Source organism: Taudactylus pleione, unplaced genomic scaffold (genome assembly GCF_031769625.1).
Source record: "Taudactylus pleione unplaced genomic scaffold, aTauple2 ptg001408l, whole genome shotgun sequence".
Classification (NCBI taxonomy): Eukaryota; Metazoa; Chordata; class Amphibia; order Anura; family Myobatrachidae; genus Taudactylus; species Taudactylus pleione.
The window spans coordinates 507931-580019 of record NW_028285808.1 but is presented as its reverse complement, the minus strand read 5'-3'; the positions used below and the strand labels follow the sequence as shown (position 1 = coordinate 580019).

General features: G+C 45.8%; 1 protein-coding gene across 1 annotated transcript; it reads left to right on the top strand.

The window, feature by feature from the left end:
• The first annotated feature begins 28454 nt into the window (after window positions 1-28454).
• LOC148442708 (uncharacterized) lies at window positions 28455-59530 on the top strand. The gene is made up of 5 exons (XM_088463554.1): window positions 28455-28550; window positions 32316-32711; window positions 51595-51684; window positions 58649-58764; window positions 59399-59530. The coding sequence occupies exons 1-5, from the start codon at window positions 28469-28471 to the stop codon at window positions 59528-59530; spliced, it is 816 nt and encodes a 271-aa protein (XP_088319680.1). The 5' UTR covers window positions 28455-28468.
• Window positions 59531-72089: the final 12559 nt, after the last annotated feature.

The window sequence follows — 72089 nt, the reverse complement described above, 5'->3', positions numbered from 1 at the left end:
CTGCGATGCTCTCTGTATTATATAGCACTCACTGAGATGCTCTCTGTTTTATATGGTGGTCACTGCCATAATACAGTTCTTTGAAGTGTATGGCAGTCACTTAGATGCTTGGTGTATTATATGGCAGGCATTATCGCGAGCATCAGCCACCTGAGAATGGGCATCTTTCGCAGGCTGGCTCCGCCCCCTCCCCATTCCGACACAGCCACAGCCTGTCAATCAGGCTGCAGCCTCGAAAAACTACCAGCAAACTTGCAGATGGAGGCCAGCACATGTGCAGTACTATCCTGCACATGCACAGCCGCAGACAACCATCAGATGTACGCAAACCATCAGGTTTGTGTACATCTCTGAATGAGGCCCACAGTACATACTTTCGAGAAGGTGTGGAAACCTTGGTTGTGTCACAGTTCCCCCTTAATTATCCTTTCCATTAGTACCATAAAGACGTACTGTAACACTACATCTAAGGTAGTCTTCATTTGTTATAATTAGATCATAGCTTTTTCTGCAAGGTGTGATTTTATTAACTATTTGTGTTTTATTGTTGGCTTAATCATGGCTGTTTTAATAAATGAAGACATTTTAAAAAATAATGCAATGTGAGAAGATGATTTTAGATCTAGGCACTAGGTGGCGCCGCTGTATAACTGTAACGTATGCTATGGGTGTTGAATCAAATTAATGAAGAAAAAAATCTGTAAGTGATTTTCAATGCATGCAGATAAATAAATTTCAGGTTATAACATATGTAGCAATAATTCACGTACTGTGTATTATCCTACAATGTAGCAAATGTTCCATCATACATCAAATTAAGTATTGACACCTGATTGTGCATATGCAGCATTTTATGCAAGATACTGGCAGCTTAACAGTCATGCCGGACTTCCTTGTAAATCATATCTATAGGTATTAAAAATTAGGCGAAACATAAATCAGAATACAGTAGATGAAAGAGTATGGGAGAAGAGAAGAGTCACAGGAAGGCGCCTAATTTGCATTTTTAAGACAAAAACTTCAATGATACCAATAAATGTACTAGAAAGGGAAGACATGACATGTTACTATAATCAAGTCAGGGATTGACTTTTAAACGGTGACAACAATGCAGAGAATCATTCTGCCAGGAATCTGAAAGCAATTAGTAGCATACTACCAAACAGCCACTATATTAGCCTGACTGTCTCCATTGGCAGAACCTGAAAGGGGTGTGCCCTTACAGAAACGTGGGCAGTGTTTGGCTTGAATTGGGCAGGGTTTGGGTGGAACTCCAGTAGGCTTGGATTGGCAGGGCAAGGGTGTGGCTTAATTTTGTTCAAAGTTTGCTCTTCGGAATGTTGGGAGGTGTGATTAGGAACTGCGCAATGGCCGCATTAGCGAGAGGGCAACATCCAATGGGCGTAATTGAGCAGATTAGAGTGTTCCTCTGCTAAGTACAGCTAAAGTACAAGGGACAGATTCAGAGCTGTGCGCAAGTCGACCACTATTACTTTATTCCGGGCGCATATTTGCTGTATGATTCGGGACAGTGCAGTCAGCACACATTTGTTTAAATAGCCATCATCATTATCAATGTATGTACTAATGAGGAATTGTTAAAAAACACTTGGTGGGAGCCCTGCTATAACATCGCCATCTGGAGATGGCGTTCAGCAGGGTTCCCCAACTCCTGCTCCACTCTGACTGACAGAGCAGAGCCAGAAGCTGGCTCCTGTGATAGACCACAAGCTGATTACTGTATACAAAATAAATAAAAACATTAAAAATCTGAATCAGGGTGGGAAAAAAAAATCGGTGATTGGTGAGATCTCTCCTCCGGTCAGCTGAACGCCAGGGCTCCTGCACTGTGACCACCGGTATCTCAGTTTACTGCACAGTCAGCTGACCGGGGTCACAGACCAAGAGCCCCGGTGACCAGCTGACACCGGTGGAGAGAGATCACCGATTACTGAGGTAAGTGTCAACTGGGAGGAGGGAAGGGGGGGGGAGAGGTAGCCGGCAACGGAGGAGCAGACAGCTTCTCATGGTACTTTTTGTGAAAAATACAGTTAGAAGTGTGCGAAGAGGGCTCGCAGGGACAGAGGGCCTGATTCAGACCCGCTCACGAGCGCATAGCGCTCGCAAGCAGGTCGATGGCCGGGCAGTGCACATGCGCGGCGTGCACACTGTGCATGCACGAGCCCCGTAGCAAGTGAATTTTCAGGGCGGATGTCGGTTGTGATTGACAGCTCGCCCTGTTTTGTAGGCGTGCATGGGGGGGCTGGACAAACGGAGGCGTTCCTGAAGGAACGCCTGCCATTTGTGGGCGGCCCTACTGACATCACCAGTGATGTCAGTAGTGAACTTCCTGCTCTATTAGAGCAGGAAGTTCACTGGGGCTTGCGGTGGACGAGACCCTACCACAAGGGTCTCGTTGCAAGCATGATGGTCGCGATAATCGCGACCATCGCCAGGCCGCCCGCTAAAGCTGTGGGTGGTCACCCACAGCATAGCGAGCGGCCTGGAGGCCGGTGAAAAAAAATAAAACGTCCCACCCTGATTCAGAGTGAGCACTCGCAAATAGCGAGTGCCTCTGAATCAGGGCCAGAGCTTTATCGCAAGCTCTATCCCTGCACGCGAATGTTAGCACATCCAAGTGATATTTCCTAATGAAAATATCACACTACAACTGCATTTTAAATGTGGATTGTAGTAAATAGGGGTCTATACGAATACTTAAGCTCTGTAATTGTCCCTATATCAAGAATGAGATTCTTTCCTTTAGAGTTACATTGGCTGCACTTCATTCAAACACACTTAGGTGATATGTGGTAAAGCCCCAATATATCTAGACTTTACGTGATTACGTGATAGCTTTACATTATTTTAGGACAATAACTAAAAAAGATTAAAAAGCATGGTACAGCATTTCCAAAGTATCCACAAATGTAGCAAATATTGATTTTACAGTTGTGTTTCATAAGTGGTTGAACGCCTCAAAATGCTTTGGTCACAATTAGGCATATTTGTCCATAAAGAGCAGAATTGCAGTAATGGCTTCTTTATGATCCATAAATATTTGCAAGGTTGTACTCATCTATGAAGTCTGTTATATGTTCGCTTGCTTTGGTACTCGTCATCAGTGCTCCAACCGTCTGTCATCAGTGCACCAACTGTCATCAGTGCACCAACTGTCATCAGTGCACCAACAGTCACCTTCATTAGGGCACCAACAGTCATCTTCATCAGTGCACCAACCTATACGCTTGTGTCCAGTTCTACATTTGAGCCACCCACACTGTACTTTGCCTATAAGCGATTGCTCCGGTACAGTCCAATTACTCCTCTTCAGTCACAGGTAAAGATGCAACTGAAATGTGGCACGATTCTTCCTTGCCCATACAGTACACTCTGCATCAATAGTAATAGTTGAACTCTACAGTTTATGTTACCTCTCTGTATACTGTTTCCAGTTCTTTCCATACCTAACCACAATGACATCATGCATCACCCATTGCTGTTACACATATCACTTGTCACCAGACATTGTATTGTGAGAGGATTATGAAACAGACAAGAGAGCAATGACACCTCGAGATTGAGAGGTCTGTAGGCCAACTGCAAGGATTTTTCTACTTTAAGTACCCAAATTATTATTAACCTACCCTCCCAATCATATAAAAAAAAATATTGACCACGTTTATGTAAGCAAAATATCATTTAAGGGGTCTATTCATCATCACTGAATGTATACAAAAGCAAGTGAAAATTTACATTTAAACACTATATTTATGAGGCTTGACTGTGGGGACTTACGCCATCGTCAAATAGCGTTTGTATCCGGCCCGCAGCTCCTTCCTATGAGAAGGAGTCCTGGGTTGCAAGGAGGGAACCATTCGGAACACTTCCTTCGGAGGTCGTGAATGCACAGTAGTACTGCAGAGTCAGACTTTGTAGTGCTTATTTTCACAGCTACTAAAGTAGCAGTGTAGGGGATGGCGGAGACAGCTGATCTTCGGATAGGATTGCTCCGGAAATCTTGTATCCACCGTTGCTCATAGCAAGTTTGATACATAATTATTGGGGGTCACCCAACCCCCAATAGTTAACAAAATTAATGATTAGGAGCGGAGGTGCCCAAAATGGCGGCGGAGCAGGATATGGGGGAGGGGTGCGGCACGGCCCGCGGGCCAGAGCGGGAAGAAAGGGGGGCAGGCAGGTATGCCCATCCTTCCTTTCACACCTGGGGTCACGGGGGTGGCCAGTCAGCAGCAGCCGGGGCCGGGCAGGCTGGGGAGGTTTAAAGCGTGGGGCAGGGGGGGTGGCGCAGTTCTTACGGTGGAGCAGCACAGGAAGCGATAGAGCAGCAGCCACCTGTTTCCGTTCTCTCTCCCTCTGTACCAGTGCTCTGTGCTCCCCTCTCAGCGCCGGGCCGGTCTTGCTGGGCAGGACGCAGCGGATTGGCGGCCTGTATGTGTGCACCTTGTCCGAGCACCCCAGAGATCCGTCATCCCTCACCAAGGAAGTGCTTAAGAGTGAATTGCTGGCGAACAATGTGGCGCTGCCGGCCAGGGAGCAGCGCAAGAATGTGTATATGAGGCTGTACCGGGAGGACGTGACTGCCCGCAGCCGCGGCACGCCAGACTTTTCCAGCGACGAGGAAAGGACCAAGAAGAAGTCAAAGCTGATGCGGGGCCGAGGCTGGCCCATACCAGCATTAGTAATTTTGCCTCCAAAGAATGCTCCAGGGAAGTCTAGGCTCATTCAGCACCTATCTTATCCCGATGGAGTGTCAGACGATGCCCTGGATAAAGAGCAGTGCTCGGTTCAGTACCAGTCATTAGACAGAGCTATCAATATGGTCAAAAGGCAGGGCAAGGGAGCCCCTATGGCAAAGCTGGACATCGAATCAGCTTCCAGGCTATTGCCCCTGCATCCAGACATTTTCAGTGGTGCTTGGAGGTGCGCACAGGCTCAACGGCAATAGCGCATTACCTGGACGATTTCCTGCTGGCAGGCCCGCCACAATTGAATCATTGCGGTCAGCTGCTAGGTGAGCTACAAAGCATGCTGGGAGAATTTGGCGTCCCCATTGCGCAGGACAAGACAGAGGGGCCCAGGGCAGTAATATCCTATTTGGGCATCAAGATCAACACAGAAAAGATGGAATGCAGACATCCGGTGGACAAGGTCAACGAGCTGTGGAAAGAGATATGCTATTGCGCTGGGGCTAAGAAAGTCACACTAGGGCAGATGCAGTCATTATTAGGGAGACTCAACTGTACCTGCAGGGTGATTCCCATGGGCAGAATCTTTAAAAGGCGACTGGAGCAATCCGCCGCTGGCATTAAAAAGCGGCACCACTTTATACGCATCCCAGCCCTGCAAAATCATGTGTTACAGTTATTCACTGACACAGTGGGGGCCACTGGTTTTGGGGCATATCTGCAAGGAGAATGGTGTGCCCAGCGGTGGCCAGCCAGATGGGCAAATGCGGGGCTCACCAAGAACCTGGCGGCCTTAGAACTGTTCCCGATAGTGGTAGCGGTGGACATCTGGAGCCACAGGGTGGTCAACAGGAGTATCAAATTCTGGTGCGACAACATGGGGGTGGTGCAGGCCATAAATAAGCAACGCACCTCATCACCTGAAGTCGTCAGGCTGCTAGGGAGGAGGTGTGCTTGTGCCACAATATCACATTGAGGGCAAAGCATGTACCCGGGGACCAGAATGTGATAGCAGACGCATTGTCTAGACAGAAATTGGGAGGTTTTTAGGGCTGCTGCACCACAAACGCGAGCAATGGGCCTAATATGCCCCTCCCATCTTTGGCAGATAGTAGAGCCAATCTAAGCGGCTTGGTCGAGCGGTCTCTGGAACCGAAGACATGGAGAGCATACAAGGCGGCATGGGAGAAGTGGCGGCAGTTTCAGGAGTTGGTAAGCCCAGAGAAAAGGGCGCCATGCCAGTTGCTGTTAGCCTTCTTAGGCAAGCTACGAGGGGAGCAGGCATACAGAGCAAGGGTCAGTACTATATTGTCTGGCATCTCCTATTTGCCAAGTTGGAGGGAGAAGGAGACGAGACCAAGGCTTTCGTCATGCACACAATAAGAAAGGAACGGGCCAGGGCAGAGATAAGGAAGCCCGATAGTAGGGAGCCGGTGACTATAGAAAGGCTAAGGAAGCTGGTGGGCATAGTGCCAGTCTTATGCTCAGACGCAACCGAAAGCAACCTTATTTAAAGCGGCTTTCATCATGGCGTTTAGCGGGGCGTTCAGGGTGAGTGAGCTGGTAGTGGAATCCAAGCGTTCACAGGGCATCGGCTTGCAGCATAAGGATGTGGTATTAGCTGGTGATACGGTGTTGTGTAGAATACAGAGGTCCAAGATGTACCAGGTTGGCAAGGGCAGATGGGTTCAGCTTAGGCACCAGTCGGACGGTGCGATTTGCCCTTTGGTAGCCGTCAGGGCTTTCTTGAGCGTCAGGCCAGAGGGCGGGACTAATTTTCTTGTCCATGGGGTGCTTCCTCTCTAACCAAATTTCAGTTCACGGCAGTTTTTAGGAAATGCATAGGTAGCCTGGGATGGGATACAGGGAAATTTGGTACCCACTCCATCAGGATAGGGGCAGCAGCATCTGTAGCGGAGGAGGGGGGACCGGCAGCGGACATCAAAGCTTTAGGTAGGTGGAAGTCTAATAGTTACAGGCAGGGCCGCCATCGGGGGGTGGACTGTAGGACCTGCAGGCCCGGACCCGGACACCTAGCAGAAAGGGGGGGCCCGCTCCTACCGCACCTCCTCCCCCCCTGTAGTTTGTGGCATTTTTTGTTACGGAGAGCAGCACCAGCATTGCTGCTGTCTCTGTCACATTAGATTGAGCCGGTGGGCACTAGGACCCGCCGCAGCTCTAACAGCCCGTCAGTCCGGCTCCAGCAACACGCGTAGGCGCATCACTGCCCGGGGGCAGGGACGCAGCAGAGAATAGACAGCACAGGCACAGTAGCCGGTAAATTTAAACGTGCTGCTGTAAAAGGCTGACTGTGCTGTGCCTGTGAGGAGGGGAAAGGAAGGGGATGGCCTGGCTGATTGCACATAAGGGGAGGCCTGGCTGGACATGCATAAGGGGAGGGCCTGCCTGTATGCACATAAGGGAGGGGGCTGGCTGATTGCTCAAAAGGGGGGTCCTGGCTAGAAGCACGTAAGGGGGAGGCTGGCTGGACACACAAAAGGGGCCTGGCTGGACACACATGGGGGGGTATGGTTGGACATACATAAGTGGGTCTGCTGGACGCACAGAAGGGTGGCTGGCTGAATGTACGTAAGAGGGCAGGCTTGATATTTTTTGGCCAAATGTTTTTCTTGTAGGAATAAGGTAGTGGGGGAAAGGGGGGCCCTGCCGATTTTGTTAGTCCCGGGCCCCACAATTTCTGATGGCAGCCCTGGTTACAGGACTTATGTGAGGCTCACAGGTACAGGCGCATCAGATAACTAATCATCTCCTCCTTCCCCAAACACCCCCCTCCCCCACAGGGTGAAATTGATTGTTGGCCATTCACATGTTTATTGTTTATTGGGCAGCAACCAGAGCCGCTACCAGGCCATACCGGAGGCAGCTGGGGCTGCCGGTAAAAGTGGGAAACTTGTTGTGGGCTGGAGAGAGGGGGGTGAAGTTGTACGAGTTGAGGTGGGACTTGTTAGTTGTCGAGGGAATGGCCGGCCGACCAGATGTGTTGGTATTGCATCTAAGGGGGAATTAACCCGGGTAAATTGAAGTCCCTCAATCTAATCAGGGCCATACAAGAGGACTTTGCATGGGTAAGGGAGCGCTGGAGCACTGTGTAAATTGTCTGGTCCAGTATCCTCCGCAGGCTGACATGGTATGGGGCATGGAAGGGGGTGGGTATCGAAGGAGCACGGGAAAAGGTGAGTACAGCAGTTACAAAGTTGGACACCACCTGGGGGGGTAGCGTGATACAACACAGGGACATTGTGGGCAGTAGAGAGGGTATGTACAAGGGGGACTGGGTACATTTGTCTGATGTAGGCACCGATTTGTTCAATAATGCAGGGCAGAAGTGGCTCGAGGTAGCTGGACTGCATTAGATTGCAGGGTGGGGTGTTGGTACTCAGGCGCACCTGAGAAGCTCGGGTGGCGGGAAAAATGCAGTGCGCAAGGCATAGTGAATGGGGGGAGCCAGCAGAGAGGTTAGCAGATTCATCCTCGGTAAATGGCCGCACGCCCGGCTCCAGCTTTTGACGGTTGGGTCTGTGGTCTGCGTGCCAGGTGAGCGTGATATGTGCCAGGGGGTTGGGTCCCAAGGGGGCGTAGCTGCATTGCCTACTGGGTAGGCGGGGTACACCCCAAAATGACTTGGAGAAATCAGAGGAGGGGACGACAGTTAGCCTTGCCCACTGCTTCTTTCGGGGGCCTGCAATATGTTAAGCTGGGTAATAGCAGGTCACAGGCAGGTCGCCGTCTGCCCTTTACAGGAGCGGAGGTGGCCAAAATGGCGGCGGAGCAGGATAAGGGGGAGGGGTGTGGTGATGGGAAGAAAGGGGGGTGGGCAGGTATGCCCGTTCTTCCTTTCACACCTGGGATCATGGGGTGGCCAGTCAGCAGCGGCCGGGGCTGGGCAGGCTGAGGAGGTTTAAAGCATGGGGCAGGGGAGGCGCAATTCTCATGGTGGAGCAGCACAGGAAGAGATTCCCACCCACCCTCCCTAAGGGACAGCGTGTGGGCGAAGAAGGGGGGACAGGTCTACGTATATTAAAAATTAAAAAAGTTGTGCAAACTGATGTGTAGATAAATGGAGCAGTGTTTCTCTTGCAAGGGTCAAGGTGCTTCTTGTTACCCGGGGATGTTTTCAATAGGCAGAAGTGTGTTTTGTTTGGTGTGGGAAGAGATGTTGAACTTCAAATGATTGTATTGCACTTGTCACAGTCGGCAGGCATCGGGAAATAAGCAGTGCGCAAAGCCTAGTGAATGGGCGGAGCCAGCAGAGGTTAGCAGATTCATCCTCAGAGAATGGCCGCACGCCCGGCTCCAGCTTCGGACGGTTGGACCCATAGACTGCGTGCCAGGCAAGCGTGATATGCGCATGCCCCAAAATGACTTGGAGAAATTAGAGGGGACGACAGAGTTAGCCTTGCCTACTGCTTCTTTCAATGCCCTGCAATATGTTAATAAGGAAAAATAAATAAAAGCTGTGACCGGAAATGTACCCAAAAAAACTGCCTCTGTGTCAACTTCTTGGGTGGCGGGTAAGCTGGGTAATAGCGGATCGCAGGCAGGTCACCCTCTGCCCCTTATAGACCCCTGAGTGTTACTGAGCTGCCTTAGTGATACTGACCAGGTGCAATAATAGTTAACTTGTGCAATGAAGCCGAAAGCCCAGATTTAGGCTTTCACTTCCATGTGGTAAGAAAAAGCAGAACAATCACCTACTTCACCAAGAACAGATAAACAATCACCTACTTGTTCCATCACAGCAGAACACTGGCACACCTGCCCTGTCCAGCAGCATAGACTGGAATATCTCCCATCCAGCAGACTCTGGGCCTCATTCAGACCCGGTCGTAAGCGCTGAGCACTCGCAACTGGATCAATGTGCGTGCGCAAGCCCCGGAGCGAGAGAGAAATTCTCTCGCTCTGGTGCTCACTACAAAAGGGGCGACTGTCGATGTTCATCGACAGCTCGCCCTGTTTTGTAGGCGGGGTGGCGGGGTGGCTACACAAACGGAGGCGTTCCTAATGGCACGCCTGCCGTTTTGTGGGCAGCCACACTGACAGTGATGTCAGTGGGGAGCTTCCTGCTCGATCAGAGCAGGAAGCTCCCTGGGGCTTGCGGTTGCCGAGACCCAACCTTAGGGTTTCGTTGCAAGCCCCGATGGTTGCGATGGTCTTGACCATCGCGACCATCACCCTGGTCGGTCACTGCTTAGCTAGCGACCAGGAGGCCGCACTAAAAAAAGCAAGCGGCCGCCCTCATTCAGAACGAGCGCTAGCTTCTTGCGAGCGCCTCTGAATGAGGGCCTCTGACTGAATCGAGAGCTCTGTAGGCCAACTGCAATGGTTTTTCCACTTTAAGGGCCCAAATTATTATTAACGCCACACCCTCCCCTCCCCTCACCTCCCAATATATATCACTTAAGTGGTTGAGTGTTACTGAGCTGCCTCAGTGGTACTGGCCAGGAGCGGTAATAGTTAACTTGTGCAATGAAGCGGAAAGGCCAGATTTAGGCTTTCAGTTCCATGTGGTAAGAAAAAGCAGAACAACCACCTACTTTGCCCATCACAGAAAAACAATCTCTCTCTTCTGCGTCACAACAGAACACTTTCCAACCTGCTCTGTCCAGCAGCAAAGACTCTAGCCTGTCCCGTCCAGCAGCAAATTCTCCCACCTGTCCCATCCAGCAGCACACACTCCCACCTGTCCCATCCAGCAGCACACCCTCCCACCTGTCCCGTCCAGGAGCACATTCTCCCACCTGTCCCGTCCAGCAGCACAATCTCCCACCTGTCCCGTCCAGCAGCACACCGTCCCACCTGTTCCGCCCAGCAGCACACCCTCCCACCTGTCCCGTCCAGCAGCACATTGTCCGACCTGTCCTATCCAGCAGCACACTCTCCCACCTGTCCTGTCCAGCAGCACACCGTCCCACCTGCCCCGTCCAGCAGCACACCCTCCCACCTGTCCCGACCAGCAGCACACTCTCCCACCTGTCCCATCCAGCAGCACACCCTCCCTCCTGTCCTGCAGCCCACTGTCCCACCTGTCCCGTCCAGCAGCACACTGTCCCACCTGTCCCGTCCAGCAGCACACTGTCCCACCTGTCCCGTCCAGCAGCACACACACCCACCTGTTCCATCCAACAGCACACCCACCCACCTGTTCCATCCAACAGCACACCCTCCCACCTGTCCCGTCCAGCAGCACACCGTCCCACCTGTCCTGTCCAGCAGCACACCGTCCCACCTGTCCCGTCCAGCAGCACACCCTCCCACCTGTCCCGACCAGCAGCACACTCTCCCACCTGTCCCATCCAGCAGCACACCCTCCCTCCTGTCCTGCAGCCCACTGTCCCACCTGTCCCGTCCAGCAGCACACTGTCCCACCTGTCCCGTCCAGCAGCACACTGTCCCACCTGTCCTGTCCAGCAGCACACACACCCACCTGTTCCATCCAACAGCACACCTTCCCACCTGTTCCATCCAACAGCACACCCTCCCACCTGTCCCGTCCAAGAGCACACCCACCCACCTGTCCCATCCAGCTGCACACTATCCCACCTGTCCCGTCCAGCAGCACACTCTCCCACCTATTCCGACCAGCAGCACGCTCTCCCACCTGTCCCGTCCAGCAGCACACCCTCCCACCTGTCCCGTCCAGCAGCACACCATCCCACCTGTCCCATCCAGCAGCACACCCTCCCACCTGTCCCATCCAGCAGCACACCCTCCCACCTCTCCCGTCCAGCAGCACACTCTCCCACCTGTCCCGTCCAGCAGCATACCCTCCCACCTGTCCCATCCAGCAGCATACCCTCCCACCTGTCCCATGCAGCAGCACACTCTCCTACCTGTCCTGTCCAGCAGCATACACACCCACCTGTCCTGTCCAGCAGCTCACTGTCCCACCTGTCCCTTCCAGCAGCATACCCACCCACCTGTCCCATCCAGCTGCACACTATCCCACCTGTCCCGTCCAGCAGCACACTCTCCCACCTATTCCGACCAGCAGCACGCTCTCCCACCTGTCCCGTCCAGCAGCACACCCTCCCACCTGTCCCGTCCAGCAGCACACCATCCCACCTGTCCCATCCAGCAGCACACCCTCCCACCTGTCCCATCCAGCAGCAGACCCTCCCACCTGTCCCGTCCAGCAGCACACTCTCCCACCTGTCCCGTCCAGCAGCATACCCTCCCACCTGTCCCATCCAGCAGCATACCCTCCCACCTGTCCCATGCAGCAGCACACTCTCCTACCTGTCCTGTCCAGCAGCATACACACCCACCTGTCCTGTCCAGCAGCTCACTGTCCCACCTGTCCCTTCCAGCAGCATACCCTCCCACCTGTCCCGTCCAGCAGCACATTGTCCCACCTGTCCCATCCAGCAGCACACCCTCCCACCTGTCCCATGCAGCAGCACACTCTCCTACCTGTCCTGTCCAGCAGCACACACACCCACCTGTCCTGTCCATCAGCATACTCTCCCACCTGTCCTGTCCAGTAGCTCACTGTCCCACCTGTCCCTTCCAGCAGCACACCCTCCCACCTGTCCCGTCCAGCAGCACACCGTCCCACCTATCCCGTCCAGCAGCACACCATCCCACCTGTCCCGACCAGCAGCACACCATCCCACCTGTCCCGACCAGCAGCACACTCTCCCACCTGTCCCGACCAGCAGCACACTCTCCCACCTGTCCCGTCCAGCAGCACACCCTCCCACCTGTCCCGTCCAGCAGCACACCATCCCACCTGTCCCATCCAGTAGCACACTCTCCCACCTGCCCCATCCAGCAGCACACCCTCCCACCTGTCCCATCCAGCAGCACACCATCCCACCCGTCCCATCCAGCAGCACACCCTCCCACCTGTCCCATGCAGCAGCACACCCTCCCACCTGTCCCATCCAGCAGCGCACCCGTCTTTAGTGTGGTATGATTTGTTTACATTCAGAATGTGAACATAGTCATTAGGTTAACAATCAGTATGTAGACATCATGTATTTAGGTTGACATTGTTAAAACATGTACGGTCACTCACTCCATGCACAAGGCAGACGGCTGGGAGTCAGGCAGACAAAAATGCTCACTGGCCGCTCTGAATCTGAAGTACACACAGTTAGAGCTACCGGGCAGCATTCTTCAGTGCCGTAGCTAGGGTGCCATTGCACAGGGCACCACTGGTCAAGGGGCGCTGTTTGGGCCTGTTTATTATTATTCTTGCTTGTAGCTTCCTCTTATTTCATCCCCAGCATCTCCTGGTCTCTCCTATCTCTTCCCTGGCCCTTCCCCATGAAGCCATGGCCCTTTTTTGGGTGCATTATGTCCCTTTGAAATATGAGGGGGGCGCCAATGCTCTTTCTGGCACAGGGCACCAAAAAGTCTAGTTACGGCTCTGGCATTCTTTACCTGCCTCCAGAGGTACCAGCTGGGCAGGAGGGGGGTCAAAGTTGATCTTTCTCGGGTACAGCCACTCCCCTGTTACCTTCCAGGAAAGCCCATAGAAATCCAGGGCTATTACGTCTAAATTTGCTCTGGTGGTAACCATCAAGATGCTTGCACAGCTCCCACTGTGCTGGGCTGCAGTGGGAGCAGGGAGACTGATGTTGCTGAGAAGCAGCAGCAGTCTCCTCTCCTCTGTCTGTGGGGGGAGCGATCACACTGATCACGCCCCCCTCCCCCTCCCCTGGATTTACGGTACACCTGACTGAAGGGCTCACAGTGCCCCCCTTCTCGGCGCAAATAGTTTTTTTTCCTAATGGGGTGTGGCCATGCCTCCTGTGATTAGGCCACAGCCCCAATAGTAATGGGGCCCGGACCGGCTCTCTACGACCCTGGATATGTAAATGAAAGAGTAAAACATCTTGTCTGCACTGGTTCCGAGCACAGAATTACTTACAGGAAATCCATTTTGATTTTCCCACTGGAAAGATTGCATACAGCCCCTACTATCTACTGTCTGTATTAGATGATAAGGTGACATTACATTTACCAATTGCTACAATTACATGATCTGCTTCGATTACTAACCATTTGTAGCAACATTTTTAGCTACTGCCTGCTGCTGACATTAACAAGATCCTCATTTTTATATATACTATTCTAGTTTTATTTTATTGATGTATTCTTCATAGTGTTTTAGTAAATATTGGTTAATTAGTTATAGAAGCCTCCTCGTTTTTACATGGAGAGAAGCAATCAGCTTTTGCATTTAATTATATATATATATACAATTATATTTTGTACTTATAACTTATTATAGCTATTAATGTACTACAAATCAGCATAATGATATTATTTTTATAGATAAAAAAGGTTGTCTTGCAGCTGGCATTGGTTCACAATAACATCTAGCAAATTGCAAACTAAGAAGAAATTGTTTACGCACCTTGGGTGTTGCTATTTGTGAGTTTTGGTTTTCACACTTACACAAGTTGTTAAAGATAAGTCGTATTGCTATGTGAACTACAGATGTAAACACAGACAATGGAAAACTTTCTGAGTTATGTCAGCGTCTGTGCATTAACTGTCCAGCCACATACAGTGCACCTACAAGACAAACCACAAAGTCCACGCACGCAAAGGAAATTAAGAACATTTAATAAGTGCATGGGTCTGCATTAGCAGACACAATTCACACCCCAAATATATACAGAAATCAGAAAAGGACAAACACAGTTAAAAATTAATTATGAATAAATTATTATTATTATTAGCATTTATTTATATGGCACCACAAGTGTTCCACAGCGCCTTACAAAGTACATAAACAAATACAGGGGCATAACCAGAGGTATGGGGGCCCCATAGCAAAATTTCCTCGGGGTCCCCATAGGTCTACAGTGCCCTTGTAGTTGTGCTCATTATGTAAAACCCCCTATAGTTGTGCCCCTTATACAGTGCCCCCTGTAGTTGTTCTCATTATGCAATGTCCCCTGTAGTTGTGCCCATTATGCAATGCCCCTTGTATTAAAGCCCCTTATGCAGTGCCCCCAATAGTGTCCATTATGCAGTGCCCCCAGTAGTGCCCATTATGCAGTGCCCCCAGTATTGCCCCTTATGTTGTGCCCCTAGTAATGCCCCTAATGCAGTGCCCCCAGTAATGCCTCTCAGGGGTATATCTAGGGATCCAAGCGCCCCTGGCAAGGTAATGGACTGGCGTCTCCCCCCCCATAATTTCAGGAAGTACCCCCCCAGTAGTAGTCCCCCCTATACAGTACCCCCAGTAGTAGTCGCCTCTATGCAGTGCCCCCAGTACTAGTCCACCCTATTAAGTGCCCCCAGTAATAGTCCCCCTTAAGCATTGCCCCCAGTAGTAGTCCCCATATGCAGTGCCCCCAGTAGTAGTCCACCCTATGCAGTGCCCCCAGTAGCGGCCACTCCCCCATAACGTGTCCCCAGTAGCGGCCCCCACAATACAGTGCCCCCAGTAGCGTCCATCCCTCCATAATGTGCCCCCAGTAGCAGCCCCCACAATACAGTGCCCCCAGTAGCGTCCATCCCTCCCATAACGTGCTTCCAGTAGTGGCCACCCCCTATACAGTGCCCCCTAGTAGCCACACTCCCCCACTGTGCTGTGCCAGAAAAAAAAAAAAGCAACTTACCTGATCCCCGCACCTGCCGATGACCGCCGCTGTCCACTCCTCTGGGCCCGCTCTCGCACTGCACGATGGGATGGGAGAGACGTCATCACCCTCCCATCACCCAGCCGGCTCCCTCCGTGGACGCAGCAGCCAATGAGAGTCTGTATGACTCTCATTGGCTGGCTGCTATAACTGTGTAGGGCAGACCGCTCTCACTGCGATATGCCCTACACTTAGAACCCGGGGGACTAGTTGGGTAGTCCACCCATTGGCTGCTGGTGGCACTGCCGGACGGTGACCCCCTTTGACCGGCGCCCCTGGTGAGTGCCATCCTGGTCAATGGGTAGATACATCCCTGATGCCCCTAATACTGCCCCTTATGCTGTGCCCCCCCCTCTCCCATGCAGTACTTATCTCCCTTCAGGCTCCAGTCCATGCCGTCAGCTCCCCGTGTAGATGCTGCCGCTGACTGGAGAATTCAGTTGCACAGGATTACTTAGTGAGTATTAATACAAGCTTAGGCCCCCTAATTCATAATGTAGAGTCAAGTTAGTGTGGGGGGTGGGTGCTACCACTAACACATATGAACATGAACAAGACACAAGGAGAGGAAAAATATTCTGACTAGATCCAGCAGAAGGCGCAGGCTCTTCTCATGGCGGGTGTGCGGGCGACATCAGAGGTGTTTTTAGTCTCAGATCGCTTCAGAGACCAGCGTTCCCAGTTGCACCAGCAACTTGGCCGGCCGTGCTACAGAGGGTGCAGGGGGACGCTTGCAGAGCTGGCGGGGCCCATAGCAAGCGCACCCCATGCACCCTCTATAGTTACGTCACGGAACAAATAGGTTGACCAGCGACATACAGTCTAATACAATACAGGTTAAGGACATGGATAATATACAATGTTACATTAGCGAACAACATAGCTTCCAGATAAGCAACAGAGAATAAGCAACCAAGTGTTAGGAGCCCTAGTGGGGAGCAAGAAGTAGATGAAAGTAAAGTAGGGAGAAGCACAATTAAGAAGTGACCTAGTACAATTAACCTACTTTATATGACCAAATAAGTGTTATAACCCAAAGCCAGCGCTACAATGCACTGCTGCTTAAAACAATATTTCAAATAGTGGCATTCAAAACAGTACTAAATATACATACAGTAGTTTCCCTACAGAGTGTAAGCTTTCCCTATAGATTGTAAGCTTGCGAGCAGGGCCCTCTTACCTTTATGTCTGTCTGTTACTTCCCAGTTTTGTTCTATTAATGTTGTCTCCAATTGTAAAGCGCAACAGAATATGCCACGCTATATAAGAAACTTTTAATAAATAAATAAAGGAAACAAAATATTAGATTTAAGCGCTGTGTATCTACTGTCAGATTTCCTCAAAGTACTCTATAATACACGTAAAAAGAATATAGAAACGTACAAATAGTGTAATATTGTCGGTATTGACACACCCTTGTGCTAATGTGAATAATGAATGTGTTCCTCCCACCACTGGAGAATGACAAATAGATTTTTCCTTTCCACCAATGCTTAAAAGTTTCACTAGATACTCTAATTCATATAAACTTTATGCAGGCATATCACAATCTTACCAGTTATAATGTACCATGAAAAGAATAAAATAACCATTATAGAAGTACAGTATGATATTATATTACTATTATTATTTAAAACCAATTTAATATGCACTTACAATACATCATAAAAAGGAGAATATCACCACACACATGTGGAGGCAACCGCTAAGCCCTGTACCAGCCTGGGACATCACAATAGCCCACGTTCCCGGGAAGGACTGCTTCCAGATAATATCCGTCTGGCTGTGGTATAATGTTGGTCCTCCACTACTGCTAATGCGTTTCAAATAGTCTTTTTCTCCAGCTGCAAGGGATGACTTTGTAGATCCCTGCCTGGCACAATACACCCTCATACCCAGCACCACACCCCCTCATGCCCGGCATCAGACCCCTACCAGGCACCGGAATGTCCACCTTTGAGTTAAATAATTTTTTGTTGATCTATTTATTTTTTTAGCACCGACGAAAATCTCTCTCTTCTTGTATTGACAGAGAGACTGGTCAGGCACAAGTTGTGTTTTCAAGAAACCACACAATGGTACAATATTTTTCATTGCTGCTTGGCCTTGGAGCCAAATCAATCAGAACCTAACTTCTGAGACATATCCCACAAATTCAACAGAAGCTGTTCCAGCATACTCACAAGTAATTCTTCAGTTCTACCAAGGGAGCTACCTGCATGAATTTTACATATTCTCTATTCTCTAACTACTCATGTGGGTTTTTGTCCAGATGGCATAAGGCTATTGCAGTGAAAAGAAATGTTTATCGATGATAAAAACCAAAAGAATCTAGTGGGAAAAGACAACCGTTAACTGGCTGACCCAGCGAAGACTACCCTACCTGTGGTGTCTTTTGCCCAGAGTTGGAAAAAAAAAGTTTATTTAAAAAAAACAAAAAAACAAAACAATGTTTTGTTTTTTTTAAACCAGTTTTTTGTTTTTTTTGCATTAATGCTTTAATGAAAACAATTTGAATCATGCTTATTATATTAATACCGTGAAACATTGCTATGTATTAGAAACATCGATCAACCATGTTTGAATGCTTTCTAAAATTAACAATCTAAAGTTATTAGGATTTTTTATCTCATCAAATGAGAGCCAGAGCTGGGTACACACTATACAGATATATCTGCAGATCGAGTGACCTGCAGATATATCTGTAGATAATGGTCGTTCATACACACTGAACGGCCATCATATTCCAGGCAGCCGCGGGTCCCACTAGCCGGTGGGTGGGTCGGGGACGTGTCCCCTCTCCGCGGCTGCATGTGTATGGGCGGTTTGTAGACCGCCCGTACACACTTGCCAATGGACAGATATGTCTGCAGATATATCTGTCCAATTGCTGTGCAGCACAACCGACGCGATATGTCTGTGAATGACGCTGGTACACATTGGCAGACGGGCAGCAGATATATTGGCCGATCAATTGATTTACTAAAGTGCAGGATTTTAGAAGTGGATTTGTTGCCCATAGCAACCAATCAGAAACTAGCTATTATCTTCTAGAATGTGCTAGATAAATGATAAGTAGAATCTGATTGGTTGCTATGGGCAACATCTCCACGTCTAAAAACCCGCACTTTATTAAATACACCCCTACGTTTTTATTCCTTCCACTCATCTCAGTAGGACTGAAGGTTCTGAATTGAAATTAACATGAAGGAGATTATACCATGAGGTGTTTTTTTGTGTATATTACCTCTTTAATGTGTTGGAATTGTTTACCTTATCTTTAAGATTGAGAATGTTAGTTGTCCTTTCAGGAATTACCTCTAAAATATTTATTACTGCTCTCACACGATGTCCACACCTCAAGCCACAATATTGTACCCTTGAGCCTTGCTCACAAGTGTGAAATTATTTAACCTAGATACAATGCTGTAGCAACTTCATTGGTGTTTCCTGTTTTTCTCACACATATCAACATTAATAGAGCTCAAAAAGCAATAACCAAGTACAATAGAGAGCTACTCTTATGAAAACTGTACAATACAGTGCTCTCTCTTATGGGGAGTGTGCAATACAGAGCCCTCTCTGATGTCATATGGAAAAACCACCTCGATTAGCGCTAGGAGTATAAGCACTTGCACCCACCCCATTCTGGGTGTTAAAGATCCATCTGAGGCATGGGTCCCACCCAGTGGCAGCTAAAGAGGTGGGGCTGCAGTGCAGTCCAAAATTCAAATAAGGGAGTCACACCAACTGCCAGTGAGTCCCAGCTGTTGATGTTTGGCAGCGTTTGGAGTGGCAGTTGGTGATGGGTCCCCTATTTGAATTTTGGACTGGGCTGCAGCCCCACCTCTGGAGCCGCCACTTGTCCTATTTGTTTATATATGTATACTAGATGTTATTAGAAGACACCAGCGGATAATAGTTAGTAGACACGCCAGGCGTATAGACTTAACCAGCAATCAGTGTTTATTGCAGTGCTCAGTGATAGTATAGATGTACTCACAGTTCTGATACACAGACAGGGCTGATGGAGCGGAAGCGGAGCATACATATGACCATCCGGTCATGTATGTAAGGCAGGATCACAGGATTCACTGGTATATTGATTCCCAAGGAGCTGAGTATTACACCTGTTTGTGTACTGTACCACTGCAGTGCTCAATTACAGTTAACAGGGTGGCGCTGTAAAGGAAACTAATGGTGGCCATCTTGGTATAGGAGAATGCTTCATCTAATGGAGTAATATGGAGGAAAGTGCAGCAGCACACTCCATATAGCAACACCATCTTTTATTTATTTATTTATTTATTAACAGTTTCTTATATAGCGCAACATATTCCATTGCATCTTTGTCCACACACCTCAAACAAGCACAGAAGTTGGGCTACATGCCCACGACACTCCCACAAGAAGCATATGTTTCACGTTTCCTAGTGGTTACCACCCTGCTGCATGGAGCTGTCTGCTCTCATGTCCTCCGTGAAGGTGTGTATGCATGGTGCAGCCCATGCACAGTCTGTGATTACTTCTTGTGGCTCATGGGCAGTCTGGTGATGATCCCAAGAAGCATTTGCTCTTGGACTTGTGACTTAGAATCAGGGTCTCTGGTCTCTTGTACTTCAACTTGTTCTATTATACCTATCTTCTTATCATGTAGATGTTTCTTGCCATCTACTATATAGCATTTTGTGAAACTTTTCTTTGCATTATAATCCTTACGTACATAGTATGCCCTAGTCTGGCATTTCCTTGCCTTGCTCTGTCTTTAATTCCTGAACCACCTGACTTCAAAAAATGACTTTGTTCCACTTATGTTTTGATGACGCCTCGTTGAAACGGAAAAAATATTCCTATTTCCCTGCCTTGTGCGTTACAAAGGAGACCACATATTGCATGGGCAACAGTCTCTGAAAACATGTTGATCACCTTACTCCAGGATCCTGCTTTGGTAATTTGTCCATGTATTTTCTAACCCTCCTGCACATTAACTATCTTGTGCTATTACATGGTGTTTCCACAAGCTTGTTCCATGGCCAGGGCTGGAATGTCATCACTGGACCCAGCAGAACTGCACCCGTCATGCACAGCTTCACTTAAGTCAGTTAGTCAGTCAGCAGAAGCTGAACATTGGCTTGTTATACTATCCATACATCATGTTATCATCTTCTTAGTCCATCATAGTCATTACCCAATGTTATAATATCCAACAACCACTCTCAGTAGTAAGAAGACCAGGCACCTACCTTTTGTCCTCTCCTGGGCTGGCTGTGTCTTGCTGCAAGTGAGAGCAATCACCGCCTCAGATAAAATGAAAGTTGAAAAACTGAGATCTGTAAATATCTAGAATTGTATATTAATTAAGTGTACACTGTTGTAAATTAAATGAAGTAAATATGCTTCACAGTAGTGTTCCCAGGATATAATATGCCACTTTGTAGTGCCAACAATTCACAGTATGCCCAGAGATAGTAGTGTGCCCTAGTTTATTTTATGCCCCATAATAGTGCTCTAGTTCATTTTATAGTAGTGCCCTAGTCAGGGTTGCGGTAAGCAGGCTCTGAGCAGCAAGGGAGTGCTGAGCTGGAGAGGTGCTGCCAACGCCTTTTCCATTTGCCAGCTGCCCACTAAGATTTTGTTGCCAGCAGGTGCCCAGCGGCTCCTTCCCTGCAGCTGGAGGCTGGAGCTCACTCCTTATGTCACTCCCATAGTGCTGAGCGTGAGGAGCTGTCAGACAGCGGTGGGCGCAGGAGCAGGGCTTCAGGTCAGTACACTGCTGTTTGTCTGTGGAATTATGTGTAAGGGACACTACTGTGAGCATTATATGTATAAGGGGCACTACTACTGTGGGCATTATGTGTAAGGTACACTACTACTGTGGGCATTACATGTAAGTGACACCACTACTGTAGGCATTATGTGTATAAGGGACACTGCCTCTGTGGCATTATGTGCACTACTACTGTGAGCATTATGTGTATAAGGGGCCCTACTACTGTGGGCATTATGTGTAACGGGCACTACTACTGTGGGCATTATGTGTACGAGGCAATACTACTGTGGTCATTATGTATAAGTGGCACCATAACTGTGGGCATTATATGTATAATGAGCACTACCACTGTGGCATTATGTGTATAATGGGCACTAACACTGTGGAATTATGTGTATAAGGGGCACTACTACTGTGACATTATATGCATAAGGGGCACTACTACTGTGTGGCATTATGTGTATAGGGGCATTACTGTGTGGCATAAGTGAATAACTGGCACTACTGTATTTCATAACATGAATAAGGGAATTTGAATTACGTCTCTCCCATAGTGCCAAGCGCGAAGAGCTGTCAGATGGCTGTGGGCATAGGAGCAGGGCTTCAGGTCAGTACAGTGCTGTTTGTCTGTGTGGCATTATGTGTAAGCGGCACTACTACTGTGGGCATTATGTGTATAAGGGACACTACTACTGTGAGCATTATGTGTATAAGGGGCATTACTACTGTGGGCATTATGTGTAAGGGGCACTACTGCTGTAGGCATTATGTGTAAGGAGCACTACTACTGTGGGCATTACGTGTAAGTGGCACCACTACTGTGGGCTTTATGTGTATAAGGGACACTACCACTGTGGAATTATGTGTATAATGGGCACTACTACTGTGGTCATTATGTGTATAAGGAACAATACCACTGTGGCATTATGTGTATAATGAGCACTACCACTGTGGCATTGTGTATAAGGAGCACTACTACTGCAACATTATGTGTATAAGGATATAAGGAGAACTACTACTGTGTGGCATTATGTGTATAAGGGGCACTGCTGTGTTGCATAAAGTTAATAATTGGCATTACTGTGTGACATAACATGAATAAGGGGCACTACTGTATGTCGTAACATGAATAAGGGAATTTGAATTAGGGGTACTATTGTGTGGCCAAGCCCTTTCCTTGCAAGACCATGCCCTTTTTTTCCTGGTGTGTGCCATTATAAAAAATTGGAGTGAGGGTTCAAAATTATAGTTTGCAGAGGGCGCCAAACACCCTAACACCGGCCCTAGTTCATTTTTTGCCCCAGAGTAATGCCCCCTATGTATAGTAAGCTCCAAGGCAGTGCCCCAGACCTAATTTATAGTATGCACCAAACCCACCTCCACCTGTACCCTCATGTTATCTCCAAACACACATGGACCTTGCCCATTCCTCATTTTAAGCGTACCTTATGGACAGCTCCTCCATCTGTCTCCTCGCTCAGCGGAATGCTGGGAACATCTCTCCCAGCAGCATTTGGCACTGATTTCCCTGTACCTATTATAGTTATAGTTACTCAATAGAACATGCTGCATCCATGTCTTTTCAACTTTTTACTTTAAAAGTCTATGTATTCTGTCTGCACTTTAAACACAGAGCTCAACGTCAGTAATAGAAAGTGGCATTGATAGTGTATTCCTGGCTAGCAAACCCATGCTCAGTTCACTGTTTTATCTAGCAGCGAATCTCCCTTCAAGACAAATTAATGGGTTAGGTCTTATAACATTCTTATGTGGAACTTTAGCATCACAAGGGTCTATTGATTATCACTTAATGTTTACAAAAGCAGGTGAAAATTAAAATTTTCAATAGCTATTGTAGAAATTAAGCTTTGGGGCCATTCATCAAAAAGGTAATGAAGGAGATATCACATATCTCCTGCTTTAACTTTCTCTCCCGATGTGGCCCGCTGTCCCCATACAGCAGTATGGGGACAGAAATTCATCAAACTGCTAAGTTTCACTGCTCCAAAAGCAGCAATGAAGCCGTTTGGGGAGACAGCTGATTTTAGGATCAGCTGTGTCCATGCCGGGGGAAATCATCATTGATGAATTGCTTTGGTGCTTGCCGCAAGTAGTATGTTACTTATTGGGGTCCCCGATAATTAACATAATGAATAGACCAGCTTACCATGTACTTATAAATGCATGCAACAAATATCTCTGAATTTCTATTACCATATAGCTCTCATGTATTGTTGGTGGTAAAATTTAGTGTGCTGGAGGATATCTAAGGGATACTTCCCTTTCTGCTTTTCTATAATCAGTAGACCCCAAGGTGTTTCCACACCTATTTCACAGCTATTTACATGCCTTGTTTGCACAATAAAACAATAATAGACATCTTATCATTCATAAATTGTTGTAGTCCAATTGGAATAATACTGGCAATAGAATATAACTCACCTTGGTTGACGGCACAAAATGACTAATGCGATGAGTGAGGAGGACCTCCCCTCACCAAACTGCCAATCACAAATGTTTTTCTACACTGTTCACTTGTGATTGAATGGCAAATAAAAGGATGTCCTTGGCAGCCAATCACCAGCATTGGAAACTTTTGCCATAGGTTGTCTGATAAAATGGATTCATGGTTAGTCCTGGCTAAAGTCAATTTGTAAAGATTGTCTTTAGCATGTGAGTGGGAAATTTTTAAGAGGGACTTTTTTGTGTTTTAAATTTTTAATTCAGACTATGACAGACCCAAATAGAAAGGAGGTTTATCTCAGAAATCTCACTATTTACTACACACGTCGCCCCCCCCATTACCCCCCACGCCCGACCCCGCTCCCCCCAGCTGACACTTACATGGGTGATCGGTGAGTTCTCTCCTCTGTTCAGTTGGTCACCAGGGATCCTGGTCACAATGCAGGAGCCCCAGGGACCAGGTGACTGGAGGAGAGAGCTCACCAATCACCGAACAGTGGACCCCCGGCTGCTTGTAAGTGTCTAAGGTTTTTTTTTTTTAAACAATTCTTTTTTTTAACAGTAGTCAGCTTGTGGTCTATTTAGACCACAAGGCTGATCACAGGGTGTTGGCTCCTGGCTCTGCTCTGCCTGTCAGAGAGGAGCAGGAGAACTGGGGAGAACCATGCTTAACACCATCTCCAGGTGGCATTGTTATAGCAGGGCTCCCATCCGGTATTTTTTCACAATTCCCCCTTAGTAAATTTCAGGCAGATCGCATTTCTCATTACAAGTAAGGGCTTGGAGTTGTTTTTCACAAAAACTACTACAATTGCCCTTTAATACATTTCAGTGAAACTTGAATAATTATTTTAGAAAAAAAAAAGGATTGATAAATAGAGCCATTTTGGGATTACTGTACAAGGGGGTTGAAGTGAGACCAGATGGCTAGAGATAAGCATATAATAAGGTAAGAGTGGACCAAATTGATCTCAGGTAAGAGGACTTCAAAAGCAAAGAACATACTGGGAACCCACCTACCACTGAGGTTTCTATATTCACCAAAATCCAGAGCCCAAAGGAGAAAAAGAGGTTACTCCAGGAAGACAGATTGCTTTTATAATTATTTAAAATGGGAGAGTAATAAGCCTTGTAAAGGTTGCCCACCTTGTTAGTCAGAAAAAAAATCCAAATATCTGATTGGCTAGGAGGACAGATTATCCTTTGGGAGAATTACAAAAGCTGTGGTCTAAAATTACCCATCCAGGGTCTGTTTTGAACCCATAAAGGTAATTCTGCAGCTAAAAAGTTTTCCAAAAGTTTTTTTCAAAAAGGCTGCAGATTGTATGCCACCATCGACTATATGACTGCACCAATAATTCATTATCTGAAGTGAAGTTGCAAGAGGTCAATTGTTCACACTGTACCTGAGAAAAAGGTAGTGGAAGACTATTAGGACCGAATCAAAATGCCCAAATCTGTGGATCACCCTGCAGAAATGAATTTACAATTCCTTTTCATTGTTGCTCTCAGCCAGATAAGGTTCTTCTCAACTTAAAATACAATTGGCAGCTTTCTCAAAAGTTCCCAAAAAGTTTGGCACTATATAGGTAAACAATAAATAAATAATGGCAGCCAAACTCTATTAGTTATACAGCCCAAGGTCATGACAGGCAGAAGACAAACTATATAAACTATGCAATCTAGGATCAGGGCTGGCAGTATGCAAACAATATTGGTTCTACAGACCAAGTCCATGACTGGCAGCAGAGAAAATATTTATTATACACTCTCAGTCAGGACTGGCTGCTGGCAAACTATATTGGTTATACAATCCGTGGTCAGAGCTGTCAGTGGCACAGATATTTAAATGAGCCAATGTGCTGAGGTCTGTAATCCAATCACTCCTAATAAATGAATTATGGCACCTGGGGAGAGAGAGGGCATAATGACTTGCCTGGAAGTCAGAAGAGCTGTGACATCAGCATGCAGGGTGCTGGTGTCTGTACCAAAGTATCAGTGGCTGCAAGTGCATTGGAGACAGCCACTGCTTCTAAGAACCTGTCCAAACTTTCATGAAAAGGTTATATTATTATTATTATTGTTATTATCATTTATTTATATGGCGCCACAAGTGTTCCGCAGTGCTTTACAAAGTACATAACCAAACAAGTGACTAACAGTACAACACAAATACAATGCAGGACAAGGACATGTATAATATACTGTACATTACTACATTGGTGACTATAACACCCAAATAAGCAACAGAGCATAAGCAACCAAGTTTTAGGTGCCCTAGTGGGGAGTAAGAAGTAGATGAAAATAAAGTAAGGAGAAGCACAAGAGGATAGAGAGACCTTCTCGCAAGAGCTTACATTCTAAAGGGTAGGGGCAGACAAACAGGCGTGACACAGATGGGGTAGACATGGAGGAGGGAGCTTTGAGTAGCGGGTTAGAATGAGAACTGTAAGGCTTTGATTAAGTAGTGGGTCTTGATAGCCTGTTTGAAGGATTGCAGAAAGGTGGAGAGTCTGATGGGGAGAGGGAGAGAGTTCCAAAGGTGGGGAGCAGCACGGACAAAATCTTGGAAGCGGGAGAGGGAGGAAGAAATCAGTTGGCATGAGAGGCGGCGGGCATTTGTTGAATGAAGAGGGTGGGCAGGAGATGAGGTCAGAGATGTAAATGGGTAAATGGGAGAGGAATGTGTGAGGGCTTTTTAAGCGAGTGTGAGAACCTTGAATTGGGTTCTGAAGGGGAAGGGGAGCCACTCAAGCGCATGTAGCAGAGGGGGGGCAAATGTAGAGTGTTTGGAGAGAAAGATGAGCCGAGCGGCAGCATTGAGGACAGACTGGAGAGGAGAAAGATGGGTTGGGGTGGCCAGAAAGGAGGAGGTTACAGTAGTCTAATCTGGAGATGACCAGTGAGTGTATTAGGGTCTTAGTACCATCCTGGGTGAGAAAGGGTATGATCCTGGAAATATTTTTGAGATGGAAATGACAGGACTTTGAGAGGTTCTGGATATGTAGTTTGAAGGAGAGGGAGGAGTCCAGGCTAACTCTAAGACACGCACTTTGGAGCTAGAGGAGATAGTTGCGCCATCAATTGATAAAGAATCATTGGAAGTGAGGTTATATGGGAGGGTGGGAAGATCATCTCAGTCTTAGACATATTAAGTTTAAGAAATCGCTGGGACATCCAGGAAGATATAGCAGAGACACAGTTGGAGATACTAGTGAGGAGAGGGGGGGGGTCAGGGGAGGAAAGATATATCTGAGTATCATCCGCATAGAGATGATAATGGAGGTCAAAAGAGCTCACTTAGAGAGGATGTATAGAGGGAGAATAGGAGAGGTCCAAGAACAGAACCTTGGGGAACATTGATTGTAAGAGGATGTGGGGGGGGAAGGAGTCATGAGAGGAGACAGAGAAGGACTGGTCAGAGAGGTAGGAGGACAGCCAGGAGAGGGCAGTGTCATGTAGACCAAGGGAGTGTAGGATTTGCAGCAGGAGAGTGTGGTCAACAGTGTTGAAAGCAGCAGAGAGGAGAATGAGCACAGTATTGGCCCTTGGATTTAGCAGCAAGGAAAAGGGTCAAGGAGGGAGTGGGAGGAAAGAAAGGTGGTAAGGCGGTTTTAAACAATACGCTCAAGGAGCTTGGAGGCAAAAGGGAGGAGAGAGATGGGACGGTATTTGACGAGAGTGTTAGGATCAAGGGTAGGTTTTTTTAAGAATGGGGGAGACAAGGGCATGTTTGAATGCAGAAGGGACAGTACCAGATGAGAGGGAGAGATTAAGGAGGTGGGCAAGATGGGAAAAAGGGCACAAGGAGAGAGGTAGCGGAGGAGACATGAAGGGATAGAGTCAAGGGGGGAGGTGGAAGGGGGGGAGGACCGGATGAAGGGCCATAACTTCCTCTCCAGATACAAGGGCATCAGAGTAGGTAAAATGGAAGAGGAGGGATGATCCAGGAAAGGAGGTTTAGTGCTGCCAGCTTTCCAAGCAACCAACTAATGAGATAGAAAATGGATTGTGGGTGGTGTGAGAGGAAAACTGTAAGAGAAGGGGGGTATATTTACTAAAGTGCAGGTTTTTAGACGTGGAGATATTGCCCATAGCAACCAATCAGAATCTATCTATTATCTTCTAGAAGGTGCCAGATAAATGTTAAGGAGAATCTGATTGGTTGTTATGGGCAACCACTCCACTTCTAGAAACCTGCACTTTAGTAAATATACCCCTAGAAGTATATATACCCTCCATATAGCTCTCTTCTTGTTTTTACAGCTCCAGCACATATGCTTTATGATGAATGTATATATTAGCTGTCACAATAGCTGGAAAAGGAGTCCTACAGTGAGGAATAGGTTGTCAGTAAGCTATTACGGCTTTCAGCCTACCAGGCCAGTGCAATGACTACAGCTAACAGGCATTATAAAAGTGTAAGCTGTAAGCAAATGCTTTTGCTGCCAACATGGAGAGAGCACTTATACTGACCAAGCAACTGAGAGACCCTTGCAATCAGTAGGTGAGAATTCCTTGTTTAGTAAGAGCTGCTCAGGATACAGTACAGATTCGGACGCAGAGTCTTGAAATTATATTGGGTAGCGGCATTAGCATAAAGTCGCAGATGTAACTGCAGCAAGAGATGCATCTGATTCAGAATCAGGCCCTGTGGGTCCATCCAGCTTAGCATTATCGCACAGGAGACACATGAAATTACTGTATATAACAAGGGCACATGCAGGCTGATTTCATGACCTCAGTCTTGGATGAACAGTAAGCAAGAAACAAGAAAAGTTCACTGAGTCATAAAATCTAAATGCTCTAAACTTTTTCTCTGATGATGATTAGGAAGAGGAAGTGTCAGCACGCTGATTAAGTGTAACGTGTCTTCTCTCATATATGTTTCCTGCATTCTCAGCATGCAGTTAGACCCACTATGTCTTGCAATAATGTCACGTAAATCATGGCTTGTCCTTGTATTTCTTCATATATATTATGAAGGTAAGTTCTACTTTATTTACTCCTGCATTGCAGTGATCTAACTAATGATTCAATGGTTTTGATGTTTCTTGAGATACTTAGGGGCACATTTACTAAGATGAGAGTTTTTAGAAATGGAGATGTTGCCCATAGCAACCAGATTCTACTTAACATTTAACTAGCATCTTCTAGAAAATAATAGTTAGAATCTGATTGGTTGCTATGGACAACATCTCCATTTCTAAAAACTCTCATCTTAGTAAATGTACCCCTTATACTACACTCTTATCAATAATATGTTTCTATGTAATAATAATGTAACGTTAAGCTGATTTTATGATAAGCTGATATCCTGGATATTTCATGTGATCTAAATTATACTAACTTGAAATTTCTATATATTTTCAATTGAAAAACAACATAAAAAAAAACAAAACATAATACAGTATCAAGAAAAATGAGATGCTAGAATAGTAATGTAGCAAATAACAACATCTAGTTTAATATCTTAGGGCAGTGATTCCCAATCTCGGTCCTCAAGGCACACTATCAGTCCTGGTTTTAGTGATATCCATGGTTGAGCACAGATGGTTAAATCAAAATAACTGAAGTATTAATTAAGTCACCTGTGCTCAAGTATGGTTATCCTTAAAACCTGGACTGTTGGGAACCCCTGTCTTAGGGGATATAATCCCTAAAGCAGCCAATCAAAAAATGTGTTAGTGTTTTAAACGACTGTAGAAAAATAGGTGTAATTTTATATACACAAACATACATATATATACACGGGGCTATTTTTCTGGAAATATAGGTTTAGGAACTGAGGGTGGATTGGAGCTATTGAAAAACAATGATATATATTATATATACATATATTTTATATATACACATATATATATATATATATATATATATATACAGTATTTGTATATATATATATAAATACAGTACAGTATTTGTATATATATATATATATATATATATATACAGTATTTGAAGGCACTCAAAAGGGACTTTAAAATTAAACTTATTTATGGAAAATACATTTTGACCCAGGACATTACGTTATAGTTAATGAGAGGTTCAGGAACTGAGTATCTGCTTTGTTCCTGTTGAAATATATGTATGTATATATATATATATATATATATATATATATATATATATCTTTTTATTAACTATGATTGAAATTAGACCAGTAAGTGAATTTCCATTAATAGTTTTCTGTATTTAGTGGAATTAAAGTGTAAATATATTAATTAACCACTCTTAATTTCAGTTCCTGATATCTATTGATGTGGTAATAAGCAAAGTGATGCTGCTGGGGTACTCTGGGTGATCTGGGGAGGAGAAGAGGGTATATTTGGAATTAACATGACAATTCCGGAAGGGAGGCATTATACTGACAGCCGGCTTCCCGACTGTCACATCCCGGCGAGGGTCAAACGTCTGACTTTTAGATGTAGACGCCGGTCATTTTACCGATGCCGGGAGAACGGCGCCCGGCATCCCGATCGAAGGGATGCCGGGCGCCGCGAGCGGACAGCCCGGGGGGGGGGGAGTTAGGTTTAGGGCTCCCGGGGGGGATTTAGGGTTAGCCACCCCCTCAGGAGGGTTAGGCTAGGGGAAGGAGGAGTTAGGGATAGGCACCTCCAGGGGGAGGTTAGGGTTAGGCACCCCCCCGGGGGACTTAGGTTTAGGCAGCGGGGAAGGGGGGGTTAGGTTTAGGCACTTAGAGGGGGGATTAGGGTTAGGCACTAGGGGGGGAAGTTAGGGTTAGGCACCCCTAAGGGAGGGTTTGGGGGGTAGGTTAGGTTAGTTAGTACTTACCTGGGGACGATCTGGATTTCCAGCGCTGTTGGGCTGCCAATGCCGGGATCTGTTCCTCTGTCGGGCTGCCGCTGCCGGGATTCAAACTGCCGGCCATGCGGGCGCCGGTATTTCATACTGATTCCTTCCAGAACAGTATCCAGATGTGGGGCTATTCCACAACAGGCCCATTGTCTTGTAATGGAAAGCTTCATAGACAGAGCTTTTCAGTGTACTGTATACAGTATATAGATGCTGTGGGTTGATTGTGCTTAAATGAATATGAAACAGGTGAAAAATGGGTGAAAAGCACGCTGTAATGATGGGTGATTGGAGTTATTGCCATATGAAACCAAATTGCACAATTGGGGGAAGCATATTTTACAATTTTATTATATCATATGTTATGCTGCTTGGGCGGGTGCCATATGAAGATTAATGCATTAAAAATAAGGAATATCTGGAAATATCTGATAGGGGTAATGAAACAAAGGGGTTGGGATATAGTAGATAAAATAAGGGTTAAATCAGTCTGCAAAAGTTCCAGTATCAACCTGTTATAGGGGGAGATGTGTCAAGCCTTGGAGAGAGAGTTGTCCAAAGCATCCAATCAGCTTCTAACTGTCATTTCATAGACTGTGCTAGATAAATGACTGTTAGAAGCTTTGGCAACTTCTCCACTTTAGCTCTCTCCAAAGCTTGATACATCTCCCCCTGAGTGTGCAACTTGGTCTGGCCTCATGGTTTAGAACAGTCTGTTCCACTGCTGCCCCTTAGGTCCACGATTGTGTCCTGACTGGGGAGAAAGGAAGGCAGATCTCACCGTATGCCACGGCCCTTCGCTGGTATTGTCTGTGTTCTCCCCCCATCTAAGTCCTGGTGCAGAGTCGCCTCCAGGTGTTAGGGGTGTGGGGTGTGCTTTTGGTGTTTGCTTGTCTCATCAATGCTGGACTCTTACCCGTTCACGGTGGACTATGCTCAGCGCTGTGGATCTGTGTTTGCGGAAAGTGAGTTTGTGGAGCACCAGTCATGTAGACTAGAGCTCAGCTGGTTCTTATTCTGCAAAACATGGAAATCTTGTTTTCTGCATGTTTAAACAACATGAGGCGCATTCTAACTACTAGCTCACATATAAGGTATTGGGTTCCCACCTTCAAGAGCTAAATTTTGCAACCTGCATATTACCAGCAATCTTGACCCACAAGTCTATGGGCCTAATTCAGAGTTGTGCGCAAATCCAGTCACGGCTGTGTATTAAGACGCCCACTAAATGTGTCTCAAGCCCGGCCGCTTGCGTACAAAGACACAACATCGTTCGCACCATCGATCTTCTGAGAAACCCTATGGTTACTCAGAATTCCCGTCGCAAGTCGCTACATACCCGTGGTTGAGTCACCGCACCCCCGCCACCTTCCCCAGATGATCCCTGTCTATCAGTCATACTGTGTCCTAGACCATACTGCGACCACCGTCCAGTAATGAAGCTTGGCGCATGCGCAGTATAAAAAAAATAGCTCAAATGCACAAACATCGGCACCGAGTCCAACTCCCTATGCTTACCCCCTATAGGCAGCACGATTCGCACGGTAAGCTCATACTTTTGTGCATCTTTGAAACTGACTTGTAAAGTATATTTTAGATAAAAACTCGTGGGCAGAGTATTGCTGAGAAAGTTATAGATGCAGACGTGATCAGAGGTTGATGTATTGTAAATTTAACCCAATGCATTTATTAACCGCTTGTTGAGGAAGAGTAATCAAAGCTGTATAGTATTTCCTCTGTAGTAAATCCAACATAATAATAATAATAATAATAATAATATGTATATTGTACTTTCATCAGTAAGCAAATGTTTTTGACAGGGAGAGTGTAGCTCATACAGCATAATAATTATTATAGCTTTCATTTGCTTATATATATTGTGAAGTCTGATACAGTGTTTACAAAACATTAATTCTTTGTATGTTTTATATATAGATATAGCTTTTGGGAATCTCATTGTCACTCAGACTCCGACAGAGTTAAATCCAAATAAAGGAGACCCTGCCAGGATAATCTGCAGCTGGACTATAGAGAGAGCTACACGGATCAGGGTGGAATGGAGAAGAGGTCACGTGACAGGGGCAGAAACGCCAACTGTGTTATCATCTCTTATATGGAACATTGAGAGCGCACTAAGACCTACACAAAGCAGCACCAATGCTACTACTTATAGTATAGCTAATAATACAGCAATGATGACAATAGACTCAGTCACAGAGAAAGATGATGGGCTGTATATCTGCGAGATCATTATTGAAACACCTATGTATAATAATGGAAAAGGAAATGGTACAATATTAACAGTCCAGCAGGGATATGTAACACCTACAGGTAAGAAAACATTATTGTATTTTAAAAATGTACTTAATATTTTAATTATACAATGTACATGTACTATATTTAAAACACTTTAGCCTGTTTTGATTTTGTCGCGTTAACCCATTGCTTCCCAACCAGATTTACTGTATGCCGCAATCCCGCGCTCAGTGCTGGTAATGGAGAACTGCAATGCTAAGCGACAGAACACTAAGCACAAACTGATTCCTGTAAGAATTTATTGAAATCAATTAATTTGTTCCCAAGGTCCTAGAAACTGTATAAAAACGCAGTAAGAAAGTGGGGTCTTTGTACATTGGGCCTGATTCATCACGGATCACAACTGCAACAGTGTACGCAGATTGGCCGATGGCACATACTGCGCATGCATATGCACCGCAGTGCGCGTGGGTGAGTTGACATTGTGATCACCTACGCAGATACAAAGCCATCGCAGACAGGGACAGGATGTCAGCGTTTGGGGGAGATGACGGGGGAGTGGTCAGAGAAACACAGGCGTGCGTGTCCGTTTGAACGCCGTTGCAGGGACGTGCATAAATTAGCCACTGTGCTGCCATACACAGCTTGTGTACTCACTGCGTGCGACGAGGTTAGCAATTTCTGAATGAGGTCAGACCTGCTGTAATTCTGCATGAGGGACCGATGTTACCCGATGTTACTAATGTATACGCAGGACTGCAAGGTATTACGAATGTGAGATAGCGGTAGTGGGCGTCTCTATACTGGCTGGACGGCTTTGCGATTGCAGTCATTTGCATATTTTTGCAGCAGACCTGCGTGTGTAATCGCAGCTGTAATCGCAATAACGATCCGTAGTGAATCAGGCCCATTGTCTCCAAATACATCCTCTTCATCTCCTCTTCATCCAAATACATCCTCTTCATCTCCTCTTCATCCAAATACATCCTCTTCATCTCCACTTCATCCAAATACATCCTCTTCATCTCCACTTCATCCAAATACATCCTCTTCATCTCCACTTCATCCAAATACATCCTCTTCATCTCCACTTCATCCAAATACATCCTCTTCATCTCCACTTCATCCAAATACATCCTCTTCATCTCCACTTCTCAGTACTGTCAGCAGTCACTCTCACTGCTCTCATGCCATAAACTGTTTCTCTGGCTTCTTCATATTGTATATTTATTACATGTCTCCAACCATGTTACCAGTTGTTGTCACATGTAAAATGAAATCCCCACACCAGTAGTACAATAGTACAATAGTATGCACGTCCAGCCTGACCTAATATACCATTTTGTAAGTGCAACACAGGTATATGGAAGCTTAGACAGTACCTGACTGTGTTCTGGACGCCCTAGGCTAATACACTTGTAGCATCCCTATAATGCTACTAAAAGCACAGTGTGTATACATGCTCAGATTATAGCCATTCATACTGCACATGTGCAGGTAACTATACAACAGACATATTTTAGATTGGTATATAATGATCTATGTTTGTGAGAGCTTAAACTCTAAAGGGAAGGCTCTGACCTAAGAAAAGGATATTCTATGTTTAATGAATGCACAATTGACAATCTCCAGGGTAGAGGATTATGCTGAGATCCAACTACTCACAGCTAATGGCAGACAGCACCAGGCCTTAGAGTATTTTGCCATGCCCTCCCCGGCTACCAGAATCAGAAACAGCATAGTAGCTAATGGCTGTCACTTGCTGTGCTGGTGTCCAAAATTCCTCACATAAATCAGCTTTATCTCACCCAAAATCTCCTGAGCCCTCCCCATGCATGGTCCTTTATTCCTTAAGCAATTCCTGCACTCCATGGGTGAGTCAGATCCATGTACGTTGGTTTGCCATTGTGGGAAGAACAGAGTTTGGATGAATTAGACTAAATACAACATAGTGAATCAAAATCTGGATTTATGTCTTGTGCAAAGGGGTGTTTGCCTACATTGACATGGCTAAATAGTTAAAAGTGACACTGTTATTCTGCCTTCATAGCAGATGGGCATTTGCATTACTAGCACTGGGCATTTGCAATACCAACAGCATGCCAGCATCAGTTACAAGTGACACTGTTATTCTGCCCTCACGTCAAAGGGGCGTTTGCTATACCCTGCGCAGAACTCTTCATATTATTATCTTTTTAGATGACTATTTTATCTACTGTTTTATGCAATTTAATAATTAATCATTTGAGATATAGGAATACGGCCCAGGAAATAAAGTGCTACAATCCCAGGTTATTAAACAACATACACATATTATTTATTCTTGAGGCTAGTTGCAACATTAGTTGCAATAATAGCAAGTCACTGATGACAGAAGGATACAAGTCTTTTTGAGACCAACTTATTTGTAATAGGACCATTTATCCCAGTGAATATAGGGCCTGATTCAGAGCCGCTCTTCTACTCATTGGGATGGCCAATGCCTTGATCTTTTATTATCTAAACTATGCTCAGTCTCTGATCTCTAACACTTTTACCCATCTCTGACCGTAGCATTATCCCTTGAATAAGTGGCCCCAGCTACTGTTCACACTCTGCGTCAGACGCGTTGCCAGCCATGGCACACTAAACAAATGCATCTTATTAAAAAATGTTTGCACAAAGAAGTGCATCATTGGCGCAATTCTTGTACTTTTCATGACATCCTCAAAAAGAGGCTCAATAATGTGAATTTTACCACATCTTCATTTCTTACCAACACATATGACCATTTATCCACTGTCTCTTGCTGGGATACAGGCTCCAATTAGAGCCTGTCCTTGCAAAAAACACTTTCCTTTCAGGTTCCGATCCGGCATGCTGGGCTGATGGGGAGGGATCGAAAGGATCCCTTTACGAAAACTATTGTGATACAGTAGCCCATAGGCTACAATGGGCGAATGTCATGTAAAGATGGAGTTTGCTACCGGGGCTATGAGGATTGCATTTGTGAATGATAGTAGAGGGACCACAGATATCAGAGGACATCTTGTGGGCATGTTTATCCAACCTGCAGCCAAGATGGCCAGCAAAAAAGATGCATCTGCACCTGTTTGGAGGGTCAGGACTTTGGGGTCACACCCATTAATGCTTTTGAAGTAGAGCAACTGTGATTTGAAAGAAAGATTACTTTGTAGTGAAGGGATGGATTGGGACTAAAAATCAGCCCCAGGGTCATTCCGTGTCAAATCAACACACTGAATCTGGAAATAGTCTATACTAATGTTAATTGTTTGTCAAAATTTAAAAGTGGGAGGATAATGAGTTCATAGTTAAAAATAATTTTAAAGCAAGGTAGTTTATTCAAAAAGCCGGGTGTATTACAAGTAGTAATAGGTAATAATAAATTTGATGGCTTCATTAGTCTAATTATATAAATCAAGTTGAATAGAAATACATGACATTGTATTAGTTAGTCAACAATGTTAGCTGAATATAGTTTGACAATGCCTCAGTGGTGTTTAAAGTGTCATCAGTAGACATGACATAAATTCTTCCAGTTGGAGTTATAGGGGCGACTTGCATAAGACATCTATTAGAGGTATCCATAGTACATCAGGCTTCCTTGGATAGAAGAATGATAGTGAAGGTCAAGCTGGATGAAGGAAGGTCACTTTTAATTCGTCTTCATCTTCTTTCTTATCCATCATATAAGCAAGCCACCATTTCTTGTTATACACAATGGTAATATATAGCCATTTATTTGTGTCAGCTGGAGTTTGTTTAGAGATTTTGTAATGAATACTGTAGATGATGTTGTAGCCTTAGAAAAGATATTCACAGATATTGTTGATGTACTTGAATCAATAGGTGTAAAAGCATGATACTGTTGTGTTCCCTGAATAGTTACTGACTGGCTGAAACGTTCATTCAAAAATGTTTCAGACTCAATATAGTCTTCTTGCGTTGTGAACCTCAAATTCATCCCAGATATATTTTCTGCTGCCCATTCATAAAGTTGGAGAGGTGTGAAGATTTGGTTCTCATATGGACATTGTAGGCTGGCTCTAGCTGCCAATCTCTTGACTGTGCTACCAACTCCATCACAGTGGCCTTTCCCATGCGCTGTGGCCAAAAAATGCCACTCGGCCTCAACATCGAAGTCTAGCTTGTGACAACACAAGTTTGTGAAGTTTTTCTTGCACAGCTTGCACAGACATGCTACAAACTGTCCTGCAATACTGAGCATGATTCCTGACAATTGTTTCATGAGAACAATGATTCATGAGAATGATTCATCTATCTGTACAAGGTACCAATTATGTATTTACATCAGGGGTTCTCAAACTTTTTTGCTCTGGGACCCCATCTAACAATAAAAATGATTACAGGACCCCAGCAAGTTACTGCAGAATGACTGCCACACATGCGTGGTCAGCAGACCGATCATGCACAGTAGCACTATGGAAACTGAAGTGAGGTATCTGCTAATGCAGGGGCAGAACTATGGGAGACAATGGAGGTGCGTCCTCTATTGCCCACAATATAGTCACCCCACTTAAGGCTATTCTATATTAGTGTTTTTGTGCATAAGAGATAGATAGATAGATAGATAGATAGATAGATAGATAAATAGATAGATAGATAGATAGATAGATAGGATAGATAGATAGATAGATATGCACCACATTTATTTTCCCTTTTGTTTTAGGGGGGCACAAAAATAATAACTTGCCTGCTGGCATCTGGTATGAACTTACGCCACTGCGCTAATGCGATCAATTCATTTAGACATTGCAGGGACAAGCTCCTTTCGAAGCCCTGTCCCTGCAAGGTGAGGCAGAGAGTGACTGGGGAGACAGTGGGTGACTGGGGAGGAAAGGGTGACGTAGGAGGCAGTGGATAACAGGGAGAAACAGTGGGTGACAGGGAGAAACAGTTGGTGATGGTGGCAGAGGGTGGCATGAGAAGGCAGAGGGTGACTGGGGAGGCAATAGGTGACATAGGAGGCAGTGGGTAATAGGGAGAAGCAGTGGGTGACAGGGGGTAGGCAGAGGGTGTCGGGTGACGGAGAGGCAGTGGGTGGCAACAAGAAGCAGTGGGTGACAGGGGGGGAAGTGGGTGAAAGAGAGAAGCAGTGGGTGGCAAGGAGCAGCATAGGGTGTCAGGAAAGACAGTGGATGACTGGGGAGGCAAAGGGTGACATAGGAGGCAGTGGGTAACAGGTAGAACGAGTGGCTCACATGGGGAGGCAGAGGATGACAGGGAGAGACAGAGGGTGGCAGGGGGTGACTGGATGACAGGGAGAGACAGGGTGATAGGGGGGAGGCACATCATGGCATGGAAAGGCAGAGAGAGACTGGGGAGGCAATAGGTGACATAGGAGGCAGTGAGTAATAGGGAGAAGCAGTGGATGGCAGGGGGAGGCAGAGGGTGACAGAGAGGCAGTGGGTGGCCGGGAGAAGCAGAGGATGGCAGTGGATGACAGGAGGCGGCAGTGGGTGGCAAGGAGCAGCAAAGGGTGGCAGGGAAGACAGTGAGTGACTGGGGAGGTAGTGGGAGGCTAAGGGTGACATAGGACACAGTGGGTAACAGGGAGAACCAGTGGGTGACAGGGGGAGGTAGTAGATGAGAAAGACAGAGGGTGCAGTGCGTTTCAAGGGGGAGGCAGTGGATGACACTGTTCACCCCCTCCAGTTCCCACACTGTGTGCTCCCCTGTTCCCCCATAGGATCTGTGCTCAACAGTCCCCTCATTCCTCCTCCTGCTGAAGTTTCTACTCCCTAAACAGCAATCAACACACATTCTGTGTCCTCCCACCCTGGCAGCAGTGGTACCCCAGACTGCACTTACTTAACAACATCTGCACAGACTGCAGAGAGAGTCCGGCAGCTGGCTCCTCTGAGTCTGTCTGCTGCTGAGGCTTGCTGCCTGTGTGCCAGTTAATGCTACTGGGCAGGAGGACAAGAGAAGCTGAGCACTGGGGTGGGACGGGGCTGCCTGATGACTCCTCGGATCTCTCAGCCAGTGATCTGAGGAGTCTGAAATAACAGACAGTTCAACTGGTTTCACTCTCCTCAGAGGGGTCATCAACCTCACCCCATGTGAGTCGCGACCCCAAGCTGAGATGGCCGCGACCCACTTTGGGGTCACGACCCACAGTTTGAGAACTGCTGGTTTACATCCTTCAGGCCAATTATGGCAGGAAGGATTGAAGAACCACCATAGTGTAGTACAAAAAGTAGTGATTTCCTAAGAAATGGTTAAAATAAAATATAAAAGACAATAAAATAACAAAAAACAACTTGTAGAAAGCAACCAGTCCTCTTGCACTGCAGTCCGGCGCTTTTCATCACCGGAAGTAGTTACAGTATTCCTCAGTTCCACCCCTAGCCCTATGTCAATAGGTAGATGGAGTCCCGCAACAGAAAAACCTATCTTCTCATAGTGTGTTTCCTAATTGCTCTCCTTATCAGGAGAGGCCATTCTGCTTATATAGTGTGTATAATTAGCTTCTAATTAGCAGCTGGCAATTCATTTAAATTTTAATATGTAGATGACAATTTACAAATACAAAAGTCATAATTAAATATATTAAATACCACACCTATATTTAAGTTAGGTTGAACCATAATTACTTAAATAATACAAATAATACGTAAACCATACCACATCTACAGTAATCAAAATAAATGCACTTTACTTGATATGTGCATTGCAATTTTACAATCTAGAGTGAAACCAATAAAATATACAAAAACACTTATTAAAATATATAAGACCACTCCAAAATAGGGTCTTTATAGAATAAATATTGATCTGAATTGCCACATATTATTTATTACACACTAATGTAATATGCCTGGCCAGGTACTGACAAGAGGGTATAGACTAATGTAGGAAGGCATGGCCATGAACCCTTGCAAAAAAAAATAGTACAAGGGAGCGCCGTTGTGCCCTTCAGCCAGGGGCAGTTTCAGGTGGGGGGGCACAATCAGTGTGATCACTCTGCTGATCTGGCACTGGTGAATGATGGTGATAACCATTAGTGATTCCAACACTGTTGGAATCATTAATGGAGTTAATGTTGTTGGTCAATGGTTTTTCTACCATCACCAATTAAAGATCAATTTTGAACCATCAATGGTTAGGATGTGCATGTGCAGATGGAGCCAAGCACATGAGCATAGCAGGCCCAGTGGTCCAAATCTGGGGACAGTCACCAATGTTTTACCATTGGTAGCCTCCCAGTGATGGCGAAATCACTCACTATTGTCATCGAACCATTTATGGTGAGTGAGACATACCTTCCAAAATCTGACCTAGTCTGGACAAAGCTGTGGAACCTTAGAAATAGTATACTCTATTGCCAATCCATAGTTATATTGCAGACATTCTTAAAAAATAGGTTATTTGGACAAGATGGCCTAGGAAGACTATCAAAAAGTTATAGAAACTAAAATTTCAACAACAAAAAATAAGAAATGTAATCCCAAGAAATTCAAGTTTAAACTTTATGCCATGATTACTTGGTACATAACCAGATGCACCAGTTCTAAAAACAAAATTGAGTCAATATTAAAATGAAAAGTCCCACATTTGGCTCCACATATTCTTCAAAACCATTAGTCATTTATAATGTCTGTGTAGGCTACTAGTCAAATGGCTTCATCAATTCGCTAATAAAGATAGACTAGGGAATCACAGAAGTAACCACTTTAGTTATGAAGGATATTATGGATATTAGTTACTGAGGAAATTATGGAGACATAATGTGAGGTTATTTGTCATAAATAATTCTGCTAAATATGGTGGAACAACCACATTTGGCAACAAACCTTTCCATTGTGACAGCAGTCTATAAAATGGCGATTAATCTCTACCAATAAGTGTGGGACACCACAGTTCACACATTGCACATCCATAGGACCCAAAGAGTAGTATTGTGGTGAATATGTCATGTCCAATGCAAAGAGCATTTCAGTTGATCTTGTTATACATTGTTTAAGATCTTTGAACTGCACGTTCTGGGTGACCTGTAAGAGTTCCACCACGAATACGTCCTCGAGGCCGGTCTCTGGGCATGTTACAGTAGGTGTAAACAATGTGATTTGCAGCTTCATATCTTAGCGCATCTGGCGAGGACCTCAATTACTGACTGCTGTGTTATTTCTTTATAACACAGCAGTCAGTGATTGAGTTCCCCGCAAGACATGCTGATATATGAGGCTGCAAATAACTGTCACAGTTTCCAGGCTTCCCAGCAGATCACATGTTCCAGGTCATCCAGCAGGTGCACAGGGAGAGCTCACCAAATTTCACATTTTCCAGAGCACAATGGTTGATGCATTGTAAATGATGGGCAGATGTTTTGCCACATAACTCCAAAACAAAGCAACCAATTACAATGCAAATATTTTTCTGCCAATCTACAGACCAAGACCTTTAATTTGGTAACAATGGCTTCATAGTAGGGATGTGCAGGCTCGGATAGGTTCGAGTTTGCACGCCGAGTTCGGATTTTTCCCCAAAAAAAACTGAACTCAGAAAGAGGCAAAACGTCATCTTGCAAGGACAAACATCATCATTCCTGGACTTTTATCACGCAAACAAGTTGTCCTTCTACTATTAAAAATTAGACATCTATGCTCACACTTCAATATGTGTAACTATATGTACATTGAATATGAGTAATTGAGACTCTTATTCAATATGAGGCTTTATAAACTGTTACACAACTTTTTTTTTTCTGTTATATATTTATTATTAAACTGTCATTGTCATCTTACATATGTGGGCAAAAAAGTATAGAAGTTGCCTATAGCAACCAGTCAGCTTCTACCTACTGTATAATTTTATAGAATGTGCTTGATAACTGCTAGCTACTGTATCAACTGTTGGTTTCTACTGTATGGACAACTTCTCTACTTGTCCACTTCTTCACTCTTTAAGGAGGATTGATAAATCTCCCCCAAAGTGTGTGTTAGTCCCACATAGAGTGGGGCGAGATCTAGCCAAGTTTGTCTCATTACATTTTTAGTTACTTTACATTTGAATTTCCACATTTTACAACCTCAACAGACTTCAATTTGGAGTGTGTTATACAATTAAACTGTTTACTTTATGAGTAGTCCAGTGTAATTTAAGGAACCATTTAGCATAATAAAAATCGAGAGGAAACTGAATGGCCACACTTCATACAGTGAGCAACCAGGTTATGCTGTACTGCGACTATCTAGCTATCAGCTTACAGATAAGATAGTGGTGAGGATAGATTTGGAGGAGCACCTACTGCTAGGAGGTCAGGCTGTGTCAGAGGACTGAGGAGCTGATTCAGACCAGGACGCTAAGAAGCGGCCGGTGTTCACATTGTGCGCATGTGTATGCATCGCAGTGCGCGTGCGCGAACCAGAGCGAATGATCAAGATGCGTTCGCTCGCCCAGCATATGCAGCCCAGCAGAGTGAGTGACAGGAGAAGCCGTTTGTAGGTGGTAACAGGGGCTGGCCACTGGAAACGGGGGAGTGGAGGTGTGAACGCAGGCATGCCCGACCGAAATAACGCCATTTCAGAGGTGTGCATAATTAACAGGCAGCGTCACAGGAAATGTCACCGGTTGTATTTTACACTGAAGTGATCGCGGTGCTTGAGGTATATAGTCTACCTCAAGCGCTGCCTTCGTTTGCGATGGTACCCGATGTACCGATGCTTGCATACACTTCCTGGAGATGACGTGCATTAGTGGGCGGCTTAAGACAGGCTGGTGGGCATCTGCATACACAAAGTGATCACACGCCAGGACACAGTTGGTGTGCTTATGCCTTGCCGTATGATCGCCTGCTGTGCTGTCACTTAGCCAGATTTGCATACGCTGAGAGTGAAAGTACGCATCGAGCGAGCGAGTCTGAATGAGCTCCTGGTTCCTTTATTCTATTTATTATATTGTCTTTTATATGCACTATATTTTAATAATTTGCTATTAAATCAGTACTTTTTATAGCACACTATCACTGTTCTTCAATCCTAGGTGTAATTGGTGCAACAAGATGTTCAACACCTATCTATATAAATACATAAGTGATATGACAATAATTGGTGGATAATGTCTCTAAGGGCTCTATTTACTACAATCTGCATTTAGATGCAGATTGCAGTGTGATTTTTCGACGGAATTCGCATTGCGAATTCAGTCAATATCACAGGGATTTCTTAAAAATCCCGTGCAGGGACAGAGCTTACGATAAAGCTCTGTCCCTGCGAATCCCCTCCGCAGCCTTATCACTGTATTTTTTCAGAAAAATTACAGTGACAAGGTGCCGCACAAGCGCCGACCGTCCGCGGCTACCCCCGGAGCCACGGAGGACATCACCGGAGCCCCGATCGCCGGCCTGGACTCAAGTAAGTGGGGTTTTTTTGCACTATTTATTTATTTTTTTAGCAGTGATCAGCTTGTGTTTAGACCACATACCTGATCATTGGGGCCAGCTCTTGGCTCTGCTCTACCTCTTAGAGCAGAGGAGTCCGGTAACCAGGGGAAAGCCTGGATAACGCCACCTCCAGGTAACATTATTATCACAGGGCTTTCCCCGGTATTTTTTTACAATTTAGTTTTAGTAAATCTCAGGCAGATCACATTTCCCATTACAATTATGGGAAATGCGATCTGATAACTAAAAATATGTGATAATTAGGGCTTGGAGTAGAATCTTAGAAATTTTACTCCAATTGCCCTTTAGTAAATTTAGGTGAAACTAAATTATTGTGAAAAGGGTGTGAAGACACCCTTTTTCACTTTATTTTATTAAAAATAATGTTAATAAATAGAGCCCTAAGGGCCAAATGTAATAGGGTGAGAGTTTAGAAAATGTGAGAATTTGGCAGTAAACTCTCACATTGGTTGAGTTTTATCTTCAAAATGGGAAAACATTTGAATGAGATTTTAAATCTTGAGAGTTTTTTAAGTCTAAAAAACCATGCAAGTTCGCTCTGTTACTTTGTTTTTGGACTCTATTACATTGGCAAAGTTTAAAAAGTGTCAGAAACTCTCACTTTTCTAAACTCTCACCCTATTACATTTGGCCCTAAGTCTCTAAGCAGAGGTGTAGCAAGACCTATGTGAGCCCAATACCAAATTTTGCATAGGACCCCCCACATCTGCTTTCGAGGCCCTGGCCAGCTCCATATCTCATCAGTGATGCTGGAAGGAGGCACGCCCAGAGGTGTAGCCACGGCACCAATTAAACATAAGGGTGTTATTGGATTATGGCCACGTTATATCATGCACATTAGGATTAGGGACATTGTACTATTTAAAGTAAAAAAAAAAGGATATATATATATATATATATATATACAGTATATATAATTTTTCATTCATAATACAGTACTTACTATATGTACTGTATCACAATATATTGAGGAGGTGTTTCACCAATTAAATGATGGCAACATATTTAAGAGATTAAGATCAGATCTGTCAGATAGAATTCTTACTAACCTGAAATTTTGGTTAAGAAATATACAGATCTTAACACCATTAACAAAGAACCAGCAGATTTTTTACTAAAAGAAGACTATTCGTTGCCAGGGATATTTTTGTTACCAAAAATTCATAAAAGCGATACAAAACCACCTGGTAGGCCCATAATAGCAGGCACAATTTCATCACCTCCAATATGTCTTTCTTTATTGATCGCCACCTACAGTCATTTGTGGTAGAAAGCAGTTCTCACTTAAACGATACTAAGGATGTTCTTAACAAACTTAAAAGGATCAAGTGGTAAGAAGATTTTTTTGTGATGTAACATCACTTTACACCATCCAACTGGGGGTCAAATCTGGTCCAATGGTGGTGTTACATTAATGACATTTTGTTTATATGGAGAAGAGACCACTCCAAGATTTTTGTAATTATGTTAATAACAATACATTCAATATTAAACTTACATTCTCGATTAGCGATAAGAATGTAAATTTTCTTGATTTAAATATATACATTGTGAATACACATATAGAATTATCTACATACATTAAACTTTGGACTCAAACACATATATTGATTTTAAAAGTAACCATCTCCCTCAATGGCTTAGGAATGTGCCGAAAGGTCAGTTCATTCGCCTCAAATAAAATTACTCCACGGAAAAAAGTTTTGAAAAGGAATCAAATGAGATGAAAGTTAAAATCATCAATAAGGGTTAAAATTCAAGGCGTGTACATCAAGCCATAAAGGAAGTACCTGTATCAAATTTAGATAGAAATAATCTACTAGATACTAAAAAAAGCCAGAAAACTTCTTTAGATACACCTTATATTATGTCATTCAACACAGAGTTTACATGGTATCACAAATACATTGAAAATATTTTCAAAAGCAATTGGCATATCCTTTTAAAGGACCCTAGACTTACTAACATTCTACCTCCAAAACCTTGATTTATGTATCGTAGAGCACCAAATATTAAGGACAAATTGGTTCCTGGTGCCTTTTTGAGAAAACCTTAAGAGGTACTGTTCGTAATAAAGGTTTCCACAGTTGTGGAGATTGTAGTACATGTAAGTCCTGTCCATCAGAGAGAAAGTTTATGGACTTGGAGGTGAATGGACAATTTTATAAGATCCAAAACTTCTTTACACGCAATTCCAAATACGCTATATATGCCATCAGATGTTCCTGCAATTTGTTATATATAGATAAGACCCTTAACTGGTGGTCGAAACATGTCAGGAACATTAAAAAGGGTAATGAAGACAATCCCTTTTCTTTACATTTTAAAAATACACACAATTGTTCTGTTTACCATATTACCAAGTTCTGGGGTTGAGACAATCTTATATGTAAAAAATTCATTGGTCTGTTTGTTTCTCTGTGCTGTTATCCATTCGGACACCCCTGCACTGATTGGGATAAAACCAACACGAGGTGGTCCAGTTGGATCCTGACCAGGTTTTAGTTTTAGTCTTAATAACTTGAATATTTAAACTCAGGCAATGCTGGGTACTTCAGCTAGTTAAAGATAATTGGCGAAACAATAATAAAGACATAAATTATCTAAGCGAGAGATGAAGTGGATCTATGATCTAGATACCTTAGTACACCATGAGCTCGATCATGATTTTGAGTTAAAGTGGTTTATATAAGTGTATCTACAGTATATTTACTATTATATTTCATTTTTGCTTCTTCTATGCTTACTTTTCTTACCTTGTATATTTTGGTTTTTAGAATCAATAAAACGTGCATTATTATAGTCTCAGATGTTCTATGTGATTTCCAGGTCCAAAATTTTGGTACACTATTTTTAATACTATTGTTATTGTTACATTATGGCTGCTTACCAGTGTCACATTATCCATATTCATTATATGTTTATATATATTAATCTGTGTTTTATTATGATGGGCCAGGTCCCGATTCTGTAAAGAATCTGGAGACCTATGCTGTATTTATGTTGAAAATAAATATTTTGCTGCGGGTTACCTAGGTAACCACATAAACAAGTATACAAGTACTGTGCGTACATAACATCATTCCACTTCTGCCTCCGCTCTGCTGGTTGGCAACAACTGAGCTTCCGGAGATGGGACACTGCACGTACAGGTGCATTCCACAGATGAACTATTCTTCCTCCGTTTCCGGATGGCAGGCTGGTGGCGGCCACATCACTGGAAACTTAGAGTTGAATCTATGCGGTGGATTACATTCGGCCTCCGCAATGCGGAGGTGACACATGTAAGCATACATACTTTTTACTATAAAAGATGCTAACAGGTCAATCACTCTCTCATCTTGACAAAGACTTAGGATAAGTTGAAATTCATTGGCGGTGAGAGTTTGACTGATCCAAGATATCTATTCATACTGGAGCACACTATCACTGGGACCATCGGCGGTAAGACTGCTGGTCAGGTGACATGCTTTTGTCATCCTATCCTATGTATGATATAATACTTTGTAATCAGCCTATCAGTTTGGCTTTAATAAATACCCTTCACCTAAACATATACCCTTTGCTTCCACGTTATGTCATTTATATTGGAGAAAGAGAAATACACATTTAACAGAAGGAGATACTTTTTAGTATCACAAAGAAATCGCTACACGATTTGTTGTTGCTGTGTTTGTAAGGTATGAACACTTATCAGAAACAACAGTCTACCATGGTGTGTTAGTTGCCTTTCTTCACGTGGTGGGAACATACCAGTACAAAGATATCTATGTACACAATCTACTATTTGTAATTGTGAATTTCGTATGCCATCTTTTTATGTGAATTGGTGGCTTTGATACATCTATCAACACTTTTCTCCTGGACTACATACACTGATGGGAGTTATATACATACTACACTATAAGTGTTTTTGTGTCTCTTTATTTTTTCTATATATGAGCAGACTTCAATGAAGGACACAGAACCCCCACATATGATTTCTTGGACCAATTTGGATGGACTAAAGGTGGGTACACACCTGACAGATATATCTGCAGATGATGGTCATTCACAGTTGAGAATACTCTCCATTTTATGCAAGATACTGAAACCATTTGAAATAGTAACTAATGAAGTGAGTTCAGACACTGCTAGCCTGAGTCAAGTAATTCCATTATTTAAACTACTGGATAAGCAGCTAGAGAAACTGAAGGAGGAGGTGAAATGAAGCGATTCCACTACGTATGTTGGACTTGTAGATAAAGGCCCTCATTCAGAGCCATACGCTCTGAGCAGAGCGCACGCTCTGAATGAGGGCCGGCCTCCATAACTATGGAGCGTCCTCCTGGACGCTCGTATAGCTGTGGGTCACCACCCACAGCCTATACGAGCGTGCAGTTTGATGGCCGCGATGGTCTTGACCATCGCGTCCATCGAAACTGCGTGCCGGAGCCTGCAGTTGAGGATTTTAACCGCAAGGCCCGGAGTGATTTTGGCTCTATCAGAGCCAAAATCACTCCCACTGACATCACTAGTGATGTCAGTGGGCCGGCTTCTGACGGGAGGCATTCCCTTAGGAACGCCCCCATCAGGGAGGCACGCCCCCGGCACGCCCACCAAAGGGGGCGTGCTGTCAATCAACATCGACAGCACGCCCCCTTTGATCAGACACAACGAGCGAAGGACTTTCCTTCGCTCGTCGCGTCTGGCGCATGCACACGACGGAGCTCCCTCCGTCGCGCGCATGCTCAGTGCAGAACATCGACCCACTTGCGTGCGGACAGCCGCTCGCGAGTGGGTCTGAATCAGGGCCTCTGACACTATTACATTGGTCAAGTTGTATCTTCAATATGGGAAAACATCTGAATGAGAGTTTAAATCGTGATCTTTCCATAACTTTTAGGAGTACACAAAAATCTGCAAGTTTTGGAATAAGCAGACCAAGTTTATTAACGCGCTATTTGAGCTATCAGTACAACCTGAGCCCTTAGCCCTTATATGTGCTAATTTTAAAAATTGGAATCTGGATCAAAGAAAAAATTATATTCTCCCATTACTTACAGTTACTGTCACTGTGGCAAAAAAGGCTATCCCCAAGGGAACGCCTACCGTCTGAAGCCGGCCCCACTGACATCACTAGTGATGTCAGTGGGAGTGATTTTGGCTCTGATAGAGCCAAAATCACTCCTGGCCATGCGGTTGGGAAACCCAACCGCAGGCTTTCACTCGCAGTTCCGATGGTATCGCGACCATCTTTTTGCACGCTCGTATATGCTGTGGGTGGTGACCCACAGCTATACGAGCGTCCAGGAGGACGCTCCATTTTAATGGAGGTGGGCCCTGATTCAGAGTGAGCTCTCTGGTCAGAGCGTCCGGCTCTGAATCAGGGCCTTAGTTCTCATACAGGGTGGAGGCCCCCAGCAGTGCAGTCGGAGCCCCACTCTTTATTCTGCTTGTTTTGGTTGTGGGGATGGACTCAATTGTGTAGCTCCATAGCTAGGCTACATTACAATTGCCACAGCTCATATATTCTTAAAAATGCTCATAGCACCACGGTATATTGTGTTGTGTTATGGTATAGGGATTTTCTCCAGGATGGGCTTTGTATAGGATTCCAAATGCTAATAAGTTAGTGTTTGTGTTAAACACTGTCTGCCTGTGTTTGAGGAATGCTGACTATGTACCTTTTTTTTTTTCAAAACAGTGTTGTGAGATTTTATTTCTAAGATGGAGTCTTGTCGCCCTTTACAAGATAGCATTGCGCAGATTCCAATAGCAAACAGATTCTGTCTTCGCCAATTATCCGGTTTCGACAGTGGTGACGGGGGGTTGGTTGGCAAAACGCAGGTGTGCCAGTGTGTTTGAACGTTGTTGCATGGGTGTGCATAAATTATCCACTGTGATGCCCTATGCAGTGTGAGTACTCATTGCGTGCTGAGGTTAGCAATTCCTGAGTAAGGTCAGAGCTTGTGCAAGTGTGCGTGAGGCTGCAATGGGACTCGATTGTACCGATAGTTTCGCAGTCTTGCTAAACATTACGGATGTGTGTAAGGTAAAGTGGGTGTCCTTATGTAGTGTTGCAACAGCATAGTGATCACAATGGATTACAATGCATACTATCGCAGTTGAACTGCGTGCGTAATTGCTATTGCAATCGCAGTTGCGATCGGTAGTGAATCGGGCCCTCTATACCGTCAGAAGTCTTTTGGTTGAACAGGTCCTAAACATACAAACTCCTCACAGATAGGGCCCTGGCTGGAATCGCACCAATTACCTCAGTGATGTAAGGTACTGATGAAAAGCATGAGTTTTCTCCATTCAGGTCTCAGTTACTGTATACCCACTATACAATTATGCTCTTTCAACATTATTTTTTGCCAATACGTTGACTTTGTTTGAAAAACTTCTAGCAGTTGTTACCGTATTTTTACTGTCATGTTTACTTTTGTGTATTTCATTATGACTTCTTCAAAACTCTTAAGCAGTGTCATACTTCAACGTTGACACCTGCTACAATATGTATTATACTAGAGGCAGTGCTTTATCACATTATTATTTATTAGGAGTTACAGATTAACTAAAATACCAGAACCCTTCACCTAGAAAGTAATCAAACCATTTACTATGTGGTCAAGATGAATAATTCAGTTCATGATCCAACAGTAGATTAATGGAAACTACCCGCCTACAGAAATGAGTAACAGGGTGACCAAATGAGCACAATAATAGCTCTGTAAGAAACGTAAAAGTCCTATAAAGAAAACATATCTCCAGCTGAGTCACTTTCACTTTGAAAATTCAAACATCAGGACCCGTAAAGTTCAACGAGAACACGGGGGGAAAATTCCCAAATCATTTGATGTTAAACATTATCGCTCATAAGTAAAATTTCAGAAATTATTTTATATATAATTATAACTATTTAATCTCATAGTAAGGTTTACATTGTATGTAATCTGTGAGCTGTACATGGCAGCGACATATTTTTCTTCTCACCACCCCTTTAGTAAATCTAACCCAACATCTCCAGACCTGCCAAAATAAGGAACAGATGTTTTGAGCTCATGGATTAGTTGGGATTTAGTTTGTCTTTGTCTTGTCTTCATAGCTAGCAACCAGTGGCATAAAACTTAATCATTCAGCCCCATAGGAAAATTTATCGAGGGTTGAGGACAATGCTGATCCCGTGGCCCCTGCTCTGTTCCTCTAAGCTTGAGGAGACACAAGTGCTTCTGCAATGATGATCTGTTTGGGTTTCCAGCAGAAAACCCAAACAGGGTACATAAGCCGGCCGTTGCGTGTGCTCAGAATAGGCTTGCAACCCATCAGGGCTGGCAACAAAAATGTTGGGGCCTGGTACACTGATGGTTTTTGGGGGACCCCCTCAATCCCCCCCCACATCCCCAATTGTAACCCCCGGCAAACCGCACATCCCTCCCCTGCATGTGCTACTACATGTAACAACAAATAAAAGACAATGTAATACTGTAAGTGTACCCCATGTTCTGAATTAGTACCCAGGAAAGATGTCGGTGTGTGAGTGTGTGTGTATGTATATATGTACAATAACAATACACTTACCATACACTCGTCTCTTCCAGTTCTCTTTGTTGATTGACAGTACTTCTCCTGCTGCCTCAGGGATCAGGAGGGTGTCTGCAGTCAGCGGAGCGGTCAGTGCTACTTCTTGGGCTTGCAGCCAGGTCATGCCATAGACTTGCTCTCGCCTTCTCCTCTTCCTAGATGGCCATGGTTCCTTAGAGTGGCACGGAAGAGCCGGCGCACCGTCACGCATAATGATGCCACCAGGGTTGCCAACTCTGAAATGAAAAACAAGCCCAACCCAATCCTAAAAATCCCCAAAAAAGACCAACTTGGAGAGGCTCTTTGTCCTTCGTTCTCTACCTGCATAATTTCCTTTGCTCCCCCCTTTTCACAGTTGATGTCCTGGGCCCGATGGTCTCCTGGTCACATGAAGGCAATGGGAAGAAGTTATAACTAATTAACAGCTCCACTATTGGGGACAATCCCCTAAAATAAACCTTAGACCATACCTGCATGCATGTTATGGGACTGTCACGGGCATGTCCTCAAACAAAGAGCCATCTATATACTCGACTAAGCAATTGGACCAATTCACTGACTGGAGGACATTCATTTTCATTTCAGGCTGATAATCGGATGGTGCCAATTTCCTCGAAGCCTAAATTATCATTTTTATATATTGCTATGTGTGACTTTTAGTATACAATTCTATATGAATAAATTGTTTATATATTTTTCATCTATCTTGCCGGCAAGTGTGTCTTGGAATAATAAGTTTTAATTGCATGATTGCAATTTATGTATACACATATACACTTTATCCAATAGCGCTGTGGTTCTCCATCATGCCCAATATCTCTTCTCATAGAAATGCAGTGAAACCTTGAATAGCTTCATCTACGCTTCTGTGAATTTCTGTGTTAACTTTATACATCTCCTACAATACATCAACTTCATTGGTTGCAATTTTTTTTTATAAATACAAATTTTAATGTTACGTTTCAGGTCAGTACCTCGCTATATTGGCCATCATCGGAATAGTTCCTGTCCTGGCACTCGCTGGATACTGTCTATACAAGAGAAGGACAACAGCAAGTATGTATGGGCTAAATATATCCTGTAACTGATACATGGAGGTATATTCACTAAAGTGCGGGTTTACAGAAGTGGAGATGTTGCCCATAGCAACCAATCAGATTCTAGCTATTATCTTCTAGAAGGTGCTAAATAAATGTTAAGTAGTACTTGATTGGTTGCTATGGGCAACATGTCCACTTCTAAAAACCCGCACTTTAGTAAATATACCCCATAAAGTGTAATTTAATAATGCAGAGAGGCATAAAGCAAAGAGCATTTATCCTTCCTATCTGACACTTAAATGTTTGACATTAGTTTTATGGAAATTTGTAAAGTCTTTTCATATTCATCCCAGGAGATCTGCTGCTGGTGCAAGTATGATTGATGTGGTTGCTGGCCAATGAAGTTACAGTTTTCATTTCGTTGGTCTTAATTGATGTTTTGGGTGATCTTGCAGTATTACAGAAATTCAGGGCCAAACAGTGGTAAAATATTAATAAGTTCATACTTGCCGACATTCAGCTCCCTCCCTCCTTCCGGGAGGGAGCTGAATGCCTGCATTCTGCGGGGGGCGTAGCTGGGCTATGATGCCGTTTTGGCGGTGGGGCCAGGGGCGTGACCGCACGATCACGTCATTGTGGCCCCGCCCCCTCTTCACAATGCCAAAAAAAGGCATTGTAAAGCAGGGGGCGGAGCCACGATGATGCGATTCAGTGCGAATCGCGTCATCGAGCCCCCCCGCTGCGGGGGTTTCTAGCTGTAGTCGGGGGGTGCAGGCGGCAACCGGGAGGCTTGCCTGCCTTTCCGGGGGGTCAGGAGCGGTACCTGATATTTGGGAGGCTCCCGACCAAATCGGGAAGGTAGGCAAGCCTGAATAAGTTCCACCAGCCCTGACCATTAAGTTAATCGCACGCAGGTGCTGACTCTCACGCAAAGGCACCCGCAGCAGCATCTATTGGTGGTCACCTGTTTGCAAGTTTATGCAAATGGCCTACAAGCTCCTTCCCTTGTGTACATTCCTGCGGCCAAATGTGCAAGGACTGAGACACCAACTTTTAGCTCCCGTGCAAACTATAATACCGATTGGTGGGTCCTTATACCCCACCATCTGCCGCACCATTGAATATTGTGCTAGCCCTATGGCAGGAGCAGAGTCCCCTTGCATTGACACGCCTACGATACTCCCATAACACGCCCACTGAAAAGACCATTTTTGTGCGCACTGCTGGCTACCTCCCAGTCACCGCCCAGGAACGCCCATCACTTTTCCGCCACCTTTCTGATTCCAGCTGAATGAACTGCAGCAGTACCTGTGTGCGTACACTGTGTAACGCATGCAACTTCCACACATGCGCGTGGGGGTATACAGAAATGTTCGTGCATGTGCAGTTGCAAATCATCACTCCGCTACGTGAACTTCGTCATTGCGTGTGTCCTGCGTGCCGCTCTACATCAGGCTCACAGTATAGTTTGATAGTTTCCCTGTGAATGAAATGGGCAGTTTTCTACTGCATTAGCCATCTAAATCGACTTTTGATGGCTGATCGCTGCTCTGGCGCGGAGACAGCTGATCTGAAAATCATCTGTCTCCCCAAGTCTTATCACTGCTCCTTTCAGAGCAGCAAAACTAGTACTCCTGCGTCACCTATAGGTCACGCATGCGCACAAAAGCCTCGGCGTCAGGCGGAAGGAGTTGGACAGGGGCGGGTTCCCATAGGGAAGAAGCGGGTTGCGGGAGCACTCTCTATCTGAAGATGGCAAATGCTCTCTCAGTCAAGCTCCGAAAAAATATTTTCTTTTCAGAGCTTGATGAATCCCTGTCTCCATATTAGTGTATGGGGACAGCGGGCAACATCGGGAGAGAAAGGTAAGCAGGAGATATCTGTGATATCACCTGCATTACCTTTTTAATGAATGGCCCAAAAACTTAGGGCCTGATTCAGAGCCGGACGCTATTTGCGCTCGCTCGTTCAGAAAAAGGGGCTGGCTATTTAAATGAACCATTCGCTCTTTGTGGTCTGTTCACGCCTCTATGTCTGAACGAGCGAACAAAACATGCGAACGTAATTTTGAAAAAAACGCCCCCTGGCCGCTCGCATCATACGTCATGTCCGCTATTTATTAGATTAATCGAGTACATCGAAAGGCGTCTGAACTGCTCGCTATTCTTGTGGTTGGATTTTCCTACCACAATCATGCGAGCAGTTCTGACTATAAAACAACCAAGTGACGTGGTCAATGACGCTGCTTTGTTAATTATGCACACCCTTAAAACGCCCGTTTTGACCTTTAAGCACGCCTGTGTTCGGATCTCCACTCCCCGTTTTCAAGCACCTTCCCCTGTTACCACCCACAAACGCCTCATCCTGTCACTCAAAATAGCAGGCATTTGCTATTTAGTGAGCACACGATTTTCGGCCGCACTGACTGGTTCGCGCATGCGTATTAAAATCCGTACGCATGCGCAGTTGTGCGAACATCGGTAGGAACGAACGAGCGCCCGCTTACGAGCGGCTCTGAATCAGGCCCTTAATTTCTACAAAAGCAGGTGAAAAGGTTTATTTGGAGAGAGATAAAGTGGACAGAGATAAAGTACCAACAAATCAGCTCCTAACTGTCAGTTTACAGGCTTACCAAGCCTTGGAAAGTGATAAAGTGGAGACAGATAAAGTACCAACCAACCAGCTCCTGTCAGTTATCAGCAAATTTTATCATCGACGAGTGATAAAACTCGTTGCGCATGATAATGGTGCTCCAGCCAATCAGCTCCCAACTGTCATCTGTATGAATGAATACAGTTGGGAGCTGATTGGCTGTAGCTCCATTTACCATATCATCAGTTTTATCACTCGTTGTGAGCAATAAAACTCTTTGATAAATAAGCCGTAGGTTTGAAAAATGACAGTTGGGAGCTGATTGATTGGTACTTTATCTTCGTCCACTTTATCTCAATCCAAGGCTTAGTACATAGACCCCTAAATCCCAGCATGCATTAAGCCAGACTGCTGGTCTGATCAAAGCTTTGCCGATGTCATTGGGGTAGGGTCGACGATGGGTGAGTCTGGTGGGGTGTTGGTGAATTTGACAATAGTAAGTTTCCCCCATTGATCCAGCAATTTGCACTGCGTCCACATGGGCTTGCTATAATTTGGGCACCTTAAAATATATTTTGTAGGAAGATTTTAAGCATGTGGAAATATAGGGCCTCATTCAGACCCACTCGCAAGCGGCTGTCCGCTCGCAAGTGGGTCGATGGTGTGCACTGCGCATGCGCACGACGGAGGGAGCTCCGTCGTGCGCATGCATCAGACGCGACGAGCGAAGGACTTTCCTTCGCTCGTTGTGTCTGATCAAAGGGGGCGTGCTGTCGATGTTGATTGACAGAACGCCCCCTTTGGTGGGCGTGCCGGGGGCGTGCCTGCCAGACGGAGGCGTTCCCAAGGGAACGCCTACCGTCAGAAGCCGGCCCCACTGACATCACTAGTGATGTCAGTGGGAGTGATTTTGGCTCTGATAGAGCCAAAATCACTCCAGGGCTTGTGGTCAAAAACCCCGACCACAGGCTTCTGGTCGCACTGGCGATGGTCGCGATGGTCAAGACCATCGCGACCATCATCCTGCACGCTCGTATGTGCTGTGGGTGGTGACGCACAGCTATACGAGCGTCCAGGAGGACGCTCCATTTTTATGGAGGACGGCCCTCATTCAGAGCGAGCGCTCTGCTCAGAGCGTCCGGCTCTGAATGAGGGCCATAGACATCAATTCTAAAATGACTGACTTTAAGCTACATACATTGATTTCAACATTTCAGAGACTGTAGCTGAGAGATATTTGGCCACATTTTCTAAAGAATGTTAATATTTGGGTTTCATTTTTAATTGATTATTGCCCACACCCTAAAGGGCTTATGTTAAGATGACAGTTGCCCTCTCAGATTGCCATTGTGGAGTTAATCCGCAAAAGACTAAAAATACCTTCATAATGTCAACATTACCCCAATGTTGACATTTTAAACATTTTGACCAAGATATTAATAATACATCTAATAAGTTTATTCTGCTGAGACACACTGTAGGTAAAACATGCCATCTGTCGCCTTTATAGAAGTTGCCAAACGTTTATTGAAGGCGAGTGTAAAAACAGGAAATTGTTAATGGGGCTGCTGCAGTTGGAAATAATTTATTGCTAAATTAATGGACTATCCGCCTGAGTCACAATCGCACTCAATGCTGATGTTCACGGGGTTATGCGATTTATTGCTGCTGCATGTGCGTGAAAATCCCTAAAACCCCCTACGGCGCATGCGTTACACACCGTGGGCCTGATTCAGAGACGAACGCAATGGCGATTTATTTACGCAGATCAACCAATTGTTCAGCATTGCGCATGTGTATAAGCCGCACTGCACACGCGCTGCGACTGTCATGCCGTTCTGCACGCACAGACAACCCATTCGCAAAGTGAGTGACAGGTAGTCAGCATATGGGGAAGGTTATTGGGGGCTCCAAAAAACGCAGGCGTATCTGACCATTTGAACGCTGTTACGTGGGCGTGTGTAAATTAGCCCTTGCGATCCCCTATGCAGCATGAGCGCTCTCAGAGAGAGTTGCAGAGTGTGAGACAGGTCAGACTTACTCGGAGGCTGCGTGGCCGCCAGATCTGCGTCGATGTTCCCAATGTTTATGCTGTGGAGAAGGCAGAAGTGGGCGTCCCTATGCTCGGGTAAGCTTTATAGATATTAGTATATTTTCACTATTGCGATGACATTTGCGTGCGGATCTTAATCAGGCCCTCAGTTTACTATATACCTGTGACTATGGAGATATATGATGGTATAATTATTTATGAGGCTCTGTATCAGCAATATAGTGACGATAGAAGGCTAATTGCTCTGTGTATGCCGGACACTGAACTTTATACAGTACAAATAGAGAGCAAGATTATTATTATTATTATTATTACCAGTTATTTATATAGCGCACACATATTCCGCAGCGCTTTACAGAGAATATTCGGCCATTCACATCCGTCCCTGCCCAGTGGAGCTTACAATCTATATTCCCTACCACATGCGCACACACACACATACACACACTAGGGGTAATTTTGTTAGGAGTCAATTAACCTACCAGTATCACCAGGGCTTGTGGTCAAAAACCCCGACCACAGGCTTCTGGTCGCACTGGCGATGGTCGCGATGGTCAAGACCATCGCGACCATCATCCTGCACGCTCGTATGTGCTGTGGGTGGTGACCCACAGCTATACGAGCGTCCAGGAGGACGCTCCATTTTTATGGAGGACGGCCCTCATTCAGAGCGAGCGCTCTGCTCAGAGCGTCCGGCTCTGAATGAGGGCCATAGACATCAATTCTAAAATGACTGACTTTAAGCTACATACATTGATTTCAACATTTCAGAGACTGTAGCTGAGAGATATTTGGCCACATTTTCTAAAGAATGTTAATATTTGGGTTTCATTTTTAATTGATTATTGCCCACACCCTAAAGGGCTTATGTTAAGATGACAGTTGCCCTCTCAGATTGCCATTGTGGAGTTAATCCGCAAAAGACTAAAAATACCTTCATAATGTCAACATTACCCCAATGTTGACATTTTAAACATTTTGACCAAGATATTAATAATACATCTAATAAGTTTATTCTGCTGAGACACACTGTAGGTAAAACATGCCATCTGTCGCCTTTATAGAAGTTGCCAAACGTTTATTGAAGGCGAGTGTAAAAACAGGAAATTGTTAATGGGGCTGCTGCAGTTGGAAATAATTTATTGCTAAATTAATGGACTATCCGCCTGAGTCACAATCGCACTCAATGCTGATGTTCACGGGGTTATGCGATTTATTGCTGCTGCATGTGCGTGAAAATCCCTAAAACCCCCTACGGCGCATGCGTTACACACCGTGGGCCTGATTCAGAGACGAACGCAATGGCGATTTATTTACGCAGATCAACCAATTGTTCAGCATTGCGCATGTGTATAAGCCGCACTGCACACGCGCTGCGACTGTCATGCCGTTCTGCACGCACAGACAACCCATTCGCAAAGTGAGTGACAGGTAGTCAGCATATGGGGAAGGTTATTGGGGGCTCCAAAAAACGCAGGCGTATCTGACCATTTGAACGCTGTTACGTGGGCGTGTGTAAATTAGCCCTTGCAATCCCCTATGCAGCATGAGCGCTCTCAGAGAGAGTTGCAGAGTGTGAGACAGGTCAGACTTACTCGGAGGCTGCGTGGCCGCCAGATCTGCGTCGATGTTCCCAATGTTTATGCTGTGGAGAAGGCAGAAGTGGGCGTCCCTATGCTCGGGTAAGCTTTATAGATATTAGTATATTTTCACTATTGCGATGACATTTGCGTGCGGATCTTAATCAGGCCCTCAGTTTACTATATACCTGTGACTATGGAGATATATGATGGTATAATTATTTATGAGGCTCTGTATCAGCAATATAGTGACGATAGAAGGCTAATTGCTCTGTGTATGCCGGACACTGAACTTTATACAGTACAAATAGAGAGCAAGATTATTATTATTATTATTATTACCAGTTATTTATATAGCGCACACATATTCCGCAGCGCTTTACAGAGAATATTCGGCCATTCACATCCGTCCCTGCCCAGTGGAGCTTACAATCTATATTCCCTACCACATGCGCACACACACACATACACACACTAGGGGTAATTTTGTTAGGAGTCAATTAACCTACCAGTATATTTTTGGAGTGTGGGAGGAAACCGGAGTACCCGGAGGAAACCCACGCAAGCACAGGGAGAATATACAAACTCCACACAGTTAGGGCCGTAGTGGGTATCGAACCAACGACCTCAGTGCTGTGAGGCAGTAATGCTACCATTACACCGTCTGTGCTGACATTTGTCTTCTATGTGAATATTGATCAGAATAATCTCTTATGTCATGCTCTGTTACATGTCGGATTGTTTTATATTCCAAGATAAGAAAATCATACAGAAGAGCGAGCAAGACGGAATGGAACTTAACCAAGTGAATGGAGAAAACATTGATGCGGATGAGGACAGTGCTGCTTCTTCCACACAGTCTGTCAGATGGGTAATTGTCTCACAGCATTTCCCAATGTTTCTTGCTGTCTTACTTTCATTTGTAATCATATGAAATTATAAACACAGGGCCTGATTCACTACGGATCGCTATTGCCATCGCATATGCGTTTACGCACGCAATTCTGCTGCGAAAAAATACTAATGTCTGCAACCGCTCACCCGGCATAGAGACGCCCACTAACGCTTTCGCACATCCGTAAAACCTTGCAATCCTGCGTAAACGTCAGAAACATCAAGTAACATCAGACGCTCACGCAGACTTACAGCACCTCTGAGCTGTCTCAGGTTGCAGTACATGCTTGTCTACACATGGCCTCCTCATCTTGCTGGACCTGAACAGAAGAATGCAAAAAATAGACCTGCTCTACTTACTTCAAACACTGTTGTAGAGAGTGTACTGTATATTGAAAATGCCTACATCTATTACAGTAGCTAAATTTGTAAACTAAACCTTTATAATCTGTTGTCATTTTAACCCTTTGGAAAATAAAATACCAAGTCAAATATATAGCTTATCATTCATGCATATGGAAACACTCCTTTACTGTTGTTTCCAATTCAACCTTAGTACATTTCAGATGGGATTTTCTTTAACTGACACTCATTATTTCTTTGGAATTTAGGCCGTCTCAATAGTATATGAATCCGTTGACTATTTTGCAATGAAGAATCTAGAAGACAATGCTGCTGCCTGTTCAGCGGCCCACTTGACAGGGGCCAAAACCGTGGAGGAGTCTTGTCTCACCTCAACGTGATAAGTGAACAGTCTTTTCATCTTCAATGGAGCCTACAGACAACTGAATATATTTAATGTCCTTTAATGAAAGTGGAATATCAATGGCCTATGTAATCGAGATTTTTTCCTATGTTGGACAATAGCTAGGTGGTGTAATGGGTCTGGACAACATGCTATTGTATGACACTTGTTACCATCAAAACTATGTATTATAGACGATACAAAATAGTCTTGGGTACACCACTGAATAGGCAATGGAGGTAAGGCCCTACAGTATGTTCTACGAAAGACTGAATATTTTAGACATGACTGAAACTTACCACTTAGAACTAGAGATGAGCTGTTCAGTTTTGCTGAAAACCAAACACACCTGAACTTTAGAGTTCCGAGTCAAACAGAGTCGGAATCCCCAACAGAGTTGGGGATTCCGAGTAGAATCGAGTCCCTGACTTGGATCTTCTAAACAAATTCGGAACTCTGAACTAGAAACAGGATCTCGTGTATTTTGGATAGCATTTAAGTCCCTCCCTCATAATTTCAGGTGCTGTAAACTACTCAAAATTGACTGGAAATGAATGTTACTTATGTTAATAATACTTTAGGGATAAAAACAGGTCCAGGTTACATGATTTTATCTGTTTTTATACATTTTTAAAGAAATCCAAAACCAAACCAAAACACAACGATGATTTAGAACCAAAACCAAAACATGGGGTTCTAAGCACATCTCTCCTTAGAACCTCATAGTTCATATAATGACAGTCATATTAACTTAAGTGATAATATATGATATCAAAGTAGGATATGTTTACTAGTGTTTGGAGAGATCCTCCTAATCGTGTCCTATTCCCGTTGGGAGATGTACTTTTATATAATATGCAGATCATTTTAAGTTTAAAAACATCCAAAAATTGCACTCTTGTAACCCAATTTTTCCTGACACTCTGCAGCATAGGAACTTCGTTCCTACATATAATTTCTTACATATTGTCAGAACTCTGTACCTCTGATAGAGTTGCAACATTGCTGGAAATAAATACTATTCCTATCTCGGTTAAATATATGCTCTATTTATTAGGCAGACTGGTAAAATACTAGCCATGGTGCAGTACTACAATATTTCTGTAACACTGATACCACAAATGAATATCCATTTGCTAGTGGGAAGAAAATGCACACACGGGAAGAGTTGAGGTAAGCTCCAGGATCCAACAGAGGTATGAGTAGTGCACAAGTTTAGACTATTCAGGCAAAAATGGTGAGTGATACTATTCACGCTCAACTGCTCCAATCTCATGTATTTTACTATTGTAGACATGAGTAAGTTCTCTTGTCCCTTACCCATGACCAAACTTGTTCCAAGCCACACAGAGACCTACTTGACTAAATAGCTACTGGGCCATGCCTGGTTTAGGGTCATTGTAGTACACACTCTCCAATAAGGATTAGATCTGGTCTCACTCTGAGCTGGGGCTGCTGTTTAGGGCATTTAGTCTGTACTGTGAAGCTGAAGGCCATTTGATGTAGGTCATAGCCATGAGGGATGGAGCTCCCATTTCAAGACTAATGTGTCACAAAAGGTATGGCTATTTTGATATTGTCCAGATAGTTTTGAATCTCTAATATCACTGTCTGCAATTTCCTTAAACTCAGATATCAGATCTGCCAAATAGTTCTTAGACAACAGATACACACTGCTACCAACTCTTGAAAGTCAGCCCTCATAGACAAGGAGCATTCGCGCACCATACTGTCAAGGTCAGACCCTGTATCAGGATGGCCAACGGATGTTCCTAAGAGAGAGGAATGCAACAGAATCACTAACATAGATGGTGAAAAGCAGACAATACCCACAAAGTCTGATAATGTTGTGGAATTAATGGTGGGGAAAGCAGGGATGTGCAGTCATGCTCCCTACCCTGTCATACTCCCTGTCATGCTCCAGAGTTTTGATATAAAAACTGTGTTTTTGTTATACGTGTCATTGACCTCACCGCATGTCACTGGGGGAGGGATAGATGAAGTAAAAGTAGCTTGGGGGAGCAGCATCAGACCTTTGAGAGAGATAAAGTGAAGAAGTTGCCCAAAGCAATCTATCAACTTCTAACTGTCATTTTATAGACTGTGCAAATAAATGAAAGCTATAAGCTGATTGGTTGCTTATGTGCAACTTCTCCACTTTATCTCTCTCAAAGGTTTGATACATCTCCCCCTTGGTGATGGGAGGTTTACAAAATATATTTTTTCTTTGTAAATAAAATTGTGTAATGACCACAATGCTTGTCTCTGTTTTAATGTTTGAATGTACCGTATGTGAACGAATGGATGAATTGAACAGAAAGGACCTAGGGAGAGATGTATCAAAGCTTGGAGAGAGGTAAAGTAGAGAGAGATAAACTACCAACCAATCAGCTCCTAACTGTCATTTTTCAAACACGGCCTGTAAAATGACAGCTAAAAGCTGATTGGCTGGTACATGATCTCTCTCCAAATTTTCATAGTGCATTGGATGCAAAATTATAAACAAGACATCTAAAGTTTAAAGCTCCATTATTAGAACCACCTCTTTCATTAAATTAAACTTTTACAATTCCCTCTGCTCTACTTAGCTCATTATGGGCTCTATTCATCATGTTAATTATCGGGGTCCAAACTGACCTCGACAATTAACATTTGAACTCGCCACGAGAGCCGGAGCAATTCATCATTGCTCTGGCATGGAGACACCTGATCCGAAATTCGGCTGTCTCCCTGGAACTTTTTACTGCTTCTTTCGCAGCAGTGACACTAGTGCGCCTGCGTGACCTACCACGCAGGCGCACAAGTGCCGCGGTGTCCGGCAGCAGGAGCCGGACAGGGGCGGAGGGATCTGAAATGATCCCTCTTCGTGACCCGGGACTCCTTCCCATAGGGAAGGAGCGGGTTGTGGGAGCACTCGCCATCTGAAGGTGGCGAATGCTCCTGCAATCAAGCTCCGAAAATTTGGTATTTTTGGAGCTTGATGAATTCTGTCCCCATACTAGTGTTTTGGGGACAGCGAGCCATTCCGCAAAAGGAAGGAAAGTAGGAGATATCTGTGATACTAGTGTATGGGGACCGCGGGCCATTCCGGGAGAGAAAGGTAAGCAGGAGATATCTGTAATACTAGTGTATGGGGACAGCGGGCCATTCCACCAGAGGAAGGTAAGTAGGAGATATCTGTGATACTAGTGTATGGGGACAGCGGGCCATTCCGCCAGAGGAAGGTAAGTAGGAGATATCTGTGATACTAGTGTATGGGGACAGCGGGCCATTCCGCAAAAGGAAGATAAGTAGGAGATATCTGTGATACTAGTATATGGGGACAGCGGGCCATTCCGCAAGAGGAAGGTAAGCAGGAGATATCTGTGATACTAGTGTATGGGGACAGCGGGCCATTCCGCAAAAGGAAGATAAGTAGGAGATATCTGTGATACTAGTATATGGGGACAGTGGGCCATTCCGCAAGAGGAAGGTAAGCAGGAGATATCTGTGATACTAGTGTATGGGGACAGCGAGCCATTCCGCAAAAGGAAGGAAAGTAGGAGATATCTGTGATACTAGTGTATGGGGACCGCGGGCCATTCCGGGAGAGAAAGGTAAGCAGGAGATATCTGTAATACTAGTGTATGGGGACAGCGGGCCATTCCACCAGAGGAAGGTAAGTAGGAGATATCTGTGATACTAGTGTATGGGGACAGCGGGCCATTCCGCCAGAGGAAGGTAAGTAGGAGATATCTGTGATACTAGTGTATGGGGACAGCGGGCCATTCCGCAAAAGGAAGATAAGTAGGAGATATCTGTGATACTAGTATATGGGGACAGCGGGCCATTCCGCAAGAGGAAGGTAAGCAGGAGATATCTGTGATACTAGTGTATGGGGACAGCGGGCCATTCCGCCAGAGGAAGGTAAGCAGGAGATATCTGTGATACTAGTGTATGGGGACAGCGGGCCGTTCCGCAAAAAGAAGGTAAGTAGGAGATATCTGTGATGCTAGTGTATGGGGACAGCGGGCCGTTCCGCAAAAGGAAGGTAAGTAGGAGATATCTGTGATATCTCCTGTTTTACCTTCTTGATGAATGGCCCGAAAACGTAATTTCTACAATTGCAGGTGAAAAATATGAGATATGGTAAGAACTTACCCTTGTTATCTCTATTTCTACGAAGTCCATAGGGTTCCACAGGATACCTTGGGGTATAGGTGTGACGTCAGTCGCAGGGCACCAAAGAGTTAAGCTTTCAGCCTCCCAGGATGCACTAGGTCCCCCTCCTATACCCCGCCCCCGGGCCAAGGCACCTCAGTTAGTTACCAAGCCATAGGCCGGAGGAGGAGAAGGAAGAGAGAGAACAAAGATCTGGACACATACAAGAATCACATTCTCACCAGAGGGAGACGGAAAACCGGTGACCAGAGCAAAGCCCATCTGCAGCACAGGTGCGACAGGGCGGGAGTCCTGTGGAACCCTATGGACTTCGTAGAAATAGAGATAACAAGGGTAAGTTCTTACCATATCTCATATTTTCTACTTCAGGGTCCATAGGGTATCCACAGGATACCTTGGGGATGTCCCAAAGCAGTATCCTTTAAGGGTGGGGACGCTCCTGTGCAGAAAGGAGAATCCGCCGCCCGAAGGAAGCATCCTGAGAGGCGAAGGTGTCAAACCTGTAATACCTCACGAAGGTATGGACAGAAGACCACGTAGCAGCCTTGCAGATCTGAACTGCCGAGGCACCACGTCGAGCTGCCCACGAAGGACCCACAGACCTAGTGGAATGAGCCTTCAGAGAAGGAGGGACCGGTAGGCCTTCATGAAGATAAGCTTCAGAAATAGCCATACGGATCCAGGCTGCCAAAGTTTGCTTTGAAGCAGGCCAACCCTTTTTACGGAAGCCAAAGAGGACAAACAAAGCGTCCGACTTCCTAAACGAAGAAGTGCGGTCAACATAAGTCCTTAAGGCCCGCACAACATCCAAAGAGGCCTCACCCACGGAAAGACCCGGTGAGTTAAAGGCCGGAACAACTATTTCCTCGTTAATATGAAACTGGGAAATAACTTTGGGAAGAAACTCGGGCCGAGTGCGGAGCACTGCCCTGTTCCCATAAAAAACCAAGAAAGGGGGTCTACAAGAAAGAGCCCCTAACTCAGAAACACGTCTGGCCGAAGCAATGGCCAGAAGGAAAACAGTCTTAGCTGTTAGCCATTTAAGATCCACTGAGCCCAGTGGTTCAAACGGCGGTCCTTGGAGAGCCCTCAGGACCACAGCCAAATCCCAAGGCGCCACAGGTGGAACAAAGGGCGGCTGAATGCGGAGAACACCCTGCATAAAGGTGCGCACATCCGGGATTGTAGCAATCCTACGGTGAAACCAGACAGATAGGGCCGAAACCTGTACCTTCAAAGAAGCAAGGCGAAGCCCATGATCTAGTCCCGCTTGCAGGAAGGCGAGAATCCGAGACAGACGAAACTCCCGCGGTGCATAACCTCTCGGTCGACACCACTGGAAGAACGTATGCCACACGCGATGGTATATCCTCGCGGAAGACGGTTTCCGAGCTCGTAACATGGTACGCACCACAGAGCTGGAAAACCCCCGGGACCTCAGCATGGCCGTCTCAACAGCCACGCCGTCAAAGACAGCCGAGTCAGGTCCGGGTGAAGGCAAGGACCCTGAGACAGAAGGTCCGGTCGTAGCGGCAACCGCAGAGGAATGTCCACGGACAGACCCTGAAGGTCTGAGAACCAGTGCCGTCTGGGCCACGCGGGAGCTATCAACAGGAGCGTCCCTCCTTCCTGTTTGAATTTCCGGATTACCCGTGGAAGAAGGGAGACCGGAGGGAACAGGTATGCGAACCGGAACGTCCACCGGACGGACAGAGCATCCACCAGAGACGCCCCTTCGTCTCTTGTGCGAGACCCGTACACCGGCAACTTGTTGTTGTGCCGGGACGCCATGAGGTCGATTTCTGGAAGACCCCACCTGTCCACCAGTAGTTGAAAAACGTCCGGGTGCAGGGACCATTCCCCCGGATGAACGTCCTGGCGACTTAGAAAGTCCGCCTCCCAATTGAGCACTCCCGGGATGAAGACCGCTGATATGGCCGGAAGATTGCGCTCCGCCCAAACCAGGATCCGAGAGACCTCTACGAGAGCCGCCCGACTGCGAGTTCCTCCTTGCCTGTTTATGTAGGCCACGGTGGTAGCGTTGTCCGACTGGACCTGCACCGGGCGACCCTGGAGAAACCGCTGTGCCTGCTGGAGAGCATTGAAGACCGCACGGAGTTCCAAGATATTTATTGGAAGCTCCGCTTCTGTCGGCGTCCACCTGCCCTGGAACAAGTGTGGACCCGAAACTGCTCCCCAGCCCCGAAGACTGGCGTCCGTTGTCAACAGGACCCAATTTGGAACCCAGAACGGACGTCCCTTGTTGAGGTGGGTCGTCTGTAACCACCACGTAAGGGACAGGCGAACCTCCTGGGTGAGCACAATCATCTGGGACTTCAGAGACTGAGTCAGCCCGTTCCACTTGGACAGGATCAGGTGCTGCAGAGGTCTGGAGTGAAACTGGGCGTATTCCACCATGTCGAACACCGACACCATGGAGCCCAGTAACCTCATCGCCGAGTGTAAGGACACCCGGCGGCTGTGCAGACAACTGCGCACCCTTGACTGTAAAGCAGAGATCTTGTCCTCCGTCACGAAGATCCTTTGCTGTCCCGAGTCCAATAAGGCTCCAAGATGCAGAATCCTCCGAGACGGGATTAGAGTGGACTTCTGCCAGTTGATTAGCCAGCCGTGCCGTTGCAGCAGTGCAATGGTCAGGTCCAAGTGGCGTAACAGGAGCTCTGGAGATCCTGCCACCAATAACAGGTCGTCCAAATACGGCAACATGCGGACTCCCTGCAGCCGCAGAGAAGCCGCCATGACCGCCATCACCTTGGTGAAAACACGTGGTGCTGTTGCCAGGCCAAAAGGTAACGCCCGAAACTGGAAGTGGTCGCTGCTGATTGCAAACCTGAGGAACTGTTGATGGCGCCAAAGAATAGGGACATGCAGGTAAGCGTCCTGTATGTCCAATGACACCAAGTAGTCCCCAGGTTCCAGCGCCAGAATGATGGACCGTAGGGTCTCCATCCGAAACTTCGGGACCCGCAAAGACTTGTTGAGTGCTTTGAGGTTGAGAATCGGACGATATGACCCATTGGGTTTCTGTACCAAAAATAGATTTGAATAGAAACCCTGGCCCCTCTGGGAGAATGGAACCGCCACTATAACTCCAGCCTGGAGCATAGTGTGCAATACCTTCCGCAGCTCCGTAGCCTTGTTCCGGTCTGATGGGAGACCCGTGGTGAAGAAGCGAGCCGGGGGTCTGTGCCGGAAGGAGAGGGCGTATCCGTGGGAAACCACCTCCAGAACCCAAGTGTCTGTCGTAGTGGTCGACCAACACTGGGCGAACTGTAGCAGGCGGCCTCCCACCCTGGGATCCCCCAAAGGGAGGCCCGGACCGTCAGGCCGCAGGCTTGCCATCTGGCTTGGGGGCCGGACGTCTGGTACTCCATGCCTGCTTCCGGGGCTTGACCGATTTCTTAGGGTCAGCCTGTCGAGGAAACGACTGTGGTTTGGGCCTGCCCTGGGCCCTAGATGACCGAAAGGACGATGGTCCCGAACCAGAAGGAGCAGCGGCCGACGGGAGACAGGCAGATTTGGCTGCCGCCAGCGTGGCCACAATCTTATCCAGATCCGGACCGAAGAGAACTTCTCCGGTAAACGGCAACGCTTCCAGACCTTTCTTGGAATCTGCGTCCGCCTTCCAGGATCGCAGCCACAAGGTGCGACGAGCAGCTACCGCTGCTGAAGAAATTCTAGACACCAGAGTACTAATGTCTAGAGCCGCCTCGTTGATGTAGGTGGCCGAATCACGGAGATTGCCAATCAACTCCGCCTGATCGGCCGGACAGTCGGATTCAAAAGAAGCCTCTAATGAATCCGCCCAGCGCTCCATCGCTCTGGCAACCCAGCAAATGGCCATAGCCGGCCGTGCTGCCCCCCCAGCAAGGGAATAAGCGGACTTCAGGCAGATTTCTACCTTGCGGTCCGTAGCATCCTTAAGGGAGGACATGGATGGCATCGGCAATGTGGCACTACGGACAAGACGGGTCACGTGAGAATCCACCTGTGGAGGGGATTCCCACTTCGCAAAATAATTATCCGCGAACGGATAAGCCACCGCCAGGCGTCTCTGCGGCTGGTATCTTTTGCCAGGTTGTTTCCACGCCTCCTCTAAATGGTCCACCAACTGACCCGAAAGAGGAAAGACTGTGGCATCGCCCTTCACATCTTTGAAAAAGGCATACTTAGATTTAGCCGCTGGGGGAACTTCGTCCTCAATCACCAAGGCTGTGCGGACCGCCCGAATAAGTCCAGGAATATATACTTTGGACTTAGCATCAGCGTCCTTAGTATGGAGAGGTTCCTGATCGTAAGGATCTAGAATCTCCCCATCATCAGACGTCCCTTCGTCATCCTCATAAGGAGCGGACAGAGACGCCACCGGCCTTTTATGAGACCGCATCACAGACTCCCCTTGCAACACATCCGACAAGTGCTGTACAGAACTCGTCAGGGAGTTAACCCACGCTGGCTCCTGAGAACCCGGGAGCGGGGAAATAGGGAGACTGTGGGGTACCACCAATTGTCGTGGGAACCCCTGCATGGGTGACGACACCACAGACTGCTGGGACAAACCCATCGGAGTAAACGCGGGCTGCGGAGCTAACTGGCCCACTAAAGCTGTTAACGCCTGAGCGAAACAAGCCCAGGGCGGCTCCTGTACCGGTGCTGTAACCGTAATAGGCCGCGCCATGGACAAACACTGCCGGCAAAGGCCCTCCGCGCTACCCTCCCCCTCCGCTAACGGTACTTTGCACGTGGTACACTGTAGCCGGAGGGGAAAATCACTTTCAGACATGATGGCACCACGTATGTGACCTCTCTCACCAATTAAGTATTAAATAGGCGAGAGACCACCCTGCAGCACCGCACCGCAAGGGCTTTAGCAGAAAGAACAGGGACAGTAATAAAGCTGACAGTTTAGAGAAGAAAAGATTACAGGCAGCAGCGCTAGCACAGTCACATACAATGCAGAAAAATAACAATTCCTGCACTAACAGCGCTGATCACTCAACTACACAGACACAGGGCCTGGTAGGACACAGCGCTGCATACACAGACCTGACCACAGCGGAGGAGAGGTATGCGGGGGGACCCAGACCACGATGCTTCCGTCCAGCGCTTCCAGCAGCGTTCACCATGCGTTCTGGAGAAGATGGCCGCCGAGGAGCAGAGAGGAGGCTGGCCTGGGGGAGGAGCGCTGCCACAGGACCAGTCGGCAGCATGCAGAGAGGGCTGTGTGCAGCGGGGGAGGCGCCGGCTGTGAGACAGGGAAGGCGCGCTCCCCTGGCATGCATTTAACCCCTGGGACGCCGCAGCGCTACCGCTCTGCTGCGGTCCGCTGTCCCAGGGGGTAGTGGAAGCGCAGGTTGGTCGCCTGGCTCCACGCTGCAGCCAGTCCCCAGGGAGCCCCCTGCCTGGGGACTTAGGACCATGTGATCAGCGGGGACCCACCGCGGGACCCCGCTGCTTACCTCTGTCCCCCTTGAATCCGGCCATGGTCCGGAGCATCTGGGGTCACCGCTAGCTGTGACCCCAGACGCCCACCAGCATCCCCGGATCAGTACCGGCGTTCTGGTACCGGCGGGGTGTAGGGAAGACAGCATGGACGTCAGGACTGACTGTCCATGCTGTTCATCCAGATGTGCAGCCACAGCTGCATGAAGAATAAGCTTCAGGGGCTCTTCTAGCCCCCACTCCAACAGGTGCACCCGACTCCGGCCGGGCACCAAACTAAACTGAGGTGCCTTGGCCCGGGGGCGGGGTATAGGAGGGGGACCTAGTGCATCCTGGGAGGCTGAAAGCTTAACTCTTTGGTGCCCTGCGACTGACGTCACACCTATACCCCAAGGTATCCTGTGGATACCCTATGGACCCTGAAGTAGAAATGTACATTTTCACCTGCTTTTGTAAAAATTAAGTGATGATGAATAGAGCCCTATATGAGTATAATAAGGACTGCAAGAGTGAGGGAACATTAGGACTAAATTTATGAAACTTTCATGTATTTGAAGCTTTCTTGTACTATACATTGGATGAAGTTTGCCAAGAAATGCATTCCACTACAAAGCATAGGACAGTGATCCCAAACTCGGTCCTCAAGGCACCCTTGCAGTCCCGGTTTTAAGGATATCCATGCTTAACCACAGATGACATAATTAGTGATGAGCGGTTCGGATTCTGAGGAATCCGAACCGCTCCGAACAGGTGGAATCCGAGTCCACCCGAATGCAAGTTCGGGTGTTCCCGCCTGACTCGGATTCCACCTCGAGGCCGAACGTCACCCGTCCGGCGGAGTGACGTTCGGCCTCTATAAAAAGGCGCGTCGCCCGGCAGTCGGCGCCATTTCTCGCGTGACGCGTAGTTAGGTAGTTAGCTAGTAGCTAGTACGCTGTCTGTTCTAGTGTTAGATAGATTAGAGTAGGCAGTGCTCTGTGACTTTACTGGGCATAAGCCCTTGTGTGTGCTCCGTGACTGGGCATAATAAGCCCACTGTGTGTATGTGTACTCTACTACTCACTGTATTATACAAGCTCCGTGACAACTGACAGGGCATAGCCCACTGAGTGTATTATACAAGCTCCGTGACTGGGCTTAGCCCACTGAGTGTATACAAGCTCCGTGACAGGGCATAGCCCACTGAGTATTATACAAGCTCCGTGACAGGGCATAGCCCACTGTGTCTATTATACAAGCTCCGTGACAGGGCATAGCCCACTGAGTGTATTATACAAGCTCCGTGACAGGGCATAAGCCCACTGAGTATTATACAAGCTCCGTGACAGGGCATAAGCCCACTGTGTCTATTATACAAGCTCTGTGACAGGGTATAAGCCCACTGTGTCTATTATACAAGCTCCGTGACAGGGCATAGCCCACTGAGTCTATTATACAAGCTCCGTGACAGGGCATAAGCCCACTGAGTATTATACAAGCTTCGTGACAGGGCATAGCCCACTGAGTGTATTATACAAGCTCCGTGACAGGGCACAGCCCACTGTGTCTATTATACAAGCTCCGTGACAGGGCATAGCCCACTGTGTCTATTATACAAGCTCCGTGACAGGGCATAGCCCACTGAGTGTATTATACAAGCTCCGTGACAGGGCATAGCCCACTGTGTCTATTATACAAGCTCCGTGACAGGGCATAAGCCCACTGAGTATTATACAAGCTCCGTGACAGGGCATAGCCCACTGTGTCTATTATACAAGCTCCGTGACAGGGCATAGCCCACTGAGTGTATTATACAAGCTCCGTGACAGGGCATAGCCCACTGTGTCTATTATACTAGCTCCGTGACAGGGCATAAGCCCACTGAGTATTATACAAGCTTCGTGACAGGGCATAGCCCACTGAGTGTATTATACAAGCTCCGTGACAGGGCACAGCCCACTGTGTCTATTATACAAGCTCCGTGACAGGGCATAGCCCACTGTGTCTATTATACAAGCTCCGTGACAGGGCATAGCCCACTGAGTGTATTATACAAGCTCCGTGACAGGGCATAGCCCACTGTGTCTATTATACAAGCTCCGTGACAGGGCATAAGCCCACTGAGTATTATACAAGCTCCGTGACAGGGCATAGCCCACTGTGTCTATTATACAAGCTCCGTGACAGGGCATAGCCCACTGAGTGTATTATACAAGCTCCGTGACAGGGCATAGCCCACTGTGTCTATTATACAAGCTCCGTGAAAGGGCATAGCCCACTGTGTGTATACAAGCTCTGTGACTCCAGTTCATAGTGATAAAGTAATATGGATCACGAGAATGAACTGAGAGGAGAGCAGAAACAACATGTAAATGCTAGCATTGCAGCGGCTGGAAGTCCATCACTTTTATCTAAAGCTGATGCTCAAGGGCGTAGAGGCTTTAAAACCTTAGGGAACCTGAAATCAAAAAATGTAGATTTTACAGGGGTAAAGACAAAAAAAAAACCTCTAAAGACTACTACTATTGCAGAGAAACAGAAAATTGGCAACATACCATTCACCACACGTAGTGGCAAGGAAAGACTCAGGCTTTGCCCTTTATTTCTGAGTGGTGGTTCTGCAGCTGTCAGTGAGGCATCTTGTGCCTCTCGTGATGATAAAAGACCTTTTCAATCAGACTATAGAAGTGTGAAAAAATTTAAAACCAATAAGGCAGTCGAACAAACTGTGTTTTTTGAAACACAAATGTCAGAAATCTCTGAGGAGAGTCTAAGTGGGTCCACAAGTGGCATTTCTATGTGTAAGCCTGACCTTTCAGAGAAGCCGCCCTCCACAGTTTCTTTTCCATCTGTAGTTGTGGGGATGAGCAGTATTGCCGAGGACATAGAAATTGAGGATGCCAACGTGGAATTGCAAGAGGATGAGAGGAATATATGTGCAGCTGACGCTGGCA

What these genes read in the sequence shown, in the direction of transcription:
- LOC148442708 (XM_088463554.1), top strand. Translation starts at nt 28,469, where the DNA reads ATGCAGTTAGACCCACTATGTCTTGCAATAATGTCACGTAAATCATGG. An exon ending in TCTTCATATATATTATGAAG is followed by an intron (nt 28,551 to 32,315) that starts GTAAGTTCTACT and finishes TTTTATATATAG; the next exon opens with ATATAGCTTTTGGGAATCTC. An exon ending in GGGATATGTAACACCTACAG is followed by an intron (nt 32,712 to 51,594) that starts GTAAGAAAACAT and finishes GTTACGTTTCAG; the next exon opens with GTCAGTACCTCGCTATATTG.